The sequence below is a fragment of the Vigna angularis genome, chromosome 2, assembly GCF_016808095.1.
Source record: "Vigna angularis cultivar LongXiaoDou No.4 chromosome 2, ASM1680809v1, whole genome shotgun sequence".
In the NCBI taxonomy this organism is placed as follows: Eukaryota; Viridiplantae; Streptophyta; class Magnoliopsida; order Fabales; family Fabaceae; genus Vigna; species Vigna angularis.
The window spans coordinates 18175754-18247842 of NC_068971.1; the positions used below are offsets into that span (position 1 = coordinate 18175754).

The following is a 72089-nucleotide window of genomic DNA, read 5'->3' on the forward strand; positions in this document are numbered from 1 at the left end:
GTTTGTATATTATAGTTTTATTCCAAAACTATACTTATCATGATTTAATATCGTTCCACGATTAAGAAAGTTGGCTTCTCATCCATAAGAGGTGTTCCTATAATTGCATCTTCATCTTCTCACACCAATAAGATGATCATTGCAAAAAGAAAAACATATAACACATGACATAACCAACAAACACAAAATGATAACCTAACATGCAAAAGAAAACATCGTATATAAATTAATTGGCTACATTAACATACCAAACAATTGTAAAATAAACACAAGTCACACAATAAATATTCTTCTAGACCCAATCATCCAGATAAAATGTATTGATGTCGATCTGCTTGGAAATTTTGCACTTGTGATTTGTCACACACAAGGTTAATGCTTTTCCAATCGTGAAGACCCGAAACTAGTCTTAGATGAGGGCCTCCTACTACTTCATTACCTAATTCATCATCCTTTACATGATTTTGGATGATTAGTAGAGTGTCAGGATAATTTCCATTCTAAATCCTTACTTCAATACATACCATAAGAAACATACATCAAAATTATGTTCTTCACAGAATTCCCTACATCATTATTAAGTTCATATAATAAAAAATACATACTTTAAACTTCATATCACACTCTCTCAAGTATATTGCACAACAACTTAACATCACATATACAAATTGTTTGGAATTTTAAAAATAAAATTGCAATTTTCACAAAACTCAGAAAATTATGTTCTTACATTCAAATTAAATATAAATGAATCAAAATATAATGTAAAAAGAATAAACTCAATTTGATAATTGTCGAAAAAAGTATACACTAAACAAACAATAGAGGTCGTACTTGTCAACAACCTAAACTACATGAATCTTGTGTGAAAAACTTCTCATTTAATGTAGTGAGAATTTCCTTTTTTTTTTCAAGATGACTCAAACGAGGAAAACAGGATGGAGCCCAATGCCAACAAAGTAGCACCCTGAAAACTCAAACTTCTTATTTTTTGATCTTGGATTGAGTAATTTGATACTTTTTGAGTTAGTTCTCACTTAATAAACCTTTTAATGATTAAAATTTTCTTACTTCTTAACTCAACAAGTGTCATAATACCAAATTCAATGATCTCAAAAAGACATAATCGGTAACATGTAATTTAAGTTTCTATGCTTTTCATTACTACAATATATATATTAAATAGAACTCTACACAATTTTAATATGCAACACAAGTTTAACCACAAAACAACTCAATCATATAGTTCATCATCACATAGTAGAAATATTACCAATTCAAGACCTAAATCACCATATTCTCATTTTTTTTTCTGCACAAATTAACATATATGAACATGTAAAACTATAGTTAGCTTCCCTCACTTGTAAAACAACTCTCAAAGTTCCTAATACATTGAAACGCCCCTACCTTCATAGGATGCTCTATCTACACATATAAATATCATAAAAACGATTAGGTCATAACATTATGACTACTTATTAATATAGACTTACATTGACGATTCTAAGGTCACATGCTAGTAAAGTTTACGTGCAAATAGAAAGATAGATTGGATCAAGAAAAATGATAGAAAACTAATTTACACAAAAGGAGAAACTGATAAATTATTCTTGTAGAACTTGGATGTTGCTCACATAAATGGTCTCTAATAGTAACTAGTGAGAAGATGAGAAACTTAGAAAAAATAGAAAACATTAGAAAAGTAATTTATAGAAAAATAATTTTATATAAAATAATTTTCAATTATTATAATTTTTTATATAACTTAAATATTTTATTCTTAAAATATTGTAATATTCTTTTTTATAAAAATTATTGGTGCTCTTAAGATATTTTCTAGATTTTCACAATTATACTTAAGAATAGTTTAAAAAAAAAATATACATGATTTTTTAAAACATTGAAATATTATCATGTAAAACATTGATATTTTAAGAAACAATGAGCCAATCTGTTTAACTCACCAACCTGTGGTGGGTCAGGCCGAGTTCAAATTTTTTCAGGAGTGTTTCATCCTGCACCTCCAAGCACTTCATCCTGCACCTCCAAACTTCTACAAAATCCCCATATTATCATGTAATTAAAACGTTTTTAATATTTAAAAAATAAAAAATTAAGCTTGGTTAAAGATTGTTTTTAATTACAGCACTAGCAACATTGTGAGTGGTGCATTAATATTCACTCGGATATAATTTCTTCATTCCCTCTACTTTCCCCTTCTTTTTTTCTTTTGTACATAGAGCACTGATTCTTCTAGCTTTCCTTTCCTCTGTTCTTTTCTTTCCATTGCTTCTTCGGCACACAACACAAAGGACACTACGAGCACACACTAAGAACCAATTAACGAAGAAGATTAAGAAATTTTGGAAGGCAAGTGATTTATTGAGTAATACTCTCTTACTCCTCATCCACCAGTTCACCGACACAGTCTCCATAGACACCGACAGGAAAAGAAAGTCTCTCCATCACTCTGAAATCAACATTGAAAAAAAAAATCTAAACACCAACAGTACACTTGAAGTGGGGTAAACCCAATTCAAGAAAGCATCGGGTATATCAACTAAAAACCACTAAATCTTAACATTAATTTCATTGTAAACTCACTAGTTGAAGACAAATAACTCAACCACTAAACATCAGAATTTACTAAAGACCTTTTGAAAAGTTCTTAATGTTGGAGCATCTATAAATCAATACCTTTTGTAGCAAATAGGATCTCCATATCCGATCGTTCTTCAACATCCGACCACACCATTTTTGGATTTTCATATCCGATACTAATCTTCACAACTTTAATTTTTCTAAAATATTTATATTAAATCTCAAAAAATCACAAAAATTATTTTCTAACAATTATATATTATATAACTAAATTCTAAATTCATAAAAAAACTATTTATAGTCTTAAATATAATTATAAACTAATGAATTAATTATATAAATAATGTAATAAAAATTTTATGTAAAATATTAAATATAAAGATATTCGAGAATCAAGACATCGATATCATAACCGATAGACACATAATCAATTTTTTCTATTCTAAATTACTTTTATTAATTTTAATAAATTCATATAATTATATCAATTAAAAATTATATATTTTCATTATAAACTCATACATAACTTTATAAATAATTATAAACTAATATAGTAATTATTAAATATATAACGAATATAATTTAAACATACCCTAAATATTTATTAGAATAGGAAAGTCGAAAAATGCTCTATCGGATGTCCATATCCGATTTGGCACACAAGGGTGCAGGGTGCAGCGTTCCATGTTTTTGTAACAGGGGAAAAATGGAGATAGTCAATGCTAGACACTAAGATAATCAATAAACTTAAAATTAATAAATAACTAACTAATTAATTAGGGATAATTTAAAAAATTAGAGATGTAGAATGAAATGTTTAAAAATACAAAATGAAAAACTTTTTTTCAATTTGTTAATAAATGAGCTTAATTGAACTAGCTCACTAACAACCCGAATCAGTCAAAGTAAGTTATCCGTTTCCACAACTCTAATTATATTAAATAATATTTTGTTATCTTTCTTAATACTGAACAAAAAATAAATAAGAATAATTATCATACCTCGTCTCAAAGCTTTAATGAAAATAAAAAATCATATTTATTTAATTTAATATGTGTATGCGTCAGAAACAAAAAGTAAATGAAAACCCAATGTTTACAGACTTTTTTCCATAAAGTCTATGATCTACAATCGGTGACGTGGAGAGATTGTAGCAGTGCTGGTGTTTGGTGGCACGTGCTCATTCCCACACCTCTACCAATCCCCTTTAATTTAACACATAACTTAATGCAACATCTTTTCCACACAACGTTGTCTTTATTTCAGAGTATATTTTGCTTTAATTTAAATTTTGTTTTACTTTAATTTTTAAATATTTTTTCATTGTGTGTAATAAAAGTGTAAACAAATAATGAAAAGAAAGTAAAAATAAAATTGAATTACAAATTTAAATAAATAATTTGATTGATATAATAATTTTTTAAATTTGTACATTTAAAAATAGATAAATTTTATGAAAATAAAAAAGAATTTGATGTAAAAAAATATTTAAATATTTCCTACCTTGGACTGTATTATTGGTTGAATTTACTTATAAAATTATTTCCAGTACCTGTAATTTGTAAGATGATTTAAAGTAAAAAAAAAAAACTAAAATTAAAATATATTTAAGTAGAAATGAAAAGTTGTTTAATACAAAAAATATTTCAGAATAACTCAAAATAAATTATTCTATAAATTGCCAAAATTTAAATTAATTAATTTTTTTTTATTTTTTATTTTAATATTTTATATAGTTATGTTAATAAATAAATAATTATGTCAGTATATAATAATTACAACTTTAATAAATCAATTATATAATGTAGACACAAATAAAATATTTACCATAATATATACATTCTGTAAAAGAAAATATACTTTAAATTACGTAAAAGTGATTTGTTTTTTGATTTTCATTTTTTCTGAATTCTTCCTTATTTTTTTACTTTTCTTTCATTATTTCGTTGCTAATTTTTCGCACACCTTAGAGCAGACATGGCGTTAATATGTGTTTGTTAGAGTAAATTAATTATTTTTGCCATTTTTTCATACAAATCGATCTGTGTTGTCTCATCAAAATTAGTTTCCTAAATTAATAAAAAATAATTTAACTTAACAGGGATAATTTTAAAAATTAATGTTATCTTAAATTTATCAGTCCCTCTAATAAGTATATTTATAATATATAATTATCTATTCCCTAGTAGCAAATAATTTTTTTAATGTAGTTGATAACAATAACTTTATTTTACATTTATATTTAGGCTTAAATTTAACTTTGGTTATTATAGTTTTTGTTCAATCCTAGTTTCTCAATTTTAAAAAGAGACATTTGATCTTCTTATTTTGGAGGATTCATAATTGTAAGTCAATATTTAATTTTTTCAGTATTTATTTTGTCTCTTATATTTTAATGAATTCTTTTTTTAGTGACATTATTTAAATAAATATGTCATAGTTCAACGAAACTAAATAAATAAAAAATAAAACAAGTATAAAATAAAATATTAGATCAAAATTCTGATTTTTCTAAGAATAGACGAGGGAAAGTATCTATTTTAAAATAAGAATACCAGAATTGCAAGTTATGCCAATTGGAAAAACTAAAATTATATTAAAGTTTTATATTCTTTTAAACCGACCTTCATAAATTAATATTCCACCCTTTTTCTTCTAAACGATTTTTTCGATCAGATATTAAATAAGTATATATTTTACTATAAAATGATTAATGCAAAGTGTTATAAAAATACCCAACATTAATTTAATTAGGATGTGGATTTGGGACCCTATTTCGAATTGTCTAATTCCACAACGTTCACGCGCTAATTTTAATATACGGTATAGAGTTAGCAAATTTCAATTTTTAATACACAGTGCCTCTTTCAATTTTCTCACCAACCCCCTAAGCAAACTGCTCCATCTTTCTTTAATTTTTCTTCACCTTCAATTCTTGTGGATTGCTTATTCAACGCATTCGTTCCCACCAAACACCCATTGGTTTGGAGATACGTACAATGTTTCAAGTTCAAACCTTGCCTCGCAGAACACCTTCATAATTTTCTGTGCCACAATCCATTGATGTTCAATTTGTGAAACTTTTTCTTTCCTTCAATGGCTACCTTATACACAGCACCACCCCTCTTACGTTTTTCCTCCAGGAGGTCTCCATCTTTGGCACCCCATTTGAGTTTTGGTAATTGGGGAAAATCAGAGTTGGGATTTGTGCCCAGAATCTCACCAGCAAAGTTGCAATGGAAAGGCAGAGAAGGGGAGTGGCGGAAATGGGGTGTGAGGTGCACTGCAGAAGGAATAGATGGAGGCATGTTTGTGAGAGGTAGAGAAGAAGGTATAGCTTTCAGCATCATCCCAGAGAGGTTGAAGGTGGTGTCTTTGGTTGCATGTGTCATGTGTTTGTGTAATGCAGATCGTGTGGTTATGTCTGTGGCCATTGTTCCACTTGCTGCCAAACATGGCTGGTCCAGTTCTTTTCTGGGCATTGTTCAGGTACTTCACAACCCACAAAAGTAGCAAAACACGTGATCTTGAATAATAAATTGAATAAATTCACCTTTCTCTCTCTCCCCCACATGCTCAAAAAAAGGCATAACAAGTCATCAATGACCTTTAGAAGAACTATTCTTTTTTGAAGAGAATCCTAATTTATATAAGTTTCAGCCATATTGTTTGAACATAAAAAAATGATATTTTCTTCGTATCTTTTTTTGTATACTATGGTCTCAATAATACTTCCCAGAATTAATTAAACAGGACAATTTTGTTGTTCACTGAAAAAATTCCTGTATAAGGAAAAAAGTAGTGACTTCGTTGAGACTAATGAAAATGTTGAAGTTAATGAAACAAACTTAAATTTTATCTTGAAAATAGCTATAGAATTAAATTGCTACAGTTAACTATATACTCTTTGAAAAATGACTGTCTTGTTAATAGAGTCTACAGTAAACTAAAGATATGAGAAAATTAATAATTATTTCTTACAATTAGAAAAGAAAATTGCTTAAATTCCTTTATTATGTAAAATGACCATTCCTTGAAGCACTTAGATGAAATCAAATATTTATCTTTGCTCAAAACTTTGCTCAAACTGGTAACTAGTTCCTTAGATAATACATGTCTGTTTTAAAATCAGAACAGTTTGTTATGCTTCCATTTGTTTGTGGTGGAGCCACTGGCTAACATGAAGTTCATACCTCATGCAAAATCAGTCATCGTTCCTTTGGGGTTACATATTCTCTTCTGTGATTGGAGGAGCTTTGGTAGATAAATATGGAGGAAAGAGGGTGTTGGCCTGGGGTGTGTTTTTGTGGTCTTTGGCAACTCTTCTCACACCTTTGGCAGCCAACCATTCCACAATGAGCTTGTTGGCCATTCGTGCTTTCTTTGGATTGGCTGAAGGAGTAGCTTTTCCATCCATGAGCACTCTTATATCAAGGTGACGCCTCTACAATCCTTGACATAAATATTTAGCTATCTCAGGTCAGGACCTGGGAAACCAGTTTTTGATGATTTAAAATGTAAATTTGTTTTGGAAATGTTAGAAAAACACTCTTTTAACATACTGTTTTGAATATATTATCTGATTTTGGTTAAAGTTTGTTAGAAATCACTAATTTTTGTCAGTCTCACTCATCATTTTGTAGTTTTCAATAAATTTTTAATCAGCAGTAAAGAGTGTGTTTGAATGAAGGAGTGTGTTGTTAAAGGTCCTCATCTTGTTTTAGAGGTGATCATTTAAAATGGTTTACCTAAACTATTTAGTTTCTTGTTGGTTGGTATTATTGAAGAAAGAACTCAAGGCCCCATTAATAGGCTTCTCTTATAAGCATCTCATTGTTGTGGATGCAAAGCTGATTTCTACAATTTCAGAACTGATTTAATCTTCATATCTTGGATAGGTGGTTTCCAACTAATGAGAGGGCAAGTGCACTCGGAATGTCAATGGCTGGATTTCATCTAGGCAATGTTGTCGGCTTATTGCTGACACCAATTATGTTGTCCACTATAGGAATTTCAGGTCCTTTCATCTTATTCTCATCCCTTGGTTTGCTCTGGATGATGACATGGGCATATAGAGTCACAGATGATCCTGCAGAAAGTAATTTCATCAGCAGAGCAGAACAAAGGTTAATCCAAGCTGGGAAAACTGCTTCACAAAAGAAAAGCAACAAGTTTCCACCTGTACATCTTCTGTTATCAAAATTGCCATCATGGGCTATAATATTTGCCAATGCAATGAATAACTGGGTAAGTTCTATTTTGAGTGAAGATAAGGACTTGCTACCATGAATCCAAATTTTATCCATACTAATGTTAACCTCACTTAATTTGCAGGGTTACTTTGTTCTCCTCTCATGGATGCCGGTTTATTTCAAAAGTGTAATTACTTTATTAAGCTATTCCTAGTTTTTACATTAACAACTTTATAATCTAGTTTCTTATTGTTGCCTGGAGAATACAGATAAGATCTTTATTAAAGCCAACTGGTATATGAAGTGCATGAGTAAAAGTTTCTTTGTCCTTGATTTATAAAAAGTACATTGTGATTTCCACCCACCAAAATTCAATGGTAGATACAACTTTACTTGTGCACTCTACAGAAGTTCATTTTAGAATAGTCTTTCCTACCTACCAAGTTAATAACTCTAGGTTTCATCACATTTATACCATGCTCATGTTAGCTAATTTTATAGTTTAAAAAAGCTTATGCTAATCATCATTAAATATGATACTGGAAGCAGGAACATTCAATCATGATTATTTTTTTTTTTTGCTTCTTCTTCTACAGGTATATAATGTGAACTTGAAGCATGCAGCTTGGTTTAGTGCGGTTCCATGGGCAACAATGGCTATGTCGGGTTATCTAGCAGGTGTTGCATCAGACTTTTTAATCAAGGGAGGGTACCCCACAATATTTGTCCGGAAGTTTATGCAGGTAACTCTTTCAGCCTTTCATGGAGAAGAATGTGATCATATCTATATGTTATTTGCCAGTTTCAGTTATAAGGATGAACTAAAATGCTTGATAAAGTGACCACTGAACTGTTATTAACAGGCCACAAAGAAAAGTTGTTAAGATTGTGAGCACTCTAGATAAGCTGTTTAGATTTTGTAGCAATCAGGGACCAATATCAAAAGGAATTCATCTTAAGGGATGGAAACCAATATCTCATTCATTTTGATTTTGTCTTATGGAATCCATGTTGATTTTAGTAACACATGTTAAGTACAAGGACATTGATCTGCATTCTGCAACAATAATCTGATTCATCCTTGGTAAATTGCAGACCATTGGATTCCTTGGGCCGGCAGTGACCTTGCTCTGCTTGAATTATGCCAATACACCCACCATTGCTGCAACACTCTTGACTATTGCTTTGAGCCTGAGTTCTTTCAGTCAGGCTGGTTATATGCTTAACATACAAGTAAGTTCAACTAAAAATTTGGATGCCCTAAAAGCATTATGACATATTTGAACAAGCTAAAAGTTGACTTTAACTAATGAATAATTTGTGAAAAAACCAGTACGCACACAAAGACCATACATGGAATATCGCATAACATTGTCTTCTCGAAGACTTATATTAAGTATGTTTCACTGTCTTAGAAAAGGACATTTTGAAATGTTTACACAAACATGAACTACATTTTGAGACATTGTACATGAACTCATGAATATCAATGGGATCTTACCCTCACATCTTTGAACATTTTGCATGATGATCAGGATATTGCTCCTCAGTATGCAGGAACTCTACATGGTAAGAAGCTGAGAAAATTTGTTGTGTGGAATGTTATATTTTTCCTTTTGCCTTCTTGTTTTTCTCATAAGGGTTATTGATTTATTTAACATTAACAAAACTTTTACAGGAATCTCAAACTCCGCTGGAACTGTAGCGGCTATCATAAGCACAATTGGAACTGGTTATTTTGTACAGTGGCTGGGATCATTTCAAGCATTTTTAACTGTAACAGCTGGTCTCTATATCGTGACAACAATTTTTTGGAATCTTTTTGCCACAAGCGACCAAGTCTTGTGACCTTTTCCCTTCAAAAAAATCTTCATTTTTCCGTATAGGCCATCAGAAGCAAGGGAAATTATGAATTCAAAAAGTTACCATATACAATAAATCAATGTATGAAAATCAATTTTCAACTCTCCTTTCTTACATAAACAAAAATTGTATCAATCCTTAGCTTAGTCCATTGATTAGGGGAGTCAGAAAATTGTATGTGGAAAAATATTTTCACAAATATGTGAAGTATTTCTATAATACTGATTATTTAGAAATGTTTAGTGTAGAATTATGATATTTTTTAACAAAGCTATATTGTTATTGAACTATCAAATCACATGCAAACATAGAGGAATGTGTGTGATAAATATGTTTAAGTTATGTTTAGCACGTTTTATTATGTTTAAAATTTTTTATAATTTTCAATTGAGTAAAAGACAAAATTAATTATATTCTTTAAAAGTATTTTGCTTACGCAGTATAATATATTTAAATGATAAAGTCTCGTCTTAAAAGTGAAAAGTGAAGTTGTTTAGAGTTTGATGATGTTTCATACATGAATTATATAATTAATTGTGAGGAAAGATGGGTCTGTATCAGGTTCTTAGGGTTAATTTTCAATTGAGTAAATGACTAAAAGTAATTATATTCTTTAAAAGTACTTTATTTAAGCTATATAATATATTTAAGCGAGAAAGTTTCTTCTTATAAGGGAAAAGTGAGGTTGCTCAGAGCTTGATGATGTTTCATATATAAATTATAAGATTAATTGTGGGGAAATATGGGTTGGTATTATGTCCTTAGGGTTAATGCATTAAGCATGATATCTCATTAAAAAGATATTTTGGTTCATTGATGATCTCATTATGTAAATTAATGCAAGAAGTGGTGAAAAATTGAAAAAGGTTTAAATCTATCTCAGAAACAGGTGCGCACATATGCCTTGATAACATATTGGAGAGATATAATATTAATAAAAGTTGAGTTGAATTTATATAGATATTGAAATCACTTTTAACATAAAATCTTAAAGGTAATAAGTTTATATATTTTTTTTTATATTGTGTTTAACTTTCTTATTTATTTACGGTGAAACTTATACTCACATTTACGTTTTTAACTATCTTTCCCTTAAAAGTCAAATATAATCTATAAAGATTTCTGCCAACAACTTTTTAAATTAAGATGTCTTAAATCTATGTCTTTTTAAAACCGAAATAAAATAGGTCTATGAAAAACATTCTTATACTGAGAAATACGTCTAATAATAAAATGTAATCAATTTTCTAGCGTAATATTAAAATAATACCACAAAATCTATTTAGGGAAGTATTATATATATATATATATATATATATATATATATATATATATATATATATATTATTAAGTACTAAAAAAGTTAATTAAGAGTGTCTCACCTAATATATCTATATCTTTCTTTTTTGTCCAGAATTGTTTGTTACGAGCTATAACTACAAAAGTTTCGACTATATCAACATTACATTGGTGTATCTGTAATTAGCGTTATCTTACATCTATTGAATCTAATTAACGTATCAACCAACAAAATTAGACTTTTAGGTAACTAGTGCAATTAGGGACATGTCTCTTTCAAACAACAAAAACACGAAAGAGTAAAAAAAAAAAACTATACATGTTAAACATCTCTTGTAAATAATTTATTTTCTCATTCTAAACGAACAAATTATCTTTCAAAACCAATATAATTTATAAACATATTTAAAGAGAGAAAAACAAGAAGCAATAATAATGTATTTAAAAAAAAACTCTCTAAATATCCTTAGATACATCTTGAATATCTAATAACTCCATTGAAGAAGTCAAACTTGACTTTCATCCTTTGCAAGTTGAGTTGATTGTTTTATCAATATTATTAAAAATGGAATGACTTATGTTTTCATATATCCAATAAAATTTCAGTTAAAAATGATTTAAATAATTTTTTCATTAACTTTTTCAAAGTATCTTTAAAAATAAAATCTTTCTAAACTAATAAAAGAGGCTATATCTCAAATATAATAATTAATCAAAAACTTATTTTAAGATTTATTATTATTTTGTGTTTATACTATCATCTTAGTATATTGCTTTGACAACTTATATCTTTTAAGAGGTTTCATTAAACACTAGTTTAATAGTATAAAATTATTAGAATAAAATATTACAAGATGATAACTAACAATAAAACTTGAGATTTATAGAAAAAATAGATTCTACACTTGAAAGATAAAACTTAACTACGCTGCTGCTTCTCCCTCAACCTCTGACATGAAAATAATTTTCAAAGTAACCTATCAAACAAGTCCCAAATGACATGAAAACAATTTCCAAAGACGCATAATGTACCTAAGACCATGATTTAAGAATTTCACCGCGAAACCCCTTAAAATGACCCAAAAGCCATACAAAACACCCCCAGATGGCTAACTCACAAGTCTTAATCTACTTATTTCTTCACATGAACACACAACATTTATAAGCAACTCTATATAGTAAATTTCTCAAGAGAACCTAACTCTGCTCTCAGCTCAAAGAGACCAAATAACACCTACAGATATTGTCCGCTTTAGGCCAAGCCCTCACGGATTTGCTTTTGGTACCACTCCAAAAGGTCTCTTACCAATGGAGGTATCTTATGTGTATATAAACCCATGTCCATCTCTTATTTTATCCGATGTGAGATTTTGTTTGTACCCAACAGAAACATGATCAGGGTATATATCATTAGAACCTTTGATCAGTAGAGAACCTAAGAGGAAGCTCAAACCTTACATGCGATAAAGAAAAAACCTTAGATGCATAGAAAACGTGAAATTAGAGAAAAAAATGTAGAAAATCAACTTACTCTTTTTGTGAAACAAAAAAAAAGAGGTAAAAACTAACTTACTCTTTTTGAGAAACTGATTGGGTAGACTTGAAAATCTCACTGCGAGGTGGTCTCCGATCTTCAAACAGATGAACAAGATGTAAGAACCCTTAAAGAGAAAGCAGATGACTCTAGAAAAATAGTTTTTAAACAAACAATGCGTTTCAAAATAATAAACTCGTTTTATATTAAAACATTTTAATATTAAAATAATAGTCTCATTATTTTTAACTTATTATCGATTTTCTAAAATGCAGGTATTCACAAACACTATGTTTACCTCTTGTAATTTGGCTTTTTCATAGGAATAAATTAAATATTATATGCCAAAAAATATTTAATATGTATTAATTTAGTTAATTGAATTATTTCATTCCCTCATTAAATTAAAACATTTTAGTATTAAAATAATAGGTCTCATTATTTTTAATCGATTCTAAAATGCAGTTCTTCACAAACACTATTTACCTCCTTGTAGTTTGGCTTTTTCATTAATTGAATTATTTCAATCCCTCATTAAATTAACTTCAAATATATTTTTGAACTAACTCCATTATCCAATTAACTATTTTTAAACATTTCAAAATATAGTATTAGGAATTTTCTATTTTATTAGTTTCCTTTCCATTTATTTTGACTTTATTTATAGAATGTTTTTAAGTTCTTTATCAATTTTTATGTAAAAATTAATAATACAAGTATAATAGTAATTACAGAAAAAGTGAATAAATTAAAGATAATAATGTTGATAGTCAGAAGAAATTAGTTATTAGAAAAATATATTTTGTCAATTTCTGTAATATAAAATTAAGAATTTAGATAAAAATAACATGCAAAATACAGACTTAAACGATAATAATTTATTTTTAATTGGATCCAATAACTGAATTCATATAATTTTAAATCAACCTAAAGTATCTATTAATTTTGTTAATTATTAAACTTGGATGAAGAACATGTCTAATTATTTTCAATAGATTTTTTCTTAGTTACCAAACTCAATCTTTAGAACTCATTTAAAATATTGGAATCTAATAAACTCATATCCAAATATTACTAAATTGACATAGTTTCAATTGAATCAAGTTAATTGAAATTGGTGGATTCAAACATTTCAAACAAAGAAAACAAAAAGATAAGAACCGTGTAATGTCTCCAGTTCTTTTTTTTTTCTGCAATTTTTACCTAACAAACAAGTCAAAGATACAAAGAAAATTAAAACTAAAAATACGCAAAAAGGTGAAACGGCACACTGAAAAAATGACGAACTTGACGTTGTAGTATATCACAATAATCAATGTGAATAAATATCACAATTTCAATATTCATTAGTTATACTTTTAATCTCTATATTCCGCAAAATCTATAATTTTGGTTTATAATCTTTTTATCTAATTTTAGTCTTTAAATTTTTTGTTAATCAATTATACTTCTTAGTTTTTTTAATTATTTATAACTTTGCTTAATTTTCAATTCTAAATGTTCTTGATTACATTTAATATAAATTTGTTTCATATACTAACTTAAATTTTAAATTAATAAGTTTTTTAATTTACTTAAATATAAAAATAATATTTAATAATTATATTTTGTAGATACAATCATTAGTATTTGTCTTCAACTTATTTAATGAATTTTTCCTTTCCATTTCAGTTGGGCAGCTTTAAAAATAAGATGAAACATCTTAAACGCCTAAAAGTATAATCCATATTTATTAAAAAGTAAAAAACTAATTTAATACACAATAAATTATCCGGCATAACCAAATATTTTTTAAATTAAAAAAGAATTAGAAATAAATATTACAAATTTAGTAAAATATTAAAAAATCAGAATGAAGGATAAAACGTATATTCATAGTTTTCCAAGAAATTTTAGAATCGTACTTGAATAATAATAATAATAATTTGTATTTTATTAAATTTATGTATATCCATAAAGTACAACTTTAAAAATATTAGAGAATATGATAATGTGTGTATAACTATTCTGCTTATATAAATCATGGTAAAACACATTTAAGATCTGAACCGTTGAATCTTTGATCAGATAATCATAGACATTAACTGCATGAATGTGTGAATTGCCACTGCACTGAATCGAGTTTCCCCTTGAACAAACAATCAACATAGCAGGAGAAGTCCAAAAGCAGAACCAATCCTTACCTTCCTCTTCTCAACAACATTCCAATTCCCAATATAACATAATCTCTCTGAACCCTTTCCTTCTGTGGGCCTCTCTATCCCCAATACTCCATCAAACCTTTCCTACCAAATCATCGCTTTTAGTAAATACCCTCTTCATCTCTTTCATCTCAATCACATCCCTACACTCTTTCACCTATTTCCCCAACTGGGTTCGGATCAAAATCTGATTTTTTTGCCTATGCTTTTCTGAAAGCCATGAATTTCAGGAGCTTGGAGGATTTCTGGGCCTTTTATGTCAACCAGCATTCCAAACCATCCACGAGGAGGTGGCACTTTGTGGGCACGCTCTTCAGTATCTTCTTCTTGCTCTGTTCTTTTTTCTTTAGCTGGTGGTTCTTGTTCTTTGTGCCCTTTTCTGGGTATGGTTGTGCCTGGTACAGTCACTTCTTTGTTGAAGGGAATGTTCCGGCAACTTTTGGACACCCCTTTTGGTCGCTCTTGTGTGATTTTAAGATGTTTGGGTTGATGCTTACTGGGAAAATGGATAGAGAGATCAAGAGGCTTGGGAAAAGACCTGTGCTGCAAGTTTTCTGATTTCTAGTGATCGGATTGGTCCCTTTTGTTTCAGGTGAGTTTGCATGTGAAACTGTATAATAATTCTGTGTTTCAATATTTTCTTTTTCTCGAGTTTAGTTTCTATGCACTTTCAGTGCAAAATAATTTACAAGGTCAACAAATCAGAAATCAACCACAAACCATTTTTGGCAAGACTTGGAAGTAGGAGAATTTCCACATGTTGTTTCTTAACGAGCTTCTTGAAGAAATATATTAGAGATTCTAGGTAGCTGATAAAGTTTCTTCAACTTAAAAAAAGTTTGTTGTATGATTCATTTAAAGTAAAACCCGAATTCTCAACGAAGAGTTAAACAGATCCCTAAATTAAATTTATTTAAAATATAATAGTACAACTTAAAATATATAACATTACTATTTTCTCAAGGTTTCTTGACATTCTTTACCCTTATAGAAAGACTGTCACATATTAATCTTTTCTCTTTTTTGTGTGCGTGTATAGTGAGTAGATTTTGTTTTCATTAACTTTATCGGCTATGGATGACTTTGCTGAAATATATGGATGATTTCATTAACTGGGTGAGAACAACCTGTGCGTGAGTGTGATGCTGCAATTTTCTGGACGGAGTGACTTTGCTGAAATGACATAGTTTGGCAAAGATATAAATTGCAGATACATGAATGTTGGAACTGTTTTGATAATACTTGCATTTCCTGGAAATCAAATGCAATAACATTTTCTAGGTAGACGCAGTGCATTCCAACTATGTAACATGATTTAATAAAATAATTCACTCTGAGCTAATTCCATAAGGTATTAGAAGCTAATTCCAGGTTACCATCATACCATTGAGAAGATTGCACAAAAACGATGTGTTAGGATTTTACTAAGCTTAGCTTCTACTTACAAATGGCATTATATTATGAAGTTTCTTAGTACAATGGGTTCAGAAAGGACATCATTTTCAGCTCTAAATCTCTTTTTACGAATGTTTGGATAATTCTGAAAGTCCCTTCGTGCATTTTCTTCTGCTTAGTATGCTTTTAACAAAGTAACCTGAATGAGTGTGTTTTTGGTATAGGTTCGCAATGACTTTGCAAGATTTGAAAGAACCCTTTTGAATGGCATCACAGTCTATGAGAAGAATACCAATTTGTCTTATTACACTTCATATTCAGAACTTCTGTATGTAATTGAATAAAACAATCATTAGAGTTACTGAATTTCCATTTGATCATCTATAAAATAGTTTTTTGCTTTTAAATAGTTTGAGTTAGGATTGTATAAAGGCCTCTCTTTGGTGTTCTTCCAATGATTTTCTTTAACTTTCCCTTACTGGTATCCAAAGAGATTGAAGAGATATTTTGCATCATGACTCTTGTTTGTATATTAATGTATTTGCGTGTATTAGAGGTTGAGCATCAAGAGAGTTGAAAAAAAAAAATTGAGTTCTGAAACTGTAATTTGTTCTATTATTAGCTGAATGAGTGCATGACAAATATAAAACATACAAGGAGCTTACTAACTGTGTAACAATAGATTACTAACTGAATATAGAGGTCTAGAATGTTATAGAGTTATTTGTATTCACCTTGGAGGTGTATTGACTCATGAAGAATCTACCAATATTTGGGAAGATAGAGTTTTTTCCAACATTTTTTATTGATAAGTGTTAGGATATTTATCCTATTTTATCATCATTATAGTGTGTCAAGGGTTACCCTATTTATCATGATTATATTATGTCTAGGATTACCCTATTTATCATGATTATATTGTGTCTAGGGTTACCCTATTTATCATGTATTTGTGTATCAATTTATTCTTATAAATAGAAGATTGTGAGAGGGATCAATCAAGCCCTCTAGAATTATTTTACAGTTTCAATCTTAAGTTGGTATCAGAGTGGGTCGATCCCGCTCTGGTTTCTGTCTCGTAATATATATTTGTCCGGCGCCACAGTTCTTTGTCGCCCGCCGCTGCCCGCCGCCGGCCACCGTCAACCGTCGGCCACCGTCGGCCGTCGCCGGCCACCGTCCGGCCACCGTCTCCGGCCACCGTCCGGCCACCGTCACCGCCGGCCACCGCCCGCCATTGCCGGCCACCGTCGTCCATCACTGTCAAAGTTTCCTTCGTCTAAACCCTTAGGGTTTTCTTGTTCTTCGTTAGTACTATTCGTCTTCTTCAGAAATGGCGTCTGGCAGTACTCTTTCCTTCTCTGGAAGTCCATCAATTACCTCCGAGAAGCTAAATGGAAAAAATTATCTATCATGGTCTGCTGCCGTTGAAATGTGGTTCCTTGGCCAAGGGCATTATGACCACCTTGAGCGAGATGGAAGCCATGTGCCTACTGAAAAAGCTGATCAGTGGAAACAAGCAGATTTCCAGTTGTGTGCCCTGTTATGGCAATCAGTGGAACCCAAACTTTTTGTATCTTTGAGGGCTTTCAAAACTTGTCACTCCTTTTGGAAGAAAGCCCAAAGCATTTATGCCAACGATATTCAACGTCTCTATGACACTACGAATAAACTTGCATCTCTTAAAATGGCAGACCATGATATGGTGTCCTTCATGACTGAAGCCCAATCTGCTGTCGAAGAACTTAGGATGTTTTTGGAAGTAGATCCATTAGAGGATATAAAAAAGAAACTAGACAAATTCTACATGGTGTTGATCCTTCGTGCCCTACATCCCGATTTTGATCATCTCAGAGATCAACTTCTAACTAGTCATGAGGTCCCCTCTATGGAAACATTGACCACTCGCCTTCTGCGTGTCCCGGTATCTCAAACTCAAGAAGCGCATGAACTAGTGGAACCATCTGTCATGGTTGCCACACGAGGAAGAGGAGGACGTGGCACTAGAGGAGGAGGACGAGGAGGTCGGGAACGTACTCAATGCACATATTGTAAAAGGATGGGTCATACTCAAGAGAATTGCTACTCCTTACATGGTTTCCCTTCCAAAACCGCCAATATTTTGAAGACTGAAACTTCCACTTTGAAAACTGAAACCTCTACTTCTATGTTTTCTGAGGATGAATATCAAGAGTATTTAAGGTTAAAGTCTAACAGCTTGGCACAACCATCTCAATCTCCCAATACATCAACAGCCTGCGTTTCTCAATCTATGGAATGTCAAAATTCATGGGTAATTGACTCAGGTGCTTCTGATCACATTTCTGGTAATACCTCTTTGTTCTCATCTATTTCCTTTCGAGAAAAACCTCATTTCATAACCCTTGCAAATGGATCTAAAACTTCTTCCAAAGGAGTCGGTCATGTTTCTTTGTCTCCCTCCCTCAATCTCAACTCAGTCCTTTTTGTCCCTAATTGTCCTTTTAATTTAATTTCCTTAAGCCAGTTGACTAAAATGTTAAATTGTTCAATAACCTTTGATCATAAATCTTTTGTTATACAGGAGCGTGGTTCGGGGAGACAGATTGGAGAAGGATATGAAGCTGGCGGATTATACCATTTTGGATCTCGTCCAAGGGTGTCTTGTGTTGCTGCTCTTAATCCTAAAGTGCTACATGATCGACTTGGCCATCCTCATTTGTCCAAATTAAAAAAGATGTGTCCTGAACTTAGTGGTCTCCAAACCTTAGAATGTGAGTCATGTCAATTAGGAAAACATGTTAGATCTTCCTTTCCTAAAAGGTCTCAATCAATATGTAATTCTAGTTTTTCCATCATCCATTCTGATATATGGGGACCTAGTCGTATCTCCTCCTTTGGTTATAGATATTTTGTTACCTTTATTGATGAATATTCAAGATGTACTTGGGTTTATCTTATGAAAAATCGTTCTGAATTGTTAGCTATCTTTACATCCTTTTTGAATGAAATCAAGAATCAATTTGGTCAAGTAATCAAAATATTAAGAAGTGATAATGCCAAAGAGTATTTTTCATCCTCCTTTTCTGCCATCTTGAGTTCCCATGGTATCTTACATCAGTCTACTTGTCCTCATACACCACAGCAAAATGGTATAGCAGAACGCAAAAATAGACACTTGGTTGAAACTGCTCGTACCCTTTTGCTTGGTGCCCATATTCCTGTCCATCACTGGGGGGATGCCATCTTAACTGCATGTTATCTTATTAATAGGATGCCCTCCTCCTCTCTTGATAATAAAGTCCCTTTCTCCATTTTGTTTCCTAATGATCCTCTCTTTCATACATCTCCCCGAGTGTTTGGCTGTGTATGTTTTGTTCATGACATGTCTCCAGGTCTAGACAAACTCTCCGCTCGCGCTCTCAAATGTGTCTTCTTAGGCTATTCTCGACTTCAAAAAGGATATCGGTGTTACTCCCCTGAAACTAAGAAGTATTACATGTCTGCCAATGTCACATTCTTTGAACAGACTCCTTACTTCTCTCCATCTGTTCAGGATGTTTCTATCCTCCAGCAGGTCCTTCCTATTCCAATGGTTGAGTCAAATAGCTCCACTGTCTCTGTCATTCCCAGTCATGATCACAATCCTTCTACACCTGTTTCTCCACATACTGAGATCATCCCACACAGGGCCCCAATGGATAGTCCACCTCCCCAAGACAATGGTGAATCTCCTACTTCAGATTCTTCTCCCTCGTCACCTCCTCCCACGCCTCCTGGTGCAAATGATTCAGCATGGCCTATTGCCCTCAGAAAAGGTACTCGTTCCACTCGGAACCCTCATCCCATTTATAATTTTCTAAGCTATCATCGATTGTCGCCCTCCTATTTTTCTCTTTTATCCTCAGTGTCCTCTGTTGTTATACCCAAGAATGTGAAAGAAGCACTTGATCATCCTGGATGGCGACAAGCTATGATTGCAGAAATGCAGGCTCTTGACCACAGTAATACTTGGGAGCTGGTGCCCCTTCCCCCAGGAAAAAAGGCGGTTGGTTGTCGATGGGTGTATGCAGTTAAAGTTGGCCCTGATGGTGAAATTGATCGGCTCAAAGCTCGGCTTGTTGCAAAAGGTTACACTCAGGTTTATGGTCTTGATTATTGTGACACTTTCTCTCCTGTAGCCAAGATGACTACTATTCGTCTCTTCTTTGCCATGGCAGCCATTCGTCACTGGCCACTTCATCAATTGGATATCAAGAATGCCTTCCTACATGGTGATCTTGAGGAAGAAGTTTATATGGAGCAACCTCCAGGGTTTGTTGCTCAGGGGGAGTCTGGTATGGTATGCAAATTGCATCGATCTCTATATGGCCTCAAGCAATCCCCACGTGCTTGGTTTGGAAAGTTTAGCTTCATTGTTCAAAAATTTGGGCTAAAACGCAGTGAAGCAGACCATTCAGTTTTTTATTGTCATTCTTCTCTCGGGAAATGTGTTTACTTAATAGTATATGTTGATGATATTGTCATTACAGGAAATGATGTTGTTGGAATATCTCAACTAAAAGAGTACTTGTGTAGACATTTTCAAACCAAGGATCTTGGAAGTCTCAAATATTTCTTAGGCATTGAAGTAGCGCAATCAAAAGATGGAGTTGTAATCTCCCAAAGGAAGTATGCTCTTGATATATTACAAGAAACAGGCATGATTGATTGTAGACCGGTAGACAGTCCCATGGACCCAAACCAGAAATTAAGGACAGAAGAAGGTGAATTATTCTCCGATCCAGAGAGGTATAGGAGGCTGGTTGGCAAACTGATTTATCTCACTATTACAAGGCCAGATCTATCCTTTGCAGTTGGAGTGGTTAGTCAGTTCATGCAGGCTCCATGTATTGACCATTGGAATGCTCTCATTCGCATTCTAAGGTATGTAAAGAAGGCTCCCGGGCAAGGATTGTTATATGAAGATAAAGGAAGCATTCATGTCTCTGGGTATTGTGATGCAGATTGGGCAGGTTCACCTATTGATAGACGGTCTACAACAGGATATTGTGTTTTTCTGGGAGGAAACATTATTTCATGGAAAAGTAAGAAACAGAATGTAGTAGCTCGATCAACCGCGGAAGCCGAGTATAGGGCAATGGCATCACTAACATGTGAACTTATATGGGTGAAACAATTCCTTCAAGAGGTTAAATTTTGTGACATCCATACTATGAAGATGTATTGCGACAATCAAGCTGCTCTCCACATTGCATCAAATCCAGTGTTTCACGAGAGGACTAAACATATAGAAATTGATTGTCATTTTGTTCGTGAAAAGTTGTTGACCAAAGAAATATGTACTGAGTTTATTGGGTCAAACGATCAACTCGCAGATGTATTGACCAAGTCATTAAGGGGTCCTCGGATTGAGTTTATTTGTTCCAAGCTTGGTACATACAATTTGTATGCTCCAGCTTGAGGGGGAGTGTTAGGATATTTATCCTATTTTATCATCATTATAGTGTGTCAAGGGTTACCCTATTTATCATGATTATATTATGTCTAGGATTACCCTATTTATCATGATTATATTGTGTCTAGGGTTACCCTATTTATCATGTATTTGTGTATCAATTTATTCTTATAAATAGAAGATTGTGAGAGGGATCAATCAAGCCCTCTAGAATTATTTTACAGTTTCAATCTTAAGTATAAGCATTGAGGGTTGTATACGAAGTGTATCTTAGTTCTCAGTTCACAAACACTGTTTTTATCTCTGTTCAGATTCATCTGTCTTTATCTCTCAAACACTTTGGTGGCTCCTTTCTTCTACCCTCACTTGCTTTCGACATGGCAACAATTCCTACATCCATGTATTTAGCAACTCTATCAATTTCTTGCAAAGGTTGGTAACAAAGGTTTACAAGGGGGTTTGGTATGAGTGGTGACGAAGAGCTATTGCTAAGTTTTATATGAAAGTTACTGGTAGCAAATTGAGAGGTGAACCTTATTGTGAGAATCTCGAAACAATGAAAAAACTCTAGGAATTGTCTAATAAATCAATTCTCAACAATCAATTGTTGAATCAAGTACCTAAAAAAACTATGATGTTAATAGCAATTTTTCAACTCTACGAACACATCAGCAAAATCATGTTCAATAATAAAATTCGAGAAGTATTTGAATTGTGAAACATTATTTACTAAATATATATTTGCCACTACTTTTTAATTTATATGTGATGTCTATTTTTTCGTTATACTTTATTTGCAATGGTGTGATGCTATTTTCGTTTGATTATTTTTTATGCTATAGTTTAAATATGGTTTAATACTTTTTTTGGTCCCTCGAAAGAGGGAGATTGTTCTAAGTGGTCTTATCTTTTTTAAAAATTTCAAAGCGATTCCAACTTGTGAAAAATCAGGTCAAGTTAATCTTTTTTGGTTACGGCGTCAAAATTTTAACGGTGCAGTTGCATCCTGGCCAAAACTTAATGAGTTGTTCTCTTTTTCTAATACGTGGCATACTGAGACAATATAACTTGTCAATTTTGAATTTTAAAAAAACAAATTGTTTGTCACATCAGCTTCATCTTCTACCTCTAGAAATGTTAGAACCACAAATTGCCGACGTCAACACCTCAGACCACCGTTAAGGCTACCAACTTCTTCCCAACAACCAGACACATTTTCCTCCTCTATGTGCCACTGCAACCAAACCAAAAAACCACCATCATCTTCTCTGCCAGACTTTCAAAAAAACTCAGAAACAAAAAGGCGAAACCTAAATCGTAGAGACCTAAAGAAACCCAAATTGTCGAAACCTAAAGAAACCCAAATCTCCTCTTTCGAAACCTGCAAGAAACCGCAGAGACCTAAAAAAAACACAAATTGAGTCTCATCCATAGCCACCGAAAACCAAATTCCAGAAAACTCTAAACAAAACTTTGGATGACTTACCCAAACACACATTTTCTTATTTTCTGCGCTTTCCAAAGACTACTTCTAATGAACCACAAATGTGGTTGTTATTTTCTATAGTATATACATTGTGAATTAATTATATAATTAACAAAGCCATATGAAATGTTATCGATACAGTAAGGATGGTCAATAAATGGCAATCACAACCAATTTAAGTGTCTAGTTGCATCCTCACTCAAGTTCCAAGCTCTTTCTGTCATCTCATCATATAACTGTTTCCGTCTCCTACTTGAAGATCCCAAGAAAAACAAGTAATTTCCAACTGGTTCATTTGCCAACTTCAACTCTTCGATTTTATGAATTGTCGTTACTTGATCAAGTAAGTAAATTCTAGGCAGGATTTTAGGTAAATGGTTTCTAGAAACTGTTCTAGTTAAGGATAAAAGACATTCTAGTTTTATTACTGGACCTCCTAGGGAGAGGAGCCTCTTTCAATTTTTCCAATTCTTCTTCCAACCCTAATCGCAGGACAGGAAACCCTAAATTAGCAATCCTAATCACTCTTTTTTTAACCTTTCTCATAGTTCATTGCCACGTAGTCAATTAATTTTCTTCCAATTTTAATTTTACACGTCAATAAACCTATTATTGCCACACAATCACATAACATTGACACATCATTAAATTTTGTCTAGAAGGACAGTTACACCGTTTAATTTTTAACGCCTTTTTCAAAAGTTGAGATCAATTGTTATTTTTTAAAAAAGATAAAACTATTTTGAATACAATCCCTCTTTCGAGGAACCAAAAAAGGTATTAAACTTTTAAACAATTTCAATTGTTAGAATTATTTTCTTCCGTCAAGCCCTACTTAATTATTAATAAGAATGTATGAGGCTTAATTCGCAAAGAAAAAACAAAAAATATTTCAAATAAAAATTAACTCTTTACATTGTCTATTATATTTTTATTTAAATATTTTGTATCTTATAATACATATCAATCTCACCTCACATCATTGTTATTTTCCCATCAATTATTGAACAGCCTTTTTTCTTGTTTTCTCTCCCTTCTTTGTTTCACTGCTATCTTTACGGAGTACAACTTTATACAGAATAAGACAATTTAGAAAAGTTCCCCCACCAAGATGGTATCAAGTATGATGATTAATTAAGCACACATCTAATTCTTAATTTTAAATATGTAAATTGATGTAATATATATAATATATGAACAATGTTTAGTTAATGCATTACAAAAATTTCTTACACTATAAAAAATTAAGGAGTATTTAAAATTACATTTTAGAAATGAGACAAAATCCCCAACTGACATTATGAGCAGACTAATTAATTACTCTTGTATGCAAATTCAAGAGTTGCGGAGAAAATTTAAAAGAGAGCTTCCAAAGCAAAAATTAAATCAAGATATGCTAGAAATTTTAGGTCCTCCAATAACTGCAAAACCTTTCATTCATCACTTTCAACTTTTTGCTTCTTTCGCTTGGATGTTGGTGGACTGCACACAAAAATAATATATCACCATTGATATAAATAAAAATCCCATAAAAACACAACAGCCATAAGGAGGTGGTCAATTTACTTCCCATCTTTCATCACAAATCAATTGAAAAAACTCAAATACATTATGCCTAAAGACTAATCAAATCAAGATCATGACCACATGATGGTTTATTAATTGGTTCTTGTAAATTAAAAATCTCAAGTATGCATGTAAAGATAAGTCAGGACCGTGTCATGTGCTAGTCCTACATATGATAATTTCTCCTAAGTTATGGACAACTGCTTGAATATTCAACAATACCATGTAACTATAAATAAGCTTGGTAAACGTACCTTTCAATAAATGTTAGTATATCAGCACCAAGACTTGTATTTAGCTCTTCAATATTTGCATTAACCTCATTGCTACATTTCAATAGGTTGCAAGCATCTAAAATTGAAGCTGATCTTACTGCATTAGATATAACTGATGATTCCTTTATCTGTGACTTTAGATGTTCCATCAAAACAAGTGCTGCACAGAGGTTCATTGGAAGTTACAAAATGTAGGTAATTAGAAATCATGTCACATAAAGGACACAGTGGAATGATTTTTATGCAGTCAGTAGTAAAAATTTCAATTAATTTGTTTGCAATGAATACAGTGAAATTCAATTCTAAATCTCAGAAATTCAAATTGCTGGCGCAAATCATGAAGTATGACAACAATTCGCTAGCATTTCATTGTATGCACGCAACATTTCAGACACAACCGCAGAGGACAGGCCAGTGTCCTTCAATGATTTCAATGAATGAAAGTAAGCAAAGAACATCCTAAAATCTTGATTGAATTAATTCTTGAAATGAACAGATTGTCAGTGCAATCCAATCACATTTTAAATGTTAAGATTATAACTAAGTCCTATTAAAAGGGATGTGTTTTTTATATAATAAATAGTATAACTTCTAGAAAATTGCCTCACCATTAATATTATCATTATACAACAAAAAGATATATAAATCAATAAGAAATATGCCACAAGGTTTTCTTTTTATTGCATCCACAATCAATGAACATTACTCATGAAAATTTAAAAAGCATTGCATACAAGGAAAATAAGAGCATAGAGCATACCAATGGCTCGAATCATTTTGAGGTTGAATTTATCAGCCATCTGCTTGCAACCTATCATTTTTGCACGCTGAATGATCAACAATTTCAAGCCAACCAGCATGTCCTGACAATTTTCAAATTTTAACCATCAAAAGTTAAATTATTACAAGAGAAATAGCACCTGAAAGTTAAGGAGAAACCCAAATTCAAGAAACAAGCATATCTCACTAGCCAAGAATAACCGGGTATACCTGAAACTATATTTGCATATCTAACTTTTTTAAGGCATAGGATATATTACAGGTCATTCTCTAATGAACGAGATATAACTGGCCTACTTGAAACTAGATTTATACATATACCCAGGTCTAAGACACAAACTGACTCTGTCACACTGCCATTCTTTAATGAACTATAATTTCGATTATTTTGTTTTAACAGGTTCAAATTCTTCTAAAAAAATTAAGTTGTACCAAGAAAATAGAATAAGTAGAATGGTGGTAGACTGGGGAAGATATTTAGTTCCTACAAGAAAAGGCTTAACTTTACTTTTGGTCTCCCAGATATCACAATTGTCTGATTTCAATCCCTAAGGTTTTAACTGCATCAATTGCTTCTCAAGTATTGCAAATATGTGATTTTAGTTTTCTAGGTTCTAATTGTGTAAATAGACTTCCCTAAGTTTGTAGATTTTAGTCTTCCAAACATACCACAAGTCATTGTCACATTATCAAATTCCAATTACATAGGAGCTAAAATCGCAAATTTGTAATACTTGGAAGTTCTACTTGGCACAAATGAAATAGGAGGACTAAAATCATACAAGTGTGATACCCAAAAAACCCAAGGCGCAATTAATCCCAAGAAAATCCAAAGCTTTAACATGAAGATATCTTATCTCCATTCCTTTTGTACATCCATCCATCTACCCTCCCCAGTAATATTATAATTCTATTAAAAATGCTAAAAAATGTGATTCCTGCATCCTTTGAAATCTCTGAGCATGACTTCTGGTATCAAAGTTTTGACCAAAACACTAAACTAACATTATCTAAAGCAACCATCCTGGATAATCTAAAACAAAGAAAACGATCATGAAATGTTATCGACCAAATGAATGAACAATTAAAGAGATTTACAATCTCAGACTCTTGAAGGGAGCAAAGCCAAGCAACATCTTCAATCCCAGTCTGGCAATTTTTATCCGGCTCCACCATGTGTTTCAATCTTTTCTTAATGCGTATGCCCTTCATAAGGCCAAAGTGATGACTATAAGATCTGAACTCCTATTAAAATTTCAATTAAAATAGAACAAGTGTTAGTAAGAAAAATGGAATAAAAACATTGTAGAAAAATGGAATAAAAACAGTGTAGTTCCACAAACAACATAAGTCCAAAACAAACCAACCAAGGAATGAAAATTAATGAAACCCCCGAGTAATAAACAGACTCACTGAAAGATAACACTACAAAACAACATAAATTCAGTTTTAGCCTTGCACTGGAAAACTGATTCCGAGTTAAGAATTGAATTAAATTGAAACAACTATAGTAATGCATTGAATAAAACTGTTCTACTAGCAAATTGCTTTTAAAATGAAATCACCCAAACACTATATCTTTGCATCAACATCAGTCTATTCAAAAACAATTTTCCAAAGTCAATTTTGCAAACAATCACCCATGCAATATGTGATTTTCACTTGTGAAACTAAAATTTGTCACAATTAAAGAATACAAATATCACTAATATTTTCCAAGGAATTTGTGTTGTCGCCAAAAGACCCAAACCCGGATCTTGTTGAAGTATTTAGTTATTAACAACAATTAATTTATTTTGTTTTCGTATACAGTTTAAGTTGAAAAAAAAAAATACAACTTTTGTGAAATGAGGAGTGTGAGAGAGAGAGAGAGAAAGAGAGGGGGGGGGGGGGGTCGGGGGAGGCCAATGTGGATTTCCGATTGTGGGAGTGAGAGAAATGAGGAGGTCTGGAAAAAAATCATGACATACTTTATCATGCAAAAGACTAACATTAACCACATTAAACCAAATTTACCACAATCCGATTTTCATACTTCTTATATGGAAAACAGCAATGAAAATCATTACAAAATTAAAATTTATTTAGCATCCTAAACTCCATCACAGAAACATAGAGAAAAACAAAAACATACCTTTCACTATGGTTCTCCCCAGCAACGAAACAAATGAAGCAGTTGAAGCTTTCACAAGATCCCCGCTCTTAGTATCACACTATTATCCCCTTTCACTCCTTTTCTTCTGCCCCCTTTTATTTCACTGCTAGTCGTTTATACAGATTGGGAGGGAGGAGACAATATGAAGAAAATTTTGAAAGTTGTAGATGGAGAGGCTGGGTGTTGTGATGGATAAGAAATGGAAATTTAGATGGTAGTGGACGGTGAGATGGAGAAAAATTAGGGTTTTGGGAGAGAGGGAAAAAAATAGGGATTTAAGAAAGAGTGGGTGTGAGCGTGAATTTTATTTTTTTAATTTTATTAGTAAATCATAATAAAGATCATTTTGAATTTCGATTAATTATTCAATATTTTAGTGAAAATTTTCTAAAATTAAATAAGATTTTTTTTTTTGCAGTTTATCTCTTTCTAAGATACGTATTTTTCAAATTAAATAAAATATTTATTTTTACTATAGAATATATAAAACTTATTTTATTATACTTTCATAAAATTGGATAAAAAATATTACCAAAAATAAAATAAAATATTTTTTTTTACCATTTTTAAATTTTATTATTTTCTGATTTCTTCTTCTTTAAATTAGTTATATTTTATTTAATTTAATTTTTTAATAACTTGAATTAAAAAAATTGTGTTATTAATAATAATTACACCGATTATAACTTTAACCTAAATCATTATACAAGTATTAAGAATGTTTTTATTCTAATAATATATTATTAATAAGAATATATAATTGATTCATGTTAAATATTATTAAATTGATATTATATATATTACTGTAAATTATTACTAATTAAATTATATATATATATTATAGTATTATAATGATATATCAAATGGTTATTTTTTGTAGAAATGAGTTTTTATACATTTTGTCCTACATAATTACTAAACTCTAAGCAATTGCAAAAGAGTGTTTCACATTAATACATCAATATATGATCACTATGAGTTTGAAAAATCACATTTGTAATATAGACATTAACGGTTACGACTTTTTTTTAACCTTTGTTTGAAAGATATATATATTTTTTCAATATCAAATATAAAAAATTATAATAATATTGTCAGAATGATTAAAAACGCACCCAAAACGCCTTTGAACGGACGCCAGGTGTCAAGCAACGAGGATCTGGAAATCAGATAGTGGAAGGCAGGTGTCGGCAGATGAGCGGACGCTCGTTTTGACGTGGGAAGCAAAACTGATTTTTTTAGAAACTCCCGTCACACTCTCTGCATGCACCCTTCTTCCCCAAACTCTGAAATTCTCATTTTCTCCTACTTCTCACTAAAAGCTCTCCCTTCTCTCTACCAAAACTCACCTTTTCTTTTCTCCGATCACCATTCAGGCACCGTAGAAGCACTTCCGGCGTCCTGAGCTTCATTTTGAACTGAAAAATTTCGAGTTCTGAACTGGTAAGTTCTCCCTGTATTTAGACGTTCGTTTCTGGCACATACAAACCAAATTCTGGTTGCATGATTTCATATTGTCTGAGTCATTGTTTGGTCTCCTGTTGTTTGGTTAGTTTTTGAAGAGCTGTTGAACGTTGAGGGTAGAAGGAATTGTAGTCAGGCGAAACCTTACTTCTGTCTCTAGGACGTTCGTTCACACTCAGAGGTAAGAGAAACTTATTTAATTTAATTTGTATGTTTATGGTGATGCATGAACGTTCGTTGTGTTGTTAAATTAAAGTGAAGCATGATTGTTGAGATATTTGACTATATGAAATATGTTGGTTATTATGTTCTGATGTATGAGGAATATGAAATGTACTATGATAAGAATGTATGAAATTATGAAGTTATATATTGAGAAATGAGTTTGAATATAAATGAATTCTGGAGGTGAAATTTCCCTATGATAATGTACGTTCATCACTGAACGGTCATTGACCGTTCGGTATTGCTAGTGAATTTGGTTAGAATTGGATTCTTTCATTTGGTAAGAATCCTAGTTGAGGACGAGCGTCTGCATTTCGAAATACCGTGCTTGAGCGTTCGGCCAAGCATAGTTGCGTCTTGGTTTTCCGTGTTAAGCTTAAGTATATATATATATATATATATATATCTCTATATGTAATTGTATATTTTAGTTATACTTAAACACTACTCTAATGATATTTTAGTATATTTATCAAGTCTCTTTTCTTTAAGTTTAGCAGCACTTGCTCTTATACCAAGTGTTCGTTCTAAGCAAGTGTTTGGTCTTACACCAGGCACTCGTTCTAGCTCCTTAAGCTAAACTTTATAATAAGAGCATTCGTTCAAGCCTACTAGGGTTTGCTCAATAGAATGATCGGTCTTTGACGGTCATTCGGATTTCTTGATATTAAACCCACTTAAGCTAAGTTTTCATAAGCGATCGATTTCTTCATGGGAATTCTTCTAAGTATTCTTCTTGGAAGGTCTCGAAGTGTCTGTATCCATTGGTTCCGGCCTCGAGCCTCAGTACTGAGCATGATTATTTAGGTGTTCGGTTGGAGTTCTTAAGAGTCAGTTCATCTAATTGACTCACTTTTATATAACGCTCGTCCCATTCGTTTATTGTGATATTTGATTTTACTTGGTTTCTTTCTTAACCGATAGTACCCTTTAGTCTAAATCCCTTCTGGAATTGAAGACTTCTTAGTCTCGCTCCAAGTGTTCGGTCTCATTCTAAATCAATGTTGAACGTTCGGTATTAAGTACCCTTACGGATCGTTGTTAAAAATGTTTAAGTGAGATGAATAATAATGAAAGATACGAGAATATGATATGGATGGAAATGTTGTGGATTATGGACGAGTGTTCCGGGGAGGAACGACTCATGAATGAATATTGGAATTGGTAAAGTATGACTGTGGGCATGCTAAGCTGGCTGTTCATCCTGATGTTCCGTGAGTACTCGTCTTCACGTAGAGGAGGGTAGGTCATGTGTGGGAACGACAGGAGGTCCTAGTCCTTAGGGGTACTTTGGACAGATAGGACTAACCTCGGGTGACAGCTGTTGAGGGCATCCCAGTTACTACATCACCCGGGTGTACGAACGCCTGTAGCTACGCAGATTTCATACAGTCCAGACAGTCAGTCTAGTAATAGGTTTTGTATGATACGTATGTTGAAATTATCTTGTGTGTTGGATTGTTTAAAATGTATGTTTATGCATGAATTAAATTACATAAGCTTACCCTGTGTTTCCTGTCTTGTCATGTTATGTACGTCCGTCTTTGTCATTGCAATGATCATCCATGTGGATGTGAGCAGAAGGAGACGTATTGCTGGAAGAGACGCTGAAGGAAGAGAACCTAGTCGAGGTTGAGGTTAAGACTGAACAGTAGGACGTTCGGTCAGTAGTTTAGTTTTATAGTGAAGTGGTCGTTCGATCACCTTTCTCTTTTGATTTTTGTATGACCGTTCTGTAGTTTCTTTTGTAAATCGTTCGGCCAAAACCGTACGTTCTTTAGTGTAAGACTGATCTGTATTATTATTTAATGTGATTATTTTATTATATAGTTTTAGACTGTATTTTTGGGATGTTACAAATATAAATACTAAGTAATAATTTAATAAATATTAAATAGTTATATGATTGAATAAAAATGGTGTCTCAAAAATAAGTTAGAAAACTAATTTTCAAATAAAAGTTAATATAAATTTTTTAAATTACTTGTAAAATTGAAAACAAATGTAAATATAAAAATGAATATTACATAGTATGAAATTGTGTAAATACATATTTATATTGTTTTTTTTAAAGAGATTTAGAAATGATTGATAGAAGATTTTGAAATAAATTTTGTTAAAATTTAAGTGGGATTTGACTAATGTGGTAGATTTAAAAAAATGTTGTAATGGACAGAAAATAAAGATTATCATGTCCTTAGTGATAATAGTGAGGTAAAATGATATTTATGAATAACATATTCTTTGGTGAAAATGATTTTAAATAGTAGAATAAAATATTAAAAAATTAAAATAATATTTATTTTTTAGGAAATTCAAATCTTCTTGTTTAAGTATTATTTTGTTAAGAATATAATTAAAGTCAATGTGCATAATGAACCGAAGAGATAACTTCATATAATATAATCATGCAATTATAAACCTCTTAATCCTTTAATTTGTGTAGAATTAAGTTGACATTAAAATTGACTTCTAGCAATTGTCGGTTCATGTCCTAAGATATGTTTGTTAAGTTATCTTCAATTGTTGAACACGTTGTTGCATATTGTAAGATCCCAGAAAAATAATGGTCTTAGAAATAAGGTAGTATTGTGAATTTGGTGTTGTTGTTTGGAAATTAATGTTATTGAGTGTACACCTTTGTTAGAACATAATTGTTATATTATTTTATTTATATTTTGGCTTAGAGGCAAAATGAGTCTTTTACCTTTTATTGATAAGGTGTAAGAAATTAAAACAGGGGGTGTACAAAGGAAAAGAATGCAAATTAAATAATGTGAGAAATTAATAAAAAGATATCATATAAATCTTTTTGAAGATTTAGCTATTATTTTGAAAAGTAGTTGAAAGAAAATTAGGAGATATAATCTTGAGATTAAAAGAAATATTATTATTAGAAAAAGATATTATTAGATATTGTTAGATATTCTAAAAGATATGCTTGGATATTATTATATAGGTAATTAAAAGATATATTGAGATATTATTATATATAATTAGATATTATGGCTAGATAATAATAATATATAGGTTTAATACATCATTTGCTCTCTACTTTTAGAGGTTTGGTTCAAAGTGATCCTACCTTTTAAAAAAGTTCAGAAAGGCCCCATATTTCGTTAAAAAATGTTCAATTTGGTCCTTTTCGCTCACGCTGTTAAAAACATAACGGTACAAATGCTACCGTGGCCAAACCTGAGTGAGTTGTGCAAATCTGGTTCCTACTTTCAGCCACATATTCACCACCATCCTCTCTAACCTGAGTGGTGGAGAAGAATGGCGATTTTCGATCTTCAGCAGCGGCGTATGGTGGACGATTCTGTGGTGGAGATTGGACGGTAGTGATCCTGGCACGAGAACGAAGGTGAGATGCGAAGGTGATTGAGGTGCAATAAAAAGGAGAAGACGCTTTGGTGGTGGCGCGTGATGCGTTGGAGAGGACAGCTGCCGACGAGGATGGCGGTGACGGTGTTGGATGGTGCGGCGGCTAGGGTTTCTTGGAGAGAAATTATGGTTTGTTTGGAGATGGTGATGATGACGTGTCAGGGTGGTAATGTGACAGGGACTTTTTTAAACTTTTTTTAAATTAAAAAATCATTTAAGTCCACCTATTAACGTCTTTGCGTGCCACATGCTTATGAGATGCCACAGCGCCATTTGCACCATTATGTTTTTAACGGCGTGAGCGGAAAGGACCAGATTGAACATTTTTTAACGAAATACGTGTCTTACTGAACTTTTTTAAAAGGTAGGATTACTTTGAACCAAACCCCTAAAAGTAGGGACCAAATGATGTATTAAGGATTATTGGTTGACTTATTATAATTAATTAGAATAAAAATATTAAGATAGAAGATATTAAGGACTTATCAGAATTAATTAAGTTAAAGATAAATTTATTTTATCTTATTTATATCTTTTATTTTAGCTTGTTGTTATTACTCCTCATGAGTTTCTATTATAAATAGAATACCTGATGACAGATTTATGATCACCAAAATATGATGTCACAAACTTGTTTTACAATCGGCAAGTATGACCGAATCGTTTCAAGTAATAAACTTGGTAAGACCAAGTATCGTTCTCCCAAAGGACTCACGGCCTAGTTTAGTTATGTGATTTGTTGATTAGCTAAGACTTAAGAACAAAATAATTGGATTTTATATGCAAAAGACGAAAATAAACATGTATGCATGAGGGTGATCAATGGCTAAAACTAAATACAAATACTTTCAATGGAATATATGGATGAGTATGTTGTTGGGGGTCAATTTCATCTTATCCACTCTCATATATTTTAGGAATTCAACATTCAAGTCATCATTGTTAATGCCACTCTCTAAATTACCTTGTCAAGAAGGCCTATCCCCAATTACGAGTTCATACAATTCCTAGCATTCTTAATAATTAGTTCTTTTAGCACAGGAGCTTAACGACAACCAATATACTATTGGGAGTAATTCCCTGGATCTAGACTTCCCCGTACGTTCCCGTATCGACAAAATCAATAATCATGCATTGAATGAGTTAAACAAAGCAAGCCTTGAGCAAAGAGGAAAAACCCTAACTAATGATGAAAGAAAGCATAAGTCTTAGATTAAGATGCAAGCATAAATTCCATATATGAGAGCTTCAAAAGATTACATTGATTCCCCAACAAATATACAAGGTTTAGTTCACCATATTCATGGTGAACCTAGATGAACAATGATGAAAGAATGAAAGATAAAACCCTAAAAAGGTGAAGAGGTAGCCTGAGCATCCAAGATCCTCCTTCAAAGGGGTGGAAGAGAGAGTGTTTGCTTCGTTCCAGCCAAAGATACAAACCCTAGGAAACCCTAAAGCTTATATACTATTCGTAAATTACAGAAAATTAGGCCCAAGCCCAAAAATAGTGCCGCTCAGCGGTAAAGTACCGCTCAGCGGTGAGTGCGTGAGTAGTTTTCTCCCCTCAGCGGCCACTTTGCCCCTCAGCGGATCTCCTGTGAGCTCCTGAGTGCCGCTCAGCGGTAAACTGCCGCTGAGCGGCAGTTGTGGCTTCTCCTTTTGCACTTTTTGATGTCTTCTCTGATTTCATCTCTCTCCTTCTTCACTTCTTTCACTAAATTCACCTTAAAACCTGCACAAAAACACTGAAATCAAGCATAAACCTGTCCAGCTCTCTTATTTCTGAAAATATGAATAAAAGCATGATTTCAAGCTAGTTTCTAAGTATAAAGGTTGCTTTTAGTATCAATTTTAAGCATGAAAATAACAGTTTTTCAATTGTTATCACAGCCCCAAACTTAGAACTTTGCTTGTCCTCAAGCAAACAAGATGTAACTCAATCTATATCAATTCATATGACGGTTCACTCATTCAAAAATCTTCAAGATAAGTAAAAACTTCAATCAAACTTATGACCAAGATTTCAATCAAGATGTGCACATGCTTTAGTGTTCACGAATTTATTTAATATTCAACAAATGCTATTTTTCTTGAATGATCAATCAATTAGGCATGGATGTTTATGTGCTCATGGAATACTTCCTCACCAGGTAAAGTGTTTCACTCACACTCAAGTGTATAAGAGGTAATCACTCATTCACTCCACTATCCCAATGTCACATGAATTAACTTTGCCTTTCATTTAACCACAATCAAAAACATTAACAAGCATGCATCATCACAAGGACTTTTCCATGGCTTATAACGTGGCTGGGCTAACAAGAAAATTGGTTTTTCTGGATCACAAAATCCTTGAGTTAAGAGAATCATAACAACACAATTATTCTTATTTTTCCCAACTTTCTTTTGCATTGAGCTTTGCCTTTCTTTTCTTTTCTTTCTCTTTTTCTTTTCACATTCTTATTTCTTGGCTTCTTAGCTCAATGCTTTTCCCTTTTTCTTTTTCATACTTTCCCAACAACCCCAAACTTGAACATGTAACAATACCACACAAGATTTTCTACTTAACTCAAGGTAAAGCTTTTCAATTTATGTTCAAGGCTAAGGGTTCAAAGGATAGAACACAAAGTGTTCTCTTTTAGTGGGCTAACTTTATGAATTTGGCTAATAAAAAGGGTTCCAACAAACAGCCTTGATCACATGATGCAAAACAAGCAATTTATTCAATCATAGAAAACCTGGGCAAAATCATTCATGTTTCCAAAGTAATAGCATTCAACAATAACAACTCTGGAGCTCAAAACCTCACATATTAGCTCATTCACATTTGACATACACATCCTGCTTAATTTCACAATCACAATCATAATATCCTGTATTTGTTCACAAAGCTTGTGAATCACCTGTATAAGCATTTTATGTGCACATCATCTCAACATCAATCAATCAAAAAGCATTACTTATCCAACAATCACAATTAATAGCTAACCATCATAACAAACCAAGTTTCCAAAAGAGTACATCAAACCCTAATCTAAAAGCAAAAATCAATAAGTTCAGAAAACTTAAACCAACAACAGCATAAGCATATGATAGCATTCATCAGTAAATGCTATCTCAGCTCCTCATCAATCTGAGCTGTCCTCTGTATCATATTCAACATATTCAAGGCATGTGTAACAATGCATAGGTTGTTAATGCGACTAGTACAATGCACATTTGTAATTGTTGGTGTAAGTGCATTACTATATTGAAGTCCATACCCACCACATCATCGACTATATCTTCACCGTCCAAGTATGAAACATCTAATTTTTTTTTATCTATATTTACTTAAACAAATATAATGATTATTTTAATATAAACAAAACATAACAATTGTAATTGAAAATTTAATTCATATTACGAACATGATAATTTCATAAATAGGTCCAATTAACAAGAAACTTTCAATTAAATCATAGATATTAATGGATGCTACATTAAACACACAATGATTTACAAAATAATGCATACATATAGTAATTGACGATGCATATAATTACACATACATCTTGAAGACTTTTGAAACAGGGAACAAAACACAAAACCAAGGATCTACCATGCGAGAAGTATGAAAAATTCACACAACGATGACGACGAGAGGCACACAACCTCCAATCAAAAATATATCCTCTAACAAAGGACTAAAGAAGCTAACAAAGAAGCACAAGATGCTACCAACAAATATTACCCACCACCACACAGAAAACCAATTAACTATGAACTTCCACCAACCACCCCAATAACTTTAACATCTACACAAAATACAACATATCAAACAAAAAATAATCACAAATAAACTTCACCCACACAAAGCATGACCTAACCTCTACCACATTGGCAACCACCACGTCTAGGCACATATCCTTCTCCTCCACCAAGTTCATAATGTCCATTGTCCTTGATTAGCACGTTCTAAACGAGTCACAAATCCACCACCAATATTTGCTTCACACGTTCACCATCAAATCAACCACGTCTACCACTACACTAGTAAATCCATTACCACACGAAGTAGGTAGGTAATGTACCACCTCTACCTTCCCCTTCATAACACCTGTAACACACAACCCTTCACAACACCTGCAACACACAAAAATGGGTTAGACATGCCCTTACAAGGTTCTTGGCGCTGGATGAAAGCTTTTGAAGATCTTGTAACCGAATACAAAGTTTTGAAATCGGTTACTCATCTACTAGAACCGATTACGCTAAACTCCTTAGTGGCTTGGAATCATATACAAGGTCGCTGGAATCGATTCCATCTGCGAGTGGAATCAGTTAGGTTTGTAGTGGAACCGGTTCCACCTTCGTCTTCAACCTCTTTTCACTTGCAACCTCCATGTTCAACGTCTTCATCTTCAACCTCTTAACCTTTAAAATGGAAACCAAAGTCATCGGAAGTTGCATGAACCCAATGGTGAAATGGTTTACACGTGGAATGGATTCTATGTATTACGCTCGATTCGTCTTTATCTTGAGCCTCAATTCGCTGTTGAGCATATCGCTAACCTACCTCAAACCACAATCGCAGAGTCCAATGAAGAACACACAGTCACCTCAAAGAAGTCACAACCACATTGTCTTAGGTTGTCCTTCAACACTCTCAATACTATGCAGTGTATACTCCAAAGGTTCTCCTTCATCACTCTCGATATTCAATGCGCATATCAACACCAGTCTTTGCACTATGATATGAGCTTATATCCCAACCAGTTATTATACCCCAACAACATACCAACCATGCCTAGCAATAACTATTGGCTCTATATATAATGGTTATGTGAACGAGTCAAAGGAGTCAAAGTTTTTCAAAATATACATTGTACAATTCAGGAATCTTGTCCTGTTCTGTATAAGTTTAGGAATCTTTGGTTTGTGTTACTCTAGAAATCTCTACATGTCACACCAAAAGAAACAAGCCAATGCAGTGTTAGCCTTATACAGAAAAGAGGTTACATTTTAAGAATATATATCATATCCCATTTATTTTATTTCCTTTCCAGTTAATATTTTAAAAGCGTTAATATTCTGAAAGTGGTCCATTTTAAATAAAAAAACCGTTTTCAAACGTGTGGGTGTGCCATTATTCCCACAACAATCTCTTCTAACGTTATAAAAATACTCTGTGATGGGTTTTGGAGGACTATAGAAAATTTCATATCAGGTCACTGAGCCTACTCTTTACTTCATATACATCACCATCGTGTTTTAAGAGCAAGGGTTCAGAAACCAAAATTTAAGCAAGCATACAACAATGGCTGGAGGTTGGTCTTTCTACTTCCGCTTTCTTTCTTATAAATCTGAATATGATTAAATGTGCTTGTTTGAGATATTTAGATTTATCGAATCTTTAGTATGAATTTTTTACATGCAGAACTCGTGAAATGAAAGTAATGACATGTACAAATATCATGTATTATTAGGGATTACGAAATTGATTCCTTTCTTAGTTAAAATCAGTTAGAGGCTTCTATATAATGAAGACTATGGAATTAATTCTCTCTTTCACTTTAATCGATTACTTAAGCTTTTTTGAAGTAAAATGTTAATTGTACGAGGACAAATTTGAAATTTCATATAAAATCATTTCAAATTCGAGCAAAGTCACAAATATTGAAAATCTTATTAATCCTTTCAAATCGTCGTTTTGCCTCGCTTGAAAGTCTCTCAAAATGAATGTCATTTAACTACCAAATCTGTCTCTACAAATACGTATGAATAATGAAGGCTTAATCTTACCAGAAGTCCCTATTTTTGTCCAAAATCTTAAATAAGTCATTTTTCTTTTTGGCGTATCAATTGGGTCCCATTTATTGTTAATTTGATTCAATTAGAGGTCTGCCGTCAAATTCAGCAAACGACCATTTAATAATTGGTAATGTGGCATGATCACTTGAATGTGTAATGACATGTGGCATTAAAATTGATTTTTGTTTTAAAAAAAATTTAAGGAAAGAGGTGATATCAAATGGAGTAAAGGACAAAGGTGGAAAAATTAAAAATTTGTAGGGATTTCACAGAAGACTAACACATGAACATATATATATATATATATATATGAAACACACGTGTTTATGTCCATATGCATGTGTATACAATTTTGTTCTATAATAATAAAAGAATAAAATTTAATTTTACCATTATTATTAAAATTAAAAAATATATCAATTAAGCATGATAAGATATAATCCATAAGATTATCTATTATATATTAAATATTATCCTTTTTGGAGCATAGTGAGTCTAGCACATTTTTGTTTTTAAACCTTAAACCCAAAGTATATATATATATATATATATATATATATATATATATATATAAAATCCAAATTCTTTCATACTTGTTATACATCTACATATATATTCTTATACATCAATATATATATTCTTCTTCTTCTTCATTTAAGTGTCAAGACCAATTAAGTTGATATCAGTTCTCTCCCTCTTAATTGACCATCTTGTCTTAAAATAAAAAATTATAAAAGACTACGGTCCACATTAAAAGTTAAGCTTAATTAATAATTTAATTTCTATATTTGTTTTTATTCAAGTCAATTTCTACCTTCTATAAAAAAAATTAAATTTCAATGTTATCATTATGTTAAATTGATATTTGAAAATATTATGTGTTAAAATTTAAGTAATATTTTTAGATATCATGTATCAAGAGGTTCTAAAATAAAAGAAATAAAAGGTGACTTAAATTTTAACATGTGACAAATTTAAATTTTAAAAAAATAGTAGTAATATCAATTTAACATAATAGATCATATTGGGTCTTTTTAATAAAAAATTAATTGAGTAAAAAACAAATATAAAGATCAAAATTAATCTAAGTTCTAAATTGATAGACCAAATTACTTATAAAGCCTTTTTAAATTTGTGTCATTTTTCATCTTTTGAATGATAAATTTACATTGCCACCTTGCAAATGTTCTGAAATTTTATACTATAACTTATGTTGTCCCTATGAACAGCCTACAAGTCTTTTTTGGCAGCATAAAATGGCTTAAATAGTGGGATACAAAAAGGGTCGCCATGCTTCACCTCGTCAAAAAGAATATAACGATATATAGAGAATTAGCCAAATGCTATCTCCTGAAGAACTTCAAGTGTCTTCTTATGAACCTGAAAGGCAAGAGTAATAAACAAGAGAAACAATAATTAGGTGATCATAGACATGGCTGTTTAATTTAGAAGATAATTTAATCAGCAAAACCAAACATCCATTCGCATGATGCCACCAATCATCACGGCTTCTAGTAACAATAATGCTCTATAGGAGTAACAATTGACTATTTAAGATTTGAACAGTTCTTCAGGCACAATCTATTTAGCTTAAATAAATGGGGATTTCCGAAATTTTTGTGTAGCAAGTTTGCCTTCAATTGTCAAACTTATTTATTTGATTTGAGAAATTATTTTCAGTTTCCATGTCCAATTTTCACAATATAAAAGTATATCTTGTTTTAACTATCATAAGAAATGATGAAAATTACTATTTTTTGTTTTTATCAATTTTGCAAATCTTTGAAAACAAAATTAATGTAGCATTTGTTGTAATTAGTTTAAAAATATAATATGAAAACAGGAACGTTTTCACAAACTAAACAAGTCTATGGGGATATTTGGTTTGATAAAAATATTTTCTGCTCGTTTTCAAGTTTCCAATACAAGGAACCTTCTAGCACATGAATTCGCTAGTTTTTATAATACATACTCGACAGGGTCATTGACCTTGAAAATTGAAATATTTAAGAACTTGAGAAGAAGAATTACCCATTCCAGATGTTGTGCTGTGATGCCAGAGTCAGTTCCAGCATATAAACCAGACAAAACCTGTTAAAATAAGAATTGAAAAACATTAGTTTGAAATGCATCAAACAAATCAAGATCATTCAAATCTAATGTGACAATCAGAGTGTTTATCAGGAAATATGGGAGACCGTATCATGGTGAAAAAGAACAGGTGTCCACCACGTAAAATTTTCAACTGGACCATATATTTTATGTTCACTTGGCTTCAAAACAATAAATTAAGAATGTAGTGTTTTCTCTCACCTTGGATACTGTCTCAAGAAACATGCCAGGGCGTACTGGAAGTGTTTTCTCTCCCGTTAAAATTGGCTGCAAATCATCGCAGACAAGTTAAATATGCCTTAAAGTGTCTATAACTTGCACACATAACAAAACACACCCCTTAGTTAAATAGCACACGAGCAGGATTCAATTCAACCCACCTTTCCTAGAAATTCAATTGGTTCGGGATCCATAGTGTCCTCCTCATCGTACTTGTCTGCACCTTCATCTTTTCCTTGCATCACATTTCTTATCATATCAAGCACCTTTTTCCCAGGTTTTAGAGCCACCAATTTGGTCAAGAATTCCACCTGCATTGTCAACAGTTTAAGGATGCCAAGATAATATTTCTGGCACAGAAAGATGATATCTGTGTGGTTTTGATTTCCCATCCCTTTTAGCAACAAACAACAATATCTTGTGAAACGGAAATGTTGTGCTAGGCAAATATTTCAGTAGAAGTGACAACCATGCTTAAACCAAAATATGGAAACTATACTTCAAATACCTCAGGCTGAGGAAGCGTATAGAATCCACGGTGGTTTCTTTCATCCATAATTCCCCCTCCCATCATATTGCGAGCTTCTTCTCTAATCAAAACGAGTCTTGCAAGCAGTTTTCGGTCTGGGATAACACGACGATTTTCCATTGCCTGCAAAAATATGGCCCGACACCAAAAATTTGCCAGACAGTTTCGGTAAGATTGAAGCTGCTCCTTAGAGACATCGAAATAATTTAATAAACAGATACTGATAGCAAAACAAAAATAACTAAGAGTATAACACCTAAATTTTAGAACCTTCGAAGTCAACTACTCTATAAAGTCAGCTACACCTAAATTGAGAAGACATGCTTAGTCATAATACAAGTTGTATAACACGACACAAAAAGAATAAAAAACCCAAATGTATCAGTAATCCGATTCATATGATTTGCAGACGTGAGAATGAAAATGCACAAAAAGTCGGTATGGGGAATTTTGTGAGTCGTGACTTGTAAAAGAGGATAACGCAATTTAGACCAATCCCAAGGTCTTCAAGTACATTTTGCTCTCATCGTCCAATACAAAGAAAATAAAATCATTACCCAAGTATGAGTACTAGACATTTTAAAGTTCAACAGACAATCTCAGTGGATTTATATAAGTGAAGTTTCTATAAATACCTCCAACAAATCATCAGCTTGATTAGCTATGTCATTTAGATTTGCCCCTGGAATATGAATCTTCAAGTCATTCTCGCCTCTAAATGCACCGCCACCAGCTGCAACTCTGCGCATCAATTCATGCCGGCTATCCTTTTTTGGAGTTCTACACAGAAGACCAACTACTTGAACCTAAAAGTATGAAGGAGAAAATTCCATATTAATCTGGAGCTGCCCTCTGGCTAGAAAATGATCAAGAAGCTAAAAAAGGTTCCTTACATGGGGCGGACATTTTTTTGTTAGATGTGATAATATTGTCTCTTTGATCACTTCCAACAGTTCCTTGCGCTAAAATGAAATAATATGAAATACATAAGCAGTATATTTCAAATCACAACTTCATCAAAGTTTCACGGCTCACCAGCACAGAAAATTGTGCAATAGGAATCATCAATTAAAGGATACTAACAACAATGATGTAAAATTTTCAGGGCAGTGTGGTTGAAGGACACAAAATATCATGTTGATAACAAATGCCTGTTTGCTTATTTGAGTTCACATATTCAGCAGCGGAAGCTGCTGCAGTCAGTAAGACTCACGTTAAAAAAGAATTTAATTAAAATGCACTCTCAGTGTAAGGTATTTCACACTACTATCCAATCATGATTACCATCCATTTTAAGATTCATGATTTCTGAATAACTACACTTGAGACTGGAAAATGTGAGAAAGGTTTAAGAGAGTTCGGTTGATCTCTTAACTCGTTCATTTACGTGTCTTCCATCAATAATGAAACAAAAACTTAAACAAATACAACAAGTTAAATCCTTTACACAACTTAAGCAGTCTTGACAATTACTTTAGCAGTCACACTTAAGGTGAATTCTAATTGATTGACAGTGAATAAATTTTTTATACTAATAGTGTATCAAAATTAATTTCTTAAAAAAAATGAAAACATTACTCTGTTTCTATTTACAAGGGATTCTTCCGCAGATTTGCTTAAAATATAATTGCAAAAAAAAAAAGAAAAAAAAATTATTGGCAGAACAGAACACATGGATTTCTAACTTCATCTAGATGAGTTATAATCTCTTAAGAAAACCATACCTTATCATCCTGGTCCTTCTCAGAAAGTTGAATCATGTAGTCAAGGGCTGTCATGAAATCAGACTCCATCTCATCAACTCTCTTTCCTATAACTCCTTGTGCAGCCAACTCCACTGCCACTCTCTCAGAATCCTCGTCCATATCCATGTCATCCAACTGAACAAAAATTTGTACGCATAATATAACTCATGAAGTTTAAGTCAGAAGAATAGAAATTCAACATCTTTACCAAGTAATAAGAGTAACAGTGGGAGTAACTCACAAGGGTAATCATTTCTTCCAAGACAGATATAACTTGGTCCCCTCCTCTAAGGAAGGATTCCGTGTGAGTAGGTTCTGAACGCGACGTTCTGTTTTTCCTCTTTTCATCCTTCTCCAGTTCTGGATATCCTCCACCCACCTCGTAACCACCAATGGATGCAAAAATGCGATTCTTTCCAGTGAGCTTTTTCAGCCTCAACCTGCATCGGTGCTGCGATGAACTTAATTTTGGACAGAAATATTGGAAAAGATTAGGATAAGTGTAGGAGCAAGAGGGTGCAGAAACAATCATTTCGTCGATTTCAATTCATAATTATCTTCTTCAAAGCTTGGGGGTTTTTCACATTCAGGGTTTTAGTACAGCGCTGAGAATTTTAAAAAGCGGATTGAATAAAAAATATTGTTTTTGAAAGAAATAGAGAAAATAATCAAATTTCTTCAACAAGCCGTCTTAGCTCAGCTGGTAGAGCGCATGGCTTTTAACCATGTGGTCGTGGGTTCGATTCCCACAGACGGCGATTTCTTAATTTGTATGTGATTGGAACTGATTTTAGAACTTGCTTTTCAAACAACATATACTTAAATTCTGCAATGCTAAATTTTTTTGGGTACATAAAGAATAAGTTAACAAAGTCCATCGATGGCTTTCTAGTTACTTAAACACATAATTTTAGAAAAAAACTATACCATTTTAAGTTTTAAGAAATTTTCAATTTATTCTACCTGTTACATACAAAATTGGTGCATGTTTAATTCAACTTATTTTAAAACAATAATTCAGACTTGGAAAGTATTTCTTGATCCACTTTTGAGACTAATGCCACCCAAGGAAAATCTAAAATTATTTTTAATAGTCATAATTATTATGAAAATATTTAAATGGAAAGCTTCTTAGTATTTGGCTAGTTAATATTTAGGCTTAATAGCCTATTTGGTTTCCACTTTTGTTACCTAATATTAAATCAGTCCCCATTTTTAAAAGTGGTTGAAATATGTTCATAGTTAATAAAATGTGTGTGAAATTTGTCCTTTCCGTTAAGTATCACAAAACGGAGTTAATGCATTAATGATGTGGCACCAAATATTGACAACGTGTCACTATATTGATTTATGAGTGATGACGTGTAAGTGTGCATCTTGCGTTTCAGAACTTTGGATTTGTAGGTCCTCCTCGAGAGAGGAAAAGTGGTCAGAGAGCTCCTTCCAAAGGAGGGTGTGAGGAAGAAACGCTAACAGCGGGACAATAGCTGAAATAAACAGATGAAAAGAAGATCATGATGGGTGCATTTTCTGATTCATTACAATTATGAAGAAAAAGAAGCCTAAATGTGAAGATTCTCAATTTGATGGTGAAGAAAGGGGTTGCTCCTAATGCGTCCACTTTCAATTGTGTTTTTAGATGCATAGCTAAGTTGCATGATGTGAATGATGTGCACTGGATGTATGCTAGAATGAAGGAGTTGAAGTGCTAGCCTAATACGTTGACTTATAATATATTGATGAGGATGTTTGCTGAGTCAAGATCTACTGACATGGTTTTGAAAATGAAGAAGGAAATGGACGAGAATCAGGTTGAAATTCAGGTGTTCATGAGGGAAAAACACAAATGTGATTTGAAGCATTTTGTTTCCTCCAAGCGGAAGCAATAACAAGCTTCCGATACAAATCCAAGTCCTTGTTCTGCAAGAAGGTGTGAACGTCAGGTGTCTTCACGTTTTCTGAGTCGCCACGCTTCTCTAGGTTGGCCTTCCAAGTCTTCGTGATCTCTGTGGCCTGGTCCTTCAAGGTGGGGGTGACCAATAGCCTCGATTTTCTGATGACCGGGTTGACAACGACCGAAATCAGAGACTCGAGTACAAGGGCGCAGGCCCAACCTAGGTCGTGGTCGGGCTTTTCCCCTCTCTTGTCGACCGGAAAGAGAGGAGTGGAGCTCCACATGGGAAGAATCAAATAATAAAGTAGTAAAAGTGAATGAGATAGTGACACGTTGTCAATATCTGATGTCAATATCTACAAAATGCCACGTCTTCTGCCAGATCATCCATCCTTAACGCCGTTGGTTTCTATTTAACGGAAGGGACAAATTTGATACAAAATTTAATAAGTGAGAACCAAGTTGACACTTTTTTAAAACCAGGGACCAAATTGACATAATCGAGCAAAACTAGGGACAAAAGAGACTATTAAGCCTAATATTTACATACAAAGAAAACTCTAACTAATGTAATGGAGATTAACTCTAACATCTACCCTTTGAACAAGACATGATCATTACTATAATAGATCAACCCAATGATCTAAATCAAGTACAGACTGATAGATGAAGGGAAATTAAAAGGCAAAGGTTTTGGCATAGAACTTTTCTATATGTATTGAAGTTATTTAGGCTTTGTTCATTTGAGGAAGTTTGGAGGAGATGATTTGGGTAGAGTGATTGAATGGATTTGAGAGTAGATTTTTTGTTCTTTATTTGGGTGGATTTGGAGGTAGGTGAGAATGGATTTAGAATTAAAATTTATGAAAATTAGTGTATGATTTGATTGATGTGACAGATTTAAAAAATTTGTTTAATTGGTAGAAATTAAAGATTATTAATATACCCCTAATTATTAAAGTAATATAAAATGATAATTGTTAATGTAATATTTAATTATAAAAATATTTATAAAGAGTAAAAAAGTTAAAAATTGTTATTAAAATTAATTTTTAAAATGTAAAAAGTTATAATTTAGTAAAATAAATTTATTTTTAAATATAATATTTGTTTGTAATATAATTTACTATCAAATAGTATGATTTTATTTGTTATGAAATGAAGCATATTTATATTTATTTTACACATATTATAAAAATGAAATAGTTTTAAAATAGTAAATTTTTTACTTTAAAAAATTAGTAAAAAATAAAATAATAATTTCAAATGGTATAATTTCTATTTAATATTGAATGCTACATACAAGATAAAACCGAGGTGGCACTCTCCTTAGCCTGAATTTGTCAACTGAACCGTCTCTTTATAGCATGCGTCATCAACAACCATATGGTATTGATGAATCAGACACACTTTTCATTTTACCAAAATAGTCACTGAATTTGGCCATGCTACTGACAATCAGAATGAAGATAAAAACAGAGTAGCATGTTAGCTTTTAGAGGTTGGCTTTTTCAAGCTTCTTTATCTTACACTCTGTTCAGGTACAACTCTGATCCACATTCTTCTATTATCTTCCCTCTCTTCCTGCATTGTTCTCTTTACCGTTTTCACTTTATTCAATTGCTAATTAGTAATGTTGATGTAAGACGCATATACATGCATAGAGAAAACGTCTTTAATCTTTACAGGCGGCCAGAGCTTCAATGACCTAAAGCCATGCCAATGTTGAAGGGTCATCGCCACCGTCCATGGACAATGGTGTTTTCAAGTGCACCGAAACCCTATATGGCTTTGAATTGTGGTTACCAACACTATTCGAGGGTATTCGAGAAAGCGAAAGTGTTCATTCCTGCGCCAAACGCGAATGCGTCATTAGAGTTGCGAAGAGGAATTGAAAGTGCGATTTTGATTTGAATTGGAATCTCGTTTTGGTTTCAGAAACGCTGAAGTGGTTTGAAGAGGAAGATGGGAGACACTTCTGCTAAGAAAAACATGTTGGAACCGAATATGGTGGAACCAAAACATGCTGGAACCGAATCCTTCATCACGGGAACTGAATACCATCCAGTTATATGTCTTCATTGCACCGGAATCGATTCCAAGACCACCAGAACCGATTCCAAGACCACCGGAACCGAATACACCTTCTTCTATGGGTGGAACCTCTGCTGGAACCGAATCCACACAACTCTTTCCTCTCTTCTTCATCTTTTTCACGCTGAACTCGTCCTCTTCTTCCTCTTCTTTATCTTCAACGTCTCTCATCTTCATCTTCAACCTCCATTCTCCTCCCTCTGCTGAAAAAAAAAAACTCAATGAACAAAACACTCACCTAGGCTTTCCTGCTTGCTTGCTGCACTCAACACTGCACCACAAACACTCTCGCACACCACAAAGCAGAGAAGGGAATCTCTGTAGCACATAACCCAGGCACCCTATTATATGATAAAAAGTGATGGCATTTTACAAAAAGATTGAGGATAAAAAGAACATTTGACGTTGAATCAGCCCAAATCTTCGCAAATCCTTGCAAATCCTTCTTCGCTTATCCCTCTGAACACGTTTTTAATCGCATCGCAAATCATCTCTCGCAAATCTCGTCAACAGTAATTCTGCACCCGCACAAGTGAACACACGGTTAGAGTTGATTTATCTGTTCTCATTCGCTTGTAAATCCATTCTTGTCTATCAGAATCCCAAGAACACTCAATGATCTTTCTAGAAAAATGCAAGGGGTTTGAACCTTCTACAAGTTTTAAAATTCTGTTGTATTAGCAATCAACTCAACTAAGATAGTCAAACATACTTTAGACATAAAAACAGACCATAATCGTGCATGTAAAACAATATTAACAAAGCATTAACCTCCAAAACTGAAACACTACTTCCTATATATACTTTTCTGGTGAGTGATAGAATTTGGTTATACGGATAAGAAAATACCAACCAACGTAAATACAAATTTGGACAAACTTCTCCATTAATACTTCTAAGAATGAAAAATAAGACATCAGGTAGATATTTAAATTTTTTTTAAGATTGATTAATGAGTTGATTGTTAAATTTGCTGTTATGATAAATTTAATTTAACATGTACTGTTAGTTTTGTTTGATTGATAAATACAATTCTTTGATATAGTAAATTGTTGCTGAAGAGTTTAAGTGTATCTTAAAATTGGTAAGGAAAGTTAGTTATTTATAAATTGGTTGTGCTATTGAATGGAATTGTGGTTTAATTTTGGTTTGGGTTAATTGGATTTGATGTATGGTATGAATTGATTGGTTGAGAATGTTAAATTAATTTATTAATTGGGAAAATGCTTGATTAGGTAACTTTAGTTTTTGCTATTGACAAGGGATTACCTATGAGACATCTCATTAATTAAATTAGTGCTTCTTGAGCTAAGATAAAATTAAATTGTAATTTTATACGATCTATTTAGTAGTGAATAGCTCTAGAGAAGTCAAATTGATAAAGCAAAACTCAGATAAATGTCAAACTTTTAGTGGACGCCTCTTCAGTATGTGTTGTTGGATGCCAATCAGGTGGTGGTCACTCACTTTGCTTGAGTAGGGTGAAACTTTAGAACAGTTGGGTGCTACAAAGTCAATAAGTTCATTGGCTTCTTGGCATTGGGTGCCACCAAGAGACCATCAGGCATAAGTCTCGAGTGAAAATTGTCAGCACTCAATTTCGTCCGTCCATGTAAGTAAATAAATAAAAATAATGAATAAAAAAAATAACAATTAATGGTGGGTAAAGAAAAAAAGGAAAAAAGAAAATAATAAAATAAATTTCCTTGTAGGACATATCACTAGAAAATATTTTTGAAATATTAGTTTAATAAGGTAATAATTTGAATCAATATTATGCCAATAATTATAAGCCGTAATTAAAATAGTATATTAATATAATTTGTTGCGTCAGTTGTTTTTAAAGAGGAAAATATGATTTAAAAATGGACAAATTTTCTAACAATAGTTATAATCAATGTCTTAAATATTATTTGATTTCTTTTTCTTGGAACCAAGAACATTTCTTTTCCTATTTTGTCCATTATCAATTAATTCATATTTAAGGCAAGATTATCATAATATTTACAATATTTACAATGTGTGTGTATAAATAGGCACCCTGTGATAGAAAAGGGGAGAGAAAAAAAGATGGAGAGAGACACTTTGAAAAACTAGAGATAGAAAAAGTACGGGAGAGTGTAGAGAAAAGTAAGTTATCACGCTAAAGGGACTCTGCCAACAGAAACTATCGAGGAAGAATTAGGGGAGTATTGAAAGCTGAAAATGTATGTCATCTGTGCACCCTTCTTTTTCTCTTTTCGTTGAAGGTATTTCTAAAGGTATTAATATTGAAAGCTAAAGGTATTATTCCATAAAAAAGAATATCTCCTCTAGTTTCTTTTGGTATTGGTTATATCTCTCGTATCACGTGATATTTATTTATTTTATTTAAAAATAAATAATAAATAAACAACTTCAAAATAAATAAAATATATTTCTTATCACGTATTTTCCTATAAAAAAATAATAATAAGTCATAAAATAAATTCTATAAGTACTCAGCGGCCTATGGCCAGTTTCATTCCTTTTTTTCCTCACCATTTTCAAAATAAAAGAATTTCTTCAAAATAAAAAAAAAACAATGTCAATCCTAATCGAGTTCACTTTTCAAAAATCCAAAATATCCATAGTAATTTTTAAACAAACTCACAAACACTTTTCTAGATAAAGAACTACGTGATCCTTGATTTTCCATTAAATGGATATACGTAGGAGCATTATCAATCCTTGTCGGGTTCATAAAACAAAACAATATTTTTGTTTCTTAATAATTTCTTTATATTTTTATTTTTGGGGAAAATTAAATATTTGAGAAAACCACGTCAACTTTATACATTTAATTAAATGTACTACCTTGGGCAGGCGCAGTAGGGTGCTAATACCTTCCTTACGCGTAATCGATTTCCGAACCTAAAATCTAGTTTTCGTAGACCATGTCTTATTTTATGGTTTTCCATAGTTTTCCCAAAATAAATTATAGTGGCGACTCCCAAAATCTTTTCTTAAACCCGTTTGTTTTTCGGCTTGCCGTCTTGTCGCGATCCCGGTTGCGACAGAATGATAAAGAATCTTAATAGAGACGAATTTGAGGACAAATGCTCTTTAAAAAAGAGTGTATGATTAATGACTATTTCTTGAAAAATATATGAGAAGAACTTGAAGAAGAACATTTGAAATTCAAATAATCTATGACAATGTCCAATATCAAAATATGTCTCCTTGAATATTATAATGTTCCATGAAGGAGAGAATTTAAAGAACAAAAACATCATAAGCACAATTGAAGAATAATTTAAGAAATTAAATAATTTGTAATTTTATCTTAACTTTATAGAATGTTAAATTTGTTAGGCAAGCGAACCTCGCTATGAAAAAAGTCTCAATATGTAATTTTCATATTTTATTATTTTTGTGTTTTGAGCTTGTTTATTTTAGGGTTCTAGGTTTTATTAAACTTATGTGTCTTTATATAGAGGTACAAAAAAACTAATATAGACACTTTTGAGTCATAATATATTCATTTGCATTTTTTTTGAGAGGACTCTCGTGGTTCTTGGATTAGAAGTCTAATTCTTATCAAAGATTAACATCTATGTGGCGAATCTTCACCTAACTTATAATATGCTAGATTGTGGCGTCCTCGTCTTTGTCTTGTTCTGTGTTTTTCTTTGTTTTATTTTTTATGTGTCTCTTGAGGATTCAAATTAAAAAAAGATCGCACTCTTTCCTAGATAGGATCGTATCATTTGGCCTCTAAAGCAAGTTTCTGGTTTGAATATCCTCTTTTTTCTTATTTTCTGTTATATTAAAAAAAACCCAATATTTTATCCAATTTCGTTGATTTTTTAATTTTTCGTATTTTTGTGTTCTTTTTTTAATTTGTGTATTTATACATTTGATTCGTGAAAATTATTTTTTTTTTGTTTTTTTATGTTAATTTTAATCCCAATTAACGGTTTACCTTGATCTTGCATGAATTTTGGTGTTTGAAGGACAATCTTTGTTTGTGTTAAATTGCCAAATTAAAAAAAAATATAGTAAAAAAGAAACAAATATATATATTATAAAAAAAAGAAATTAAAATTTCAATAATAAAAAAAATTGTAGAGTTCAACACAAATTATTATGTTGTGCTATTGTTTATGATTGTTAATATATTAAATTATATTTAGTCTTTTTTTAGAATCTCCGTGTTGTCTCATTTAACTCTTTTTGGTAGTCCTATAATTTTCTAATTATATTATTTTTGTGTCTTTTAAAAATTCCTTGAAGTTTTGTATAGAGTTTTCTATTTTCTTTGACCTCTTGAGTCAAAATTTAGATCTCGTAACATTTTTCACATTGTTTGTTCAGTCTTTGCTTAAGCTACTAGAGTTCTCTGCCAAACATTAAAGATAATTTGAGTGGAAAAAGACAAGAGAGTACTTAAAAAAAATTATTTGTGTGATATATGAGTGACATTTGAGTGAAACACTTAGACAAATGGTGAGGATTTAAATATATTATGTTAGTTTGTTTTCAGAATCTTTTGCAAGATTTATCAATATTGAATAATGCAACATATTATTGTAAAGACATCCTTCTAGAAGTTGTGTGTTCGTGAGATCTTAGTGGAGAATTCCAATGCCTTTGAGTCTAGAATTGTAAAGTTGAATGGTGAAATTTTTAGTATTAAAAGGAAGCACAAACATGACAAAAATGTTTTCCCAAAGGTTAAATCAAGTGTTTTAAGATGTTCCAAATGTGAAGGTTATGGGCATGAAACTCATTAGTGTCATAATTGGAATGCAAGTCCAATGACTACTAGTCAGGATTTCAAGAACTACATTCTATATTTGAAAGAGGAAGTAGAATGAACATTGCAAATATTAGATGCATTGAAAAGAAGACAAGAGCAAAAGCTCAAAAGAACACAAGAGATAAAAACACTTATGGAAATGGAAGAAAGAAAAAAGAGAGAAAAATAAGAGAAAGAAAAGAGAGTTGTGTTAGCAAAATGATGAAGATGAAGTTTTGATGATGTCCAAATCAAGTCAAGAACAACCAAGACTCATGAAGAATGATTTTTGAAGACTTGTAACTTTTGTAATAACTATATGAACATAGGCAATTAGTGGTTTTATGTATGCATTCAAAAGTGATGTAAAAATAAACCAAGAAGCAAAAACTGTGCAGTGCTAATCGATTAACAGGGGTAAATAATCGATTATTCCAGAGAGCAATGGAAAAGCTCAGCACTGCATGCTAATCGATTAACAAGGGCTGTTAATCGATTAGCGCTAATCGATTAGCATGGGCTGTTAATCGATTAGCAAGGTGACCGTTTGAAAAACTAGCCGTTTTCGAGCCGTTCGACTATCCGTTATTTTGTCTTTTAGTGACTAATCGATTAGCAACTTAAGATAATCGATTAACACAGTAAGAAAGGCTGAACACGAAAATGGAAGAGCTTTTGGATGAGTCTATAAATAGACTCTCATTTCCTCTCAACAACTACATCTCTTCCCTTGTGCTCAAATACTCAGAAACTCTTGAGAATTGTGTGCTCTTGCTCAGCTAAGGAAACTCTATCTGTAGAGTTGGTGAAATACTGCTACGGTGATAGAGGAATAGCTGGTTCATCCTTGGTCTGTCTAAGGAAGTGTTCGGAAGAGGAAGTCATCCTTCGTGAAGTATTCGGAGGAAGTGTTTCATCCTTTGTGAAGATTCAAAGGAGGTGTTGCTTCATCTCTTGTGGCATCAAGAGAGGTGTTTTCTAAACTTTTACAAATTGTATCTGTGTGATTGTAGTTTGTAATTGTTTTGTGATTAGTGAAGTGTTTATCTTGTTTGAGATAAGCGACTGGACGTAGGATTGGTAAGATCCGAACCAGGATAAAATCATCTGTGCAAATTTCTCTCAACCTTACTCTTGCTTTATTTGTCTTTATTAATTGTTAAGTAAGTTTAATTGAGTAGAAATTAAAAGGCACACGTTAGTATTAAAAACCCTCTTGGTTTGTTATTCCACGCTAACCATTCCGCTGCAGCCGTTGGTATCAGAGCTTGCTTTGATAGTCATTCAAATGGCAGGATCACATCAAACCTTTGCAGAGGGTGCTTCTATCAATAGACCACTATTCACAGGTGAGAACTATGCATTCTGGAAGGTAAGAATGCAAATTTTTATGGAATCTATTGATATAGATAATATTTAACACAAATCAACTATATATTCTTGTGAATAATATATTATTAGAACAAAAACATTCTTAATATTTGTATAATGATTTAGGTTAAAGTTATAATTGATGTAATTATTATTAACAACATCATTTTTACTTTTTAAATCAAATTATTAAAAATTATATTAAATAAAATATAACTAATTTAAAGAAGAAAAAAAAAGAAAATGATAAAATTTAAAGATAGTAAAATTTTTAAACTTTTATTTTATTTTTTGGTAATATTTTTATCCAATTTTGTTAAAGTATAATAAAACAAGTTTTTTATGTTCTATAGTAAAAAATAGCTTTTTATTTAATCTGAAAAATACGTATATTAAAAAGAGATAAACTGCAAAAGTAAAAAATATGTCTAATTTAATTTAAGAAAACTTTCAATAAAATATTAAATAAATAATATAAATTTATTTTATCCTAAAAATATGTGTAAATAAAATATATAATATTTATAGTTTCAAAATAGTCTTTATTATGATTTACTAATAAACTCTCACAGTCTCTCTTTCTTAAATCCCCATTTCTTCCCTTCTCTCCAAAAATCCTAATTTTTCTCCCTCTCACCTAGGGATGGCAACGGGTCGGGTCGGGCACGGGTATTGTCTACCCGCAACCCGACCTACCGAATAAAATTGTACCCGCTACCCGTCGGATATCCGTGGATACCCACAAAAAATAAAAAAAAAGATTTAATATATTTTTTAAAAAAATTAAATAAAATTACAAAAAAAATATATAATATAATATTAATTAAATTAAAATTTAATTTTAATTAAATTTAATCTAATGAAATATAATTTTATTTTATTTTTAATTAAATTTAATTAAAAAATATATAAATTATTTTTTTTAATTTTTTGCGGGTAACGGGTACCCGCGGGTCGGATAGTATACTACCCATACCCGACCCGTTTAGAAGCGGGTATTAAAATACCCGCTACCCGTTACCTGCGGGTAGTAAATATCCGCGGATAGTTACTACCCGTCGCAGATTTTACCCGCGGATACCCGTGCCCACGGGTAAAATTGCCATCCCTACTCTCACCATTCAATACCATCTAAATTTCTATTTTTCTCCATCACAATACCCAGTCTCTCCATCTACAACTTTCAAACTTTTCTTCATATTGTCTCCTCCCACCCAATCTCTATAAACGACTAATAGTGAAATAAAAGGGGGCAGAAGAAAAGGAGTGAAAGGGGAGAATAACGTGATACTAAGAGTGGGGATCTTGTGAAAGCTTCAACTGCTTCATTTGTTTCGTTGCTGGGGAGAACCACAGTGAAAGGTATTTTTTTTCTCGATGGTTTCTGTGATGGAGTGTAGGATGCTAAGTATATGTTAAATCTGTAATGATTTTCATTGCTATTTTCTATATAAGAAGTATAAAAATCGGTTTATGATATATTTGGTTGTATGTGGGTAAGCATGTTAGTCTTTTGTATGAAGTAAAGTATCTCATGATTTTTTTTCACACCTCATTTCTCTCACTCCCACAATCTCAAATCCACAATAGCCTTTCTGTCTCTCCTCATTTGTCACAAAAGTTGTATTATTTTTTTTCAACGTTAAACTGTATACGAAAAAATATAAATTAATTGTTGTTAATAACTAAATACTTCAACAAGATTTGGAGTTTGGTTCTTTTGTCGACAACACAAATTCTTTGGATAGGATTAGTGATATTTGTATTCTTTAATTGTGACAAATTTTAGTTTCACAAGTGAAAATCACATATTGCATAGGTGATTATTTGCAAAATTGGTTTTGAAATTGACTTTGGAAAATTGCTTTTGAATAGACTGATGTTGATGCAAAGTTACAGTGTTTTGGTGATTTAATTTTAAAAGCAAGTTGCTAGTAGAATAAAAATTTAGTACAACATTCAATTCATAAACTACCATAGATGTTTCAATTTAATTCAATTCTGAACTTTGATCTGTTTTCCAGTGTGAGGCTGTTAGGTTCCTTTGTTCAGGAGACCAAACAGAAGACACTCTTCTCACAATAATACTCGAAATAGTAAAAGATGAAAGTATATGAATGTATATTATTGAATCTGTAATATGTATCCAAAAGAAAAATACAAGTAAATGTTCCCCAAGAAAGTCCCTTCCTCCACTGGCCAAAAGGTCTGGTCTAAACCAAAACAAAATATTTGATATCCCCTCTCTCCCCCGTTCCGTTTATTATTTATACTATCTCTCTCTTGTAACAAACTAATCTCCTTTCCTGCATCTAGTTTTCTCCCCTCTTATTCCTCCTTACGTAAACCTTTAATACTCTAACATTACCCTCCTCCCCAACATCAACCTTGTTGATAGGTGATAAGCTGTCGTTGAAGCTATCAAATTAATACTACTTTTCAAGGCAACTTCAGTATTGCCAAGTAGTATCTAAGAAAGTAGATAGGGCTAAAGTAACCCTGGGTCGTCTCCCAACGAACACAGAATTGCTTTTGAACATCTGACTCTTATAAATGCTATGCAATGTTTATAAATAAAAATGATGTTTGGAGAAGGTTTAAAGAACAAATAAGAAACGATTATAATAAAATAGGCTATTTCCACTGCTTTTCCAAGATAGATTCATCATCGATTATTCACGAATAATTGTTCAATTGATTATTGTTTAAGTTTCAAATTAATTAAAGTACATTCTCAATTAATTTGAGGGTGATCATGCATTTAACCAAAGTAAATTCTCAATCAAATGCAAAACCTTTCTAGATTATTCACAATAAATTCAATCAAAGTACATTCTCAATCAAATTATATTGTGTTTAATCATGTCTATTCTTAAATCTCCTAACCAAGTTAAAAGTTAATCAATCAAAGTAAATTCTCAATTGATTATAGTTGAAATTATTACTACAAACCAAAGTACATTCTCAATTGATAGTAAAAACCATTTAATCATATGAAAGTTCCTACATTAAATCAAAGTAGATTCTCAATTAAGCCTAGAAACCCTAGAACTCATATAATCAATATGCATGTAGATTCAAACACATTATGATGCAAAAATCTTTACTTTTAACAAGATATAGAGATGAAAGACATAGAGAGAGAACAACTTAAATCAATAATCAAAATAAACAATTGCATTAACTGAACGTAACCTCAGAATCCATAATGGAATTACAACAGAATAGCCCTAGATGCTTAGCTCTCCATGAATGGAGTTGAATACAAGATAAAAGAAAAGAGAGAAGTGGTGAATGAATGAATCCCAATGAAGTCCTCTGGGTCTCTTTATATAGGCTTGATTGAGCTTGGACTCTGAATATTCAGTTGATAGAATCTTTTATCTTATATCTTCCAAATAACTAAAAGATTTAAATAATTATAACATTATTTGGAAGATATTTTCTGTTGATATTCCCAAATTAAATTAATTCAACAACTGAATTTTATTTTTTATCTTTTCTGACTTTCCAAAATTGCACAAATACCCTGAAATTTCCTCTATCTGCATTTTAGCCCCAATTGAATTCTTCAAAATTGCACCAGAAGCCCCTGTTGACCAGCTTTGACTAGAGGAGGACGCACCAATGAGGTGCTGCCACGTGTGAGAACTCTCCCCTCCCAATTAGGGTTTCAGAACATTGGGGAAGGGAAATTCCCGCGCCGTTGTTGGAGAAGAATGGTGTTTCTCTTCTCCTTTTCGAATTTGTTCGAGCTTGCCCTGTGCGTCTGGTTTTCTAAGTTTTGCTCTCTACAGGTGCGAGATGGTGATGTCGCGGCGGCAAGGATGCCCATGGTACTGCGGTGTGGTTGATTGTTGCAGGTCCGATGGCGAAGAAGCTTGAATCACGAATAGGAAGGCGCGATTTTGGGGTTTTTGTGGATGTTTTTTTGCATTTCAGGTTTGATGGCGGTCTCGCGATTCTGGTAGAGCGACGAAGATGGCAGTGTGCGTTGACGGTTGTGCTGTGCGAGGAAGATGGAGGCAGCTTCACGGTGGCGGCCTGACTGGTATTCGCGGCGGCTAGCTGGAACTTGCGAGAAAGAAGATGAAGATGGCGCGACAAAAGTATGGTGGTGCGCGACGTTGCGACGCGACTGAGGTTGAAGAAATCGCAACTTCGAAGGAGACGAACGGTGCTCCAGCGATGGTGGTCGTGGTGGATGTCCGGCGAGAAAGGAGAAGTTGGCCGACGGTGAGGATGGTACGGCGAAAGCGGAACGACGACTTATGGCATTGGTGGCATTGGCGGCTAGGGCAGTGACGATGGCTAAGGTTAGGTTAGGATGATGAAATTAGGGTTTCTGTTTGGATGAAAGATGATGATGTGTCAAAACCTGATAGGTCAATTTAGTGTGTAGAGGATTAATGACGTGACAGATTCTAGATGGCAGATATCTTAGTGATGGACTGCCACGTGGCAGAATCTGATTTAGGAGGGGTAGGAATAGGAAACTTAGACATGTGTAGTAGAAAAGACTTAGTGTTTGGGCTTCGTATTGGGCCTGTTTTAGAAATAGGAGTGTATGTAGGGATTTTAGGGGGTGTAAGGATAAAGTCTGCCATTTTGCCCCAATTGTATATTATTTTGCAAATAAAATTTGATTTTGGGCCTTGAATTGCCATTTGGACCAATATAACTTATATTCTCAGCTGCACAAATAAATATTAGAACATCCAAGAATAATTTATGCGCTGAAACTCACTTTTTACGTCTCTTTAATTCCCAAACCCAACAATTCCAATCATCACAAATTCACTTAAAATCAACCATTTAAGCACAATTATCTCATCAAAAATTTGAATTTCATTTATGCGGGTCTAAATATGCACTCATCAATAGGCCTGAAAGGAATAGGCAGAGATGGATAGTGTATGAGAGAAGAAAGAAGTCTAACTAACTGGCTGTTATATCTTAACGGCTTATAGCAGTTAAGAAGAGGCGAGAGAGTTAGTTATAAATAGAGGTTGAGTCGGTGGGGAGGGGGACTTTTGGTGATTAGTTTGTAAAACAGGTATTGACCTATGGAGAGGGTTAAGCCTCTATTCTTCTTGCTGTATAAACATTATTTTGGTCAATAATACCCAGTTTCTTTCATACTTTGTGTTGTGTAGAGTCAAGAAGAAAGTTCTTGATTAGGTTCCTTGTTTAGGAACCTATCAATTGGTCCGACCTGCCAGATCTTCAATCGGAGGGGTGACGTACGCACGAGATGGAGGGCAATGTGTTGTCATTAGAAGGTCAAATGGAGGCGGTAGAGATTACGCTGGCTGAGACGAAGGCAGATACGGTCTTTCGGCGACATGAGACTGGAGCATTGAGGCAGAACTATTAAGCAATGCGCCATGACGTCTGAGTGATTCTGAAATTGTTGGGAGATCACAAGCAAGACCCATATGGGCTGCACCGGGAGGGTAGTGAATCCTCTATAAATGATAACGACGGCGGACCCGAAAGGGAAAGAGGAAGACGGGAAGTAAGGTGTCAGGACGACTTGACGAATTGGTGAAAACGAGTGGAGCTACCGGTGTTCGAAGGAGGCGAACCCTGGAACTAGATTAGTAGGGCAGAAAAATTTTTTGAGGTGCAAAAGGTAGATGATGAGGAGAAATTGCAACTGGTTTTCATTAGCATGGAGGGATATGCAGGAAATTGGTTTAGGTTTTAAAGGGAGAAAACCAAGAATTATTCTTGGGAAGGATTGAAGAGAGCCCTGGGAATTAGATTCGAAGGAGGGACGAGGGGAACCGTTTACGAGAATTGTCGACCATCAAGCAGGTCGGAATGGTGGAGGATTATGTCAGGGAGTTCGAGACACTGGTGGGACAAACATCCAAGATTCCAGAGGAGCAAATTCTGGGGTACTTCATGGCGGGACTCCAAGAGGAGGTGGGCGACCATGTCAGGCTGCACGACCCACCAGACGTGATGACGGCTATGCGGGTAGTGCGAGATGTGGAGAGATTTACAGTCTCGAGAACGGGAGGAGGATCGGCATCCAAGAGTCAAGGTGCGTGGGGACGATCAACGGGACTGTTACGCAGGTAGAAACTCATCGAGACACGTCAAATAAAGGGGGAATCGCGGAAAGTGTAGGGTCCGTGAGGAGAGAAGCGACCCAAAGGGGCGACAAGGCTAGGACGATCGGGCGACGGGAGGGAAAGGAACACTCACAACCCACCGTATTCGGAGTATGTGAAAAGGAGGGAGGAAGGGAGATGTTTCCGATGCGGCGGCCCTTTCAGCCCCGACCATCGTTGCCCGGAATGGGATTGCGGATGTTGATCATGGCAGAAGAGGAGGAGGAAGTTGGAGGAGAAGAGGAACCAGAACTTAACCTCGTCGAAAGTGAGTTGTCAGCGCTATCGGCGGGGAGGCTATCTTCTCCCAAGACGATGAAATTACGGGGCCGGATAGGCCAGCGAGAGGTGCTGGTTCTTATCGATAGTGGCACTAGCCACAACTTCATCAGTAGAAGGGTGGCAGAGGAATTGGAGTGGACGGTAGTGGACACCCAACCTTATCTGGTGAGCTTAGGTGACGGACAAGGGAAGACGATCAGTGGGTGTTGTGAGAAGGTGGCATTAAAGATGGGGAACGCCGAAATTGTTGAACGATTCTACTTGTTCGAGCTAAAAGGAGTGGAGTTGATTCTAGGTGTGGAATGGTTGGGAAAACTGGGAAAGGTGACCGTTGTCTAGGCTACAATAAGCATGGTGTACCGACAAGGGGAGAAGGAGGTAACAATAAAAGGTGACCCCACGTTAGAAAGAAAATTGGTGGGTGATAACAGTTGAAAAACTGCTATTTTTATACTTAAAATTGACTTCAATTACAACCATTATGCTTTAGAAATTAGCTTGAACTCATGATTTTGTTGAATTCTTGGATATAATGGAGTTGGACATGTTTTATGCTTGATTCTCTTATTTTTGTAGGTTTTTAGATCAAATTGATGAAAGAAGTGAAAAGGGAAAGAGAAGGAATCAGAAAAGGCACAAGCAATGCATGAAAGAGACATGCCGCAAGGACCGCTCAGGGGCATTTTCCCCCTCAGCGGTGCCACCGCTGAGGGGCGTTTTTCCCCTAAGCGCCACTTTCCAGATTACGTCAGAACCGCTGAGGGGCAACTTTGCAGTTGAGGGGAAGAATCGCTGTGCACTATTACCGCTGAGGGGCGTTTCCCCCTCAGCGGTACTATCTTGGGCTTGGGCTTGATTTTTGTATCTTTTTAGAATGTTATATAAGCTCTAGGACGTTTTAGGGTTTGTATCTTTGGCAATCACGAAGCTCTATCACTTTCTGTTCACCCCTTGGAGGAGGATTTTGGATGTTGAGGCTCCTTTTTCAGCTTTCTTGGGTTTTATCTTTCATTCTTCCATTGTATTTCATCTAGTTTCACCATGAATATGGTGAACTAAGCTTTTATTGTTGTTGGGGAATCAATGTAAATCTTTAGAAACTCTCTTGTATGGAATTGTGTTCTTCAAGATCGTATATATGATACATGCTTTCTTTTCATTAATTGTTAGGGTTTTTCCTCTTTGCTCATAGCATGCATAGTTTAACTCATTCGATGTCATGATTATTGATTTTGTCGATACGGAGACGTATGGGGAAGTCTAGATCTGGGGAATCTCTCCCAAAAGTATATTACCAACCTAGAGATAGGAGTATGATAGTTGGTTGCCTTTAAGCTTCTGTTCACTATAATGCATGATTGATTGCTAGGGAGACAAGAGATTGTAAACTAGTAATGATGATTAGGCCTTCTTCTCCGAGAGATCGGGTTTAAGGTAAATTAGAAAGTGGCATTAACATTAATGAAAAGATTGATGAATTCCTAAATACAAGAGAGTGGAAAAGATTTACTTGATAAAGCCCAACATCATATTCATTCATTCAATTCAACTCACGTTTTTGTTTCTCTTTGCCATTGATCATTATCATATGCATTCATATTTAATTTTCTGTCTTTTGCATTCTAAACCTAAAATACTTTGTTTTTCAAGTCTTAATTAATTAACTAATCACATAGCTTTCTAGGCCTTGAGTCTCTTGGGAAATGATACTTGGTCTTACCAAGATTATTACTTGCTTCGATTCGGTCACACTTGTCGAGGGTAAAACAAGTTTGTGGCGCCGTTTTTCGGTGTTCATAAATTTGTCAACAAGTTTTTGGCGCCGTTGTCGGGGACTCTGGTTTAACTAGTATATTTGTGTGATTGTTAATTAATTTTGATTTGTTGTGAATATTTTATTTTTCTGTTTTTATTTTATTTTATTTTTCTGTTTTTATTTTATTTTATTTTCTGTTTTTATTTTTCGGTTATTATTTTTCTTTTTTATCTTTTCAATTATATCTTCTCTTTTCTATCTTTTTTGCTAACAAAATTTTTCTAGGGTTTTGTTTCCTTGTGTATGCAGGGTAACATTAGGACTAGAAGCAAAAAGATTTCTGAACCTCTTCTTGAAGGCCTGGACGAAAGTAGAAGGAGAAGGAGAATTCAAACTTTACGTGAATTATTTCCTTCTCCTGAGACACTCTTACAGCCTTCACCACCAAGGTCTGACCATAATACTGACAACATGACAGAGGAGAATAATGGCAGACGTACTCTTGCAGATTATACCACCTTTGCTTGCCCTCAACAGTTTAATAGCATAACAAGACCGAGGGTAAATGCAGCTAACATGGAGGTAAAACCGGCATTGATTCAGCTGGTTAAGAGTAATCAATTCAATGGGTTGTCACATGGAAGCCCATATGAGCACCTCACAACTTTCAACGAAATTTACAATACAGTGAAGATAAATGGGGTGCCTGACGAAGCAATCAAGCTTAGCTTGTTTCCTTTCTCATTGGGAGGCAATGCTAAGCTTTGGTTGAACTCTTTCCTAGAAGGGAGCTTTACAGAGTGGGAAGCTGTGGTAGCAAAGTTTCTAAACAAATACTTCCCACAATCCAAAGTCAATAAAGGGAAGCAGGAGATCTCTTCGTTCAGACAGGGCATGGAAGAGACATTGGTCCAAGCATGGGATAGATATAAAAGTTTATTGAGAAAGACTCCCATGCATGCATTTGATGAAGCAGCAATAGTTCTACTGTTCCTTGGAGGTCTTGGTTCACAAACCAAGTTGATGCTAGATGCTTCAGCAGGAGGCAACATTAAATGTAAAATCCAGAGGAAGCAACCGAACTGATAGAGAACATGGCTGCCAATGATAATGAATTGCATAGTGAAAGAGGAGCCTCTGTTCAACCGAAAGGGGTTCTACAATTGCAGTCAAATGATGCTTTGCTTGCCCAGAATAAAATTATAACTCAACAGCTAGAAAATATAGCAAAGACACTTACTCATTTGCCAAAGGAGTTCAAAATAGTTGCTCAAGCTCAACAACAGATGTGTGAGCTATGTGGTGGTGACCATATTAATGGTCAATGTGCTTTGCTAGTGGAGGCCTTAGAAGATGTAAATTTCATGAATAATCAATTTTCATACCGTCAAGGTAATTTCAACCAAGGTTGGAAATCTCACCCAAGCATGGGTCAAGGTCAGGGACAAACTGGGCAAGCAGGACAATTTAATAAGCCACAACAACAACCATCATTATGGCAACAAATGGCTACACTCACTGAAAAACAATCAAACATGGAAGAAACTCTTAATCAGTTTATGAAGGTAACCCTCTCCAACCTTGATAGCATGCAAGCATCTATTAGAACTATGGGGATGCAGATTGGACAGTTAACTAAGAAGTTGGAGGAAAGGTCTGATCATAGCTTTGGGGCTAATACTGAAGTTAACCCGAGAGAGGAGTGCAAAGTTTTAGTGAATGTAGAAAAAGTTGAGTTAGAAAAGAAAGAAGATAAAGAAGAGAAAAGTAGTGGAAAAGAAAAGGAAGTGGAGAGAAAAGAGAGAGTGGTAATAGAAATTGATGATCTTACTTCTTCTCCAACCGAGAGAAAAGATATGGAGGTAATAGAAATTGATGATCTTCTTCCTTCTCCAACAGAGAAAAAGAGGCAACTTAAAGAGCTTTTCACTCATGAAAATGTTGACTCACTTGTACATGACACATGGCAACAATTCTCAGCTCAAGCTAAACACATGGAACAAATCTCCAAAAGAAAAAGATATGAAGAAGAGGAGAGAGATAAATACAAAGCTATTCAGAGGAAGCTACTCTCTGCAAAAGAGAAAGATCTTGGAAGCTTGTTCATTCCATGTGTTATTGAAAAGAGAAAGGTAGATAAAGCCTTACTTGATTTAGGGTCAAGTGTGAATTTAATGCCTTATTCTTTACTTGAACAAATGGGTAATCTGAAAGTCAAACCTATAAAGATGAATCGGTTAGTAGCGGATGGTTCTTTGAAGAATCTGTATGGTATAACAGAGGATGTTATGGTTTGTGTGGGAGAACTCAAATTCTTGGTTGACTTTGTTATCATGGAGATGAAGGATGAAAGGATTCCTATCATTCTTGGAATGCCGTTTATGAAAACGGCTAAGGCTATCATTGATGTAGATGAAGGAATTGTGGTGTTCCAAGACCGTGGCAAAAATGCAGTTGTTGATGTTTTCAAAGAGGAACAGTGGACAGAAACTAGTTATAAAGCTACATGTCAGGATGTACTCATGACTAGTTATACAAGTGCAGAGCCAAGCTTGAAAGGTAAAAATTATTTTTTGTTGCAGGATAAGGAAGAAGAACAAAAGAGCAAAGGAATGACGGTTCATGATGATTCAAGACAAACACAACCCAAACCTGGTAGACATGTGAGATTCAAAAACAGGTTATGGATTGTGAAGAACTATAAAGAAGACGGAGTGATAGAAATTGAGTCTCCAAAATCAAGAAGAATCAAGAAGGTGGACCGGAAGCAGTTGATGAGTTGGTGTGATGATAAAAAGATAAACATCAACATTAAAGATGAAACATGAGCTTTACTGGGTCAAGCTAATGACGTTAAAAGAGCGCTTTTCTGGGAGGCACCCTAGTTGATTTAAGAACATCATTTTAAATTTTAGTTGTAAATTGTTTTTTTTTTTTTGAAACTGTTTAAAATAGCATCTACTGATGGATGCTAGGTGGTTAAGTATCTACTGAAGGATACTTGGGTTTGATACACCTACTGAGGGGTGTTGGTAAGAAAGATCTACACCTACTGATGGGTGTTGGAGGATTTTGGGTCAGGCTCGTGACGTTAAACAAGCGCTACCTGGGAGGCAACCTAGTTGATTTACTCTGTTTTGATTGTTTATTTTTATTTCTGCTTTAGTTGCATGATAGGGATGAATACATGAGTTATCTGAGAACTTGAGTGCAGGAAGTAAGTAAGGAGCTTGTGTAGAAGGCACCTAGGGTAAGCTAGGAAGAAGAAATCCAAAACACGGAAACGCCGCTCAGGGGCATTTTCCCCTTGAGCGGTAGTACCGCTGAGGGGCGTTTTCCCCCTGAGCGGTACTATCGCAGAATGCAGATTGTGGGTTTCCCTTAGCGGAACCCGGGCCCATTGGGGTATTTTTACACCATAGGTTGCGATTTGGCTTCTATTTTCATATTTTCTTCTTCCCAAACACTTCTAAACACTTGCACAAGAGCTCTCTACATTTTCCCTTCCATTCCACTTTAGAAAACCTCCCTTCCACTCACTACTCAACTAGTTTGCCATCTAAGTTTGGGGTTGGGAGAGAGCATCATTACTAAGGTTGAGTTTCATAGTTGGAAAGCATTCTCCATTCATCTAGCATCTCCACCCAAGTAAGTTAAGCATTTTTCATTCTAGGGTTCTTGAAAAGCATGATTTTGATTCTTAAAGCATGATTGTTTAGGAATTGTGATTTCTATGCATGATTTGATGAATTAATTGATGTTTGAACCGATTAAAATGATTGAATTTGGTCTGTGATGACAAATTTATGAACACCGAAAAACGGCGCCACAAACTTGTTTAACCCTCGGCAAGTGTGACTGAATCGTATCAAGTAATAAAACTAGGTAAGACCAAGTATCACTTTCCCAAAGGACTCACGACCTAGTTAGTTATCTGATTTGTTGATTATTTAAGACCTGTGAACGATTGATTGTAGGTTTTTAATGCAAAAGACAGTAATTAAACATGTATGCATGAATGTGATCAATGAAAAAAAGAGTAAAACAAACACATAATGAATGATATGGATGAATATGTTGTTGGGGTTATCAATTTCATCTTATCCACTCTCATATACTTTAGGAATTCATCAATCTTTTCATCAATGTTAATGCCACTCTCTAAATTACCTTGTCAAGAAGGCCTATCCTTAATTACGAGTTCATACAATTCCTAGCATTCCTAGTAATTAGTTCTGAAGTGCAGGAGCTTAAAGGCAACCAATATGCTATTGGGAGAAATTCCCCGGATCTAGACTTCCCCGTACGTTCCCATATCGAAAAAATCAATGATCATAGCAATGAATGAGTTAAACAAAGCAAGCATTAAGCAAAGAGGAAAAACCCTAACTAATGATAAAAGAAAGCATGTATCTTAAAATAAGATGTTAAAACATTAATTCCATATATGAGAGTTTCACAAGGCTACATTGATTCCCCAACAACAATACAAGGTTTAGTTCACCATATTCATGGTGAATCTAGATGAACAATAATCAAAGAATGGAAGATAAAACCCTAGAAAGGTGAAAAGGGAGCCTGAGCATCCAAGATCTTCCTTCAAAGGGGTGGAAAATAGAGTGTTTGCTTCGTCCCAGCCAAAGATACAAACCCTAGGAACACCTAAAGCTTATATACTGTTCGTAATAATACAGAAAATTAGGCCTAAGCCCAAAATAATGCCGCTCAGCGGTAAACTACCGCTCAGCGGTAAGTGCGTGAGTTGGTTTCCTCCCCTCAGCGGACTTTCACCCCTCAACGGAGCCAACGTGGGTTTCTGAGTGCCGCTCAGCGGTAAACTGCCGCTGAGCGGTGGTTGTGGCTTCTCCTTTTGCAATTTTTAATGTCTTTTCTGATTCCATTCCTATCCTTCTTCACTTCTTTCACCAAATTCACCTTAAAACCTGCATAAAACACTGAAATCAAGCATAAACCTGTCCAACTCTCTTATTTCTAAAAATATAACCAAAAGCATGATTTCAAGCTAGTTTCTAAGTGTTAAAGGTTGCTTTTAGTATCAAATTTAAGCATGAAAATAACAGTTTTTCAACTGTTATCAGTCTGGAAGTATGAAAATCGCATTTGGGTGGAGTTAGGAAAGTGAAAAATTACATTTTTAAAAATCTGCAGAACTATTGCTGAGGGGCGTTTTCCCCATGAGCGGCATTCTGGCATATGTGAATTTTGGCTTTTTGTCATGGTGTACTGGTTGCGTTGAGGGGTGATTTTAACCCTTAGCGGTGGTTAAGCATGAATTTAGGGTTTTGTTTGTGGTTTCCTAATGATTAACAACATGTTTGGTGGTTTTGTAAATTGTGTTTGATTCAGGAATGACATCCTCTTCAGGCAAAAGAATGAAAACCATGGCATCAAAAAGGAAAGATAAGGAACTGGAACAATCCTATTCCAGTAGGTTCCTATCTCGCAAACATGAGAAGCATTTCGAGGTTGTTCAAGATAGGAGGCTCCTGATAGAGAGAAAAGCTGGAATGATACCAAATTTTGCTCCTCAATTTGGAGAGCAACTGATGGAAAGGAACTGGGAGAAGTTTGCCACATACCCTACACCAGCCAACATAGTTATGGTAAAGGAATTCTACACCAATGCAAGGAAGTTGGGTGATTATCCAGATGAGGAATACCTAGGCTATGTCAGAGGACATGCTATTAGGTATGATCCAGACTCTATCAACAATTTCTTGGGCATTGAATGGGCTGGTGAGCAGTGCCAGTTTGCTTTATGTATGGAGGAAGACACTGATTTTACTGATGTGGAGAGTGTCTTATGCGTACCTGGAGGACAATTCCAGAGGAACAAAATTGGTTATGTGGTGAACATTAAGAGGAATGACTTGAATCCTCTTACAAAGTATTGGATGGCATTCTCCCATGCCAACATTCAACCATGCTCTCATGTTTAAGAAATCACTCTTAACAGAGCACTCTTCCTTTACTGTGTGATCAGAAATATGAGTATTAATATTGGACAGGTGATAGCTAATGAAATACATATGTGTGCTAACACGATGAATAGCAAAGCACCTCTAGGGCATCCTTTTTTGATCACACATTTGTGCAAGATAGCTGGGGTGGATACTTCTGCTCCACCATTTGAAAGGCCTAGAAAAGCAATTGATGAGGCCTATTATAAGCAGTACTGTGGAGGTGAGGAGATAGCTCAGCCAGTTCCACCACACCGTCCTCGAGGACATGCACAAAGACAGGCATCTACAAAAACTCATGAAGCAGATCCATTTCAGATGAGAGACATGTACATGTCTCTTATAGGTGCACAATTGCAGTCTATCCATAGAGGGTAGGTAGCCACTGCTGAGATGATTTTTGGATTATATGATACACCCCCAACACACAGGTGGACTATGGATGAATTCCATAATGTAGTAGCTTGGCCAGAGGAGCAGGTCCCAGGCTATAGAGCTGGAGCAGCTGAAGCTTCAGCTATGGAGGAAGAAGAATAAGCTGACGATGATGATGCATTTGAAGATGTTGAAGATGAGGAAGAAGAGGAGGATACAGATGACAACACAGGCTGAGGAGGAGCTGAGACAACATTCACTGATGGATGCTATCAGCACTAGAGCAAGATTTGTTTTATGTTTTGCATTATTGAACTTATTTGCTTATGTTTTTAGAATAGGGTTGATGTACTCAATTGGAAACTTTATCTGTGTTGATGGTTTGCTTGTGATTGTTGTGTGATAAGTAATGCTTGATGATGTTTTGAGCCTAATTGATGATTGAGAATGTGCACATTATATGCTTATACAGATGGTTCACAAGCTATGTGAACAAATGCATGATGTTGTGATTGTGATTATGATACTAAGCAGGATGTATATGTGGAATGTGAATGAACTGATATGTGAGATTTTGAGCTCTAGAGTTGTTGTTGAATATCATCACTTTGAGAGCATGAATTAATTTGCCCAGCTTTTCTATAATTGAATCACTTGCTTGTTTGCATCATATGATCAAGGCCATTTGTTGGTACCCTTTTTGTTAGCCAAATACATGATTAAAGCCCACAAAAAGAGAACACTATGTGTTTTTTTTTTTCTTTTGAACCCTTAGCCATGAACATGATTTGAAACCCTTTGGAAAAGCTGTACCTTGAGTTAAGTAGAAAATATTCTGTGGTATTGATAAATGTTCAAGTTTGAGGTTGTTGGGAAGTTCGAAAAGGGAAAAAGAAAAGCATTGAGCTAAAAGAAAAGAAAAGAAAAAGAAAAGAAGAAAAAGAAAAGCTCAATGCAAAACAAAGTTGGGAATAATTAAGAATGGTTGTGTTTAGATGATTCTCTTAACTCAAGGGTTTTGTGATCTAGAAAAACCAATTTTTCTTGTTAGCACAGCCACATTATAAACCATTGAAAAGTCCTTGTGATGATGCTTACTTATGAATGCAATTGATTGTGGTTAAATGAAAGACAAAGTAGATTCATGTGACATTGTGATGACAAAATGAGTGAATATTTCCTATACACTTGTGAGTTTGAGTGAAACACTTTATCTAGTGAGCATAGATTCCATGAACACATAAGAACACCTTTGCTTAGTTGATTGATCATTCATGAAAATAGCATTTGTTGGATATTATATGATTGAGTGAACACTGAAAGTATGTGCACATCTTGATTGAAGTTTTGTGATGAGCTAAATTGAGTATTTACTTATCTGGAAGAAAGATTTTTGAATGTGGTGAACCATTGAATGGATTAGTTGAAGATTGAGTTACATCTTATTTGCTTGAGGACAAGCAAAGTTCTAAGCTTGGGTTGTGATAACAGTTGAAAAACTGTTATTTTTATACTTAAAATTGACTTCAATTACAACCTTTATGCTTTAGAAATTAGCTTCAATTACAACCCTTGAGTTAAGTAGAAAATATTCTGTGGTATTGATAAATGTTCAAGTTTGAGGTTGTTGGGAAGTTCAAAAAGGGAAAACGAAAAGCATTGAGCTAAAAGAAAAGAAAAGAAAAGGAAAATAAGAAAAAGAAAAGCTCAATGCATAACAAAGTTGGGAATAATTAAGAATGGTTGTGTTTAGATGATTCTCTTAACTCAAGGGTTTTGTGATCTAGAAAAACCAATTTTTCTTGTTAGCACAGCCACATTATAAACCATTGAAAAGTCCTTGTGATGATGCTTACTTATGAATGCAATTGATTGTGGTTAAATGAAAGGCAAAGTAGATTCATGTGACATTGTGATGACAAAATGAGTGAATATTTCCTATACACTTGTGAGTTTGAGTGAAACACTTTATCTAGTGAGCATAGATTCCATGAACACATAAGAACACCTTTGCTTAGTTGATTGATCATTCATGAAAATAGCATTTGTTGGATATTATATGATTGAGTGAACACTGAAAGTATGTGCACATCTTGATTGAAGTTTTGTGATGAGCTAAATTGAGTATTTACTTATCTGGAAGAAAGATTTTTGAATGTGGTGAACCATTGAATGGATTAGTTGAAGATTGAGTTACATCTTATTTGCTTGAGGACAAGCAAAGTTCTAAGCTTGGGTTGTGATAACAGTTGAAAAACTGTTATTTTTATACTTAAAATTGACTTCAATTACAACCTTTATGCTTTAGAAATTAGCTTCAATTACAACCCTTGAGTTAAGTAGAAAATATTCTGTGGTATTGATAAATGTTCAAGTTTGAGGTTGTTGGGAAGTTCAAAAAGGGAAAACGAAAAGCGTTGAGCTAAAAGAAAAGAAAAGAAAAAGAAAATAAGAAAAAGAAAAGCTCAATGCATAACAAAGTTGGGAATAATTAAGAATGGTTGTGTTTAGATGATTCTCTTAACTCAAGGGTTTTGTGATCTAGAAAAACCAATTTTTCTTGTTAGCACAGCCACATTATAAACCATTGAAAAGTCCTTGTGATGATGCTTACTTATGAATGCAATTGATTGTGGTTAAATGAAAGGCAAAGTAGATTCATGTGACATTGTGATGACAAAATGAGTGAATATTTCCTATACACTTGTGAGTTTGAGTGAAACACTTTATCTAGTGAGCATAGATTCCATGAACACATAAGAACACCTTTGCTTAGTTGATTGATCATTCATGAAAATAGCATTTGTTGGATATTATATGATTGAGTGAACACTGAAAGTATGTGCACATCTTGATTGAAGTTTTGTGATGAGCTAAATTGAGTATTTACTTATCTGGAAGAAAGATTTTTGAATGTGGTGAACCATTGAATGGATTAGTTGAAGATTGAGTTACATCTTATTTGCTTGAGGACAAGCAAAGTTCTAAGCTTGGGTTGTGATAACAGTTGAAAAACTGTTATTTTTATACTTAAAATTGACTTCAATTACAACCTTTATGCTTTAGAAATTAGCTTCAATTACAACCCTTGAGTTAAGTAGAAAATATTCTGTGGTATTGATAAATGTTCAAGTTTGAGGTTGTTGGGAAGTTCAAAAAGGGAAAACGAAAAGCATTGAGCTAAAAGAAAAGGAAAGAAAAGGAAAATAAGAAAAAGAAAAGCTCAATGCATAACAAAGTTGGGAATAATTAAGAATGGTTGTGTTTAGATGATTCTCTTAACTCAAGGGTTTTGTGATCTAGAAAAACCAATTTTTCTTGTTAGCACAGCCACATTATAAACCATTGAAAAGTCCTTGTGATGATGCTTACTTATGAATGCAATTGATTGTGGTTAAATGAAAGGCAAAGTAGATTCATGTGACATTGTGATGACAAAATGAGTGAATATTTCCTATACACTTGTGAGTTTGAGTGAAACACTTTATCTAGTGAGCATAGATTCCATGAACACATAAGAACACCTTTGCTTAGTTGATTGATCATTCATGAAAATAGCATTTGTTGGATATTATATGATTGAGTGAACACTGAAAGTATGTGCACATCTTGATTGAAGTTTTGTGATGAGCTAAATTGAGTATTTACTTATCTGGAAGAAAGATTTTTGAATGTGGTGAACCATTGAATGGATTAGTTGAAGATTGAGTTACATCTTATTTGCTTGAGGACAAGCAAAGTTCTAAGCTTGGGTTGTGATAACAGTTGAAAACTGTTATTTTTATACTTAAAATTGACTTCAATTACAACCTTTATGCTTTAGAAATTAGCTTCAATTACAACCCTTGAGTTAAGTAGAAAATATTCTGTGGTATTGATAAATGTTCAAGTTTGAGGTTGTTGGGAAGTTCAAAAAGGAAAAACGAAAAGCATTGAGCTAAAAGAAAAGAAAAGAAAAAGAAAATAAGAAAAAGAAAAGCTCAATGCATAACAAAGTTGGGAATAATTAAGAATGGTTGTGTTTAGATGATTCTCTTAACTCAAGGGTTTTGTGATCTAGAAAAACCAATTTTTCTTGTTAGCACAGCCATATTATAAACCATTGAAAAGTCCTTGTGATGATGCTTACTTATGAATGCAATTGATTGTGGTTAAATGAAAGGCAAAGTAGATTCATGTGACATTGTGATGACA

The 72089-nt window shown here is 33.5% G+C and overlaps 4 protein-coding genes and 1 non-coding gene across 6 annotated transcripts; 3 read left to right on the plus strand and 2 right to left on the minus strand.

Annotated features, from left to right (window-relative positions):
* Window positions 1–5451: 5451 nt before the first annotated feature.
* On the plus strand, window positions 5452–9901 carry LOC108328326 (probable anion transporter 3, chloroplastic). Its single transcript, XM_017562186.2, has 8 exons — window positions 5452–6093; window positions 6813–7039; window positions 7503–7851; window positions 7939–7983; window positions 8393–8539; window positions 8892–9029; window positions 9332–9365; window positions 9475–9901. The coding sequence occupies exons 1-8, from the start codon at window positions 5701–5703 to the stop codon at window positions 9642–9644; spliced, it is 1503 nt and encodes a 500-aa protein (XP_017417675.1). The 5' UTR covers window positions 5452–5700; the 3' UTR covers window positions 9645–9901.
* Window positions 9902–14563: 4662 nt separating this feature from the next.
* LOC108328432 (uncharacterized) lies at window positions 14564–16495 on the plus strand. Its single transcript, XM_017562299.2, has 2 exons — window positions 14564–15285; window positions 16313–16495. The coding sequence occupies exon 1, from the start codon at window positions 14913–14915 to the stop codon at window positions 15249–15251; it is 339 nt and encodes a 112-aa protein (XP_017417788.1). The 5' UTR covers window positions 14564–14912; the 3' UTR covers window positions 15252–15285; window positions 16313–16495.
* Window positions 16496–24193: 7698 nt separating this feature from the next.
* LOC108328196 (uncharacterized) lies at window positions 24194–28068 on the minus strand. Its single transcript, XM_017562021.2, has 5 exons — window positions 27767–28068; window positions 26731–26877; window positions 25613–25715; window positions 24832–25012; window positions 24194–24493 (listed from the first exon to the last, which is right to left on the minus strand). The coding sequence occupies exons 2-5, from the start codon at window positions 26842–26844 to the stop codon at window positions 24445–24447; spliced, it is 447 nt and encodes a 148-aa protein (XP_017417510.1). The 5' UTR covers window positions 26845–26877; window positions 27767–28068; the 3' UTR covers window positions 24194–24444.
* An 11697-nt stretch (window positions 28069–39765) lies between these two features.
* LOC108328133 (protein PEP-RELATED DEVELOPMENT ARRESTED 1, chloroplastic) lies at window positions 39766–43851 on the minus strand. Of its 2 annotated transcripts, XM_017561943.2 has the most exons (9): window positions 43503–43850; window positions 43241–43396; window positions 42410–42478; window positions 42152–42322; window positions 41496–41639; window positions 41149–41298; window positions 40970–41035; window positions 40688–40747; window positions 39766–40036 (listed from the first exon to the last, which is right to left on the minus strand). In XM_017561943.2, exons 1-9 carry the CDS (start codon window positions 43791–43793, stop codon window positions 39989–39991), a joined length of 1155 nt encoding a protein of 384 aa, XP_017417432.1. In that variant the 5' UTR covers window positions 43794–43850; the 3' UTR covers window positions 39766–39988. The 2 variants fall into 2 exon arrangements, with proteins under 2 accessions (XP_017417432.1, XP_052729834.1); XM_052873874.1 differs by lacking the exon at window positions 42410–42478 and having other exon boundaries at window positions 43503–43851.
* A 95-nt stretch (window positions 43852–43946) lies between these two features.
* TRNAK-UUU (transfer RNA lysine (anticodon UUU)) lies at window positions 43947–44019 on the plus strand. Its single transcript has one exon. It is a non-coding gene; the product is annotated as a tRNA-Lys (tRNA).
* Window positions 44020–72089: the final 28070 nt, after the last annotated feature.

Bases quoted from the DNA above. Each gene is read 5' to 3' on its own strand.
- LOC108328326 (XM_017562186.2), top strand. From the start codon at position 5,701: ATGGCTACCTTATACACAGCACCACCCCTCTTACGTTTTTCCTCCAGG. The intron at 6,094-6,812 runs GTACTTCACAAC...ATGCAAAATCAG, and splicing joins CTTTTCTGGGCATTGTTCAG to TCATCGTTCCTTTGGGGTTA. The intron at 8,540-8,891 runs GTAACTCTTTCA...GGTAAATTGCAG, and splicing joins TTGTCCGGAAGTTTATGCAG to ACCATTGGATTCCTTGGGCC.
- LOC108328432 (XM_017562299.2), top strand. From the start codon at position 14,913: ATGAATTTCAGGAGCTTGGAGGATTTCTGGGCCTTTTATGTCAACCAG.
- LOC108328196 (XM_017562021.2), bottom strand. From the start codon at position 26,844: ATGAAGGGCATACGCATTAAGAAAAGATTGAAACACATGGTGGAGCCG. The intron at 25,716-26,730 runs GTAAATCTCTTT...GAAAATTGTCAG, and splicing joins CCCTTCAAGAGTCTGAGATT to GACATGCTGGTTGGCTTGAA. The intron at 24,494-24,831 runs GTACGTTTACCA...TTTTGTGTGCAG, and splicing joins ATACTAACATTTATTGAAAG to TCCACCAACATCCAAGCGAA.
- LOC108328133 (XM_017561943.2), bottom strand. From the start codon at position 43,793: ATGATTGTTTCTGCACCCTCTTGCTCCTACACTTATCCTAATCTTTTC. The intron at 41,299-41,495 runs GTATTTGAAGTA...TTGACAATGCAG, and splicing joins ATACGCTTCCTCAGCCTGAG to GTGGAATTCTTGACCAAATT. The intron at 41,036-41,148 runs GTGGGTTGAATT...GATGATTTGCAG, and splicing joins CAATTGAATTTCTAGGAAAG to CCAATTTTAACGGGAGAGAA.